At 36.0% G+C, this 72,089-nt stretch overlaps 3 protein-coding genes across 4 annotated transcripts; all 3 read left to right on the forward strand.

Moving 5' to 3' along the window:
* The first annotated feature begins 541 nt into the window (after positions 1-541).
* On the forward strand, positions 542-1,631 carry LOC141670544 (uncharacterized). Its single transcript, XM_074476438.1, has one exon. It carries the CDS (start codon positions 685-687, stop codon positions 1,291-1,293), a length of 609 nt encoding a protein of 202 aa, XP_074332539.1. The 5' UTR covers positions 542-684; the 3' UTR covers positions 1,294-1,631.
* Positions 1,632-23,666: 22,035 nt separating this feature from the next.
* Positions 23,667-24,185, forward strand: LOC141674929 (uncharacterized). Its single transcript, XM_074481629.1, has one exon. The coding sequence runs from the start codon at positions 23,667-23,669 to the stop codon at positions 24,183-24,185; it is 519 nt and encodes a 172-aa protein (XP_074337730.1).
* Positions 24,186-43,553: 19,368 nt separating this feature from the next.
* Positions 43,554-48,034, forward strand: LOC141671934 (receptor homology region, transmembrane domain- and RING domain-containing protein 2-like). 2 transcript variants are annotated; one of them, XM_074478383.1, is made up of 4 exons: positions 43,554-43,910; positions 44,618-44,872; positions 46,592-46,996; positions 47,178-48,034. In XM_074478383.1, the coding sequence occupies exons 1-4, from the start codon at positions 43,727-43,729 to the stop codon at positions 47,732-47,734; spliced, it is 1,401 nt and encodes a 466-aa protein (XP_074334484.1). In that variant the 5' UTR covers positions 43,554-43,726; the 3' UTR covers positions 47,735-48,034. The 2 variants fall into 2 exon arrangements, with proteins under 2 accessions (XP_074334484.1, XP_074334485.1); XM_074478384.1 differs by having other exon boundaries at positions 43,556-43,910; positions 44,618-44,848.
* Positions 48,035-72,089: the final 24,055 nt, after the last annotated feature.

Genomic DNA, 72,089 nt, shown 5'->3' on the forward strand with positions numbered 1-72,089 from the left:
CGAATTCTTAACCTTTCGCGGGGAAAAAGTACAAATACTGCACCAATATTTGTCGGCGATTTTGAAGTTTATTTTAAGGGGATTAAGCTCAAAGAATCACTTAATATAAAACACACCTAATATTTATAAATTTGGGGTTAAATGAAAATTAAAAAGTTGCCAAAATCATGAAAACCATATATCCAGCCCAATAAATATTTACAAAACAAAATTATTTTCGAAATCTCTGTACAAAATGATTAAATGAGAAGTACAAGATTTACCGAGAAATGATAAGTGCATATGATATGTTATTCAAGTTTGTCACCGTATTTTTCCGAGAATTTTGTACACAAAAATGTACACAAAATTATTGTTCACAAAAAAAATCATATGTTATATCGTTCAAGTTTCTCACCGTATTTTATAGAAAATTCGTGAACATTTCTGTGCACTAGACATTTTTCATATTCATATTCATATTCAAGTTACTATTTTGCCCTTTTTCTTCTCTTTTCACTTTGTCAAAATGTCATATATATGTGTCATCGTTGATTAAAAATCTAACTTTCACCCAACAAAACACTTGTAAGTGACAACATTGAACCAAAGATATAGAGATATAAGCTCATAATTAATACAAGGAAACATACTTATTACAACTACAACCATACAACAACCACTCCTTTCCTTAACAATAGCTAAATGTCTTCCCCTGCACTAATTCTCGTTCAAGATCATGAGCCAGATCAATCCTCATTCTCTCCTTCCTCTAATTCTCGTCGATCGTCTTGTCGAACGCTTTCTCCCCCGTCCTCTCCGTCCTTCTCGTCGTCAAATTCTTCTGTAAAATCATTCTCAGTCGACGAAAATGTTCTGAATTCGAATCATTATCCTTTTAGCCCTAGAACTCCTCTGCATTTTCCGGGACAAGTTCCGTTTTCATGGGAACAAATCCCCGGGATCCCGAAAAACAAACAACTCTCGAAAACACTCAACATCACTCAACTCCCACCACCTCCTGCAGCTGCAAATCAAAAACTCAAAACAGCTCAAAAGAAACCCTACATTTCTCCACATGCCAGTTTCCAAAAAGACCCTTTTTTCGCAGCATTTCTCGAGTGTTCCAAAGACAGTGAACAGCATGGCAGCATTGGTAATTACTGGAAAATTTCAAGGGTAACAAAGACTTTAACCAACCGGTTAGGGTTCATCAGCATGCACACTAACATTTCTTGCAAAAACACTTGTGCAGTCTCCGATTCTATATCATCACATCATACATACAATATTAGTACTCGCCGTTCACTTTAAAGTTCACCGGAGAACGGAGATTCATTTTCCGGTCACCGACAATGTAAAGTATTTTATAAGGTATGTTTCTCTGTATTTTTCAGTAACTTGAGACGGACGGAGTAGAATATTTTACGAGAAAAAGTCAAAAATATTCCAACCTCTATGTAATTTAGAAATCAAAATCTATGTATTCAACTACTAGAGACCAGTGTCCAAAATGTTTAGTTTTGTTTAGTATAAGAAGTCAAAATATTTGTGCATCTAGAGTCTAGTTAAGTGTGTGATCCTTGCTGTATTGTGTTCCATGTGAATGGTGTATATATTTTTATATGGGTGAATGAGTAAAATTTACATAATCTCATGTGCTGGGACATAGATCTTGGACCTCCATTGTCCTTTCTTTTCACAATAATGTACTACCACATGATTTATATTAGATTAGATGATTTTAATTTTTAATTTACTAGTTGTCATAGTAGATCCGTATTAGTTGACTTTATATGTGAGAATTTTTTTAAAAAAAATTAAGTCATTACTAATGACTCGTTAGTAAATATTTAGTTGACATGAATTTTTTTTATATGTTTTAGAAATAAAAAAAAACCTTCACATATGTAGGGTTGCACGGCAAAAAAGTTCCTACCTCAAAACCGAAACTAATAATGTTCTGTATAATAATATATTTTACAATATTTTACTTGTAAAATATATTAGATCTACAAGATTATCATTTGAATAATGACATTTGCAAAACATAATTAGCAAAATGATATATTTCATAATATTTTGTGTAATATATTACTTGCAGAACATATATGATCAATTCCGGGGCTCTAATGAAACAGACGGTGGACTCCAAAAAAATTTACGCTTGTTACAAATATATATGAACTTCACAAATTAAAATTCAAAATTAAATATTTGGGAATAATTATTTTATATATTTACAAGTAGTAGGGTGTATGATGAGAAAATACGCTATTGTGATGTGAAAGTTCTCATTTATGGCGCGCTTCGAAATTACTATGTATGAGGTTTCTTCGAATTAATATAATTTTATAAGTTTTTTTTTAAAAAAAAACTTGAAAAACTCTCACTATACATAAAAAACCGGAATACTGGAGTTGAACTAATTTATTATATTTATTGGATTTTTGTAGTGTGTGCCCATCCGCGTATTGTAAGAGTTAGTGTTTGATGAGATTTACATAAAATATTGATGGAGAGCTCGTTAATAATGATCTTCCATGCACAAAAATTTCCATCAATAAAACTTTTACAACTCATCAATCACAATTTCTTAGTACTCACTCCGTCCCTAAAAACGTTTTTTATTTGTGTATGACACGTTTGTCGATGCACACTTTTGATTGTTAATATCTTTAATTTCGTATTAGTATTAAATATAAAAACTTCATTGTATTAAAGTACTCATAAATACGAATCCAACAAGATCACACACGACTATATTTCCTCTTATAAATTAGACGTAAATTAGTAATCAATCGCTTATCATGAACAGTGTACGAAGTCATAATAGGAAGTGTTATACGGGGCGGAGGGAGTAATACCTAATAATTTCGGAAGTATTTGTCTATAAATATAGATATTAGATAAATTATTTTAATTTTGACAAAAATCATACGAATAATAAAAAGAAATTTAATATCCAATTTCAATATCATAATTTTATTTTTATCTGTGTTGTTAATGGGGAACTTGAATGATGGCCTCAAAACACGTCAAACGGCCGTGGTAGGGTTCTTGAGATAAAATGTGGTGAACAAAATGATGAATGTTTTGGTGGGCTTATAGCAGTACCTTTTCTTCATTGCCTTAATCCCTTACTCCCGAGTTTTAATTAGGAAGGAAAGTAAGTGGTGGGTGAGTAAAGTAATTTCACTTGTATTCATATTTGTGCTCCCGAGTTTTTAAAAGAAGCGAAAGCAAATAATAATGAATGTAAATTTAACAAACTTTCATTCCAAAACTTTCACTCCAAAAGTGGGATGAAAGTACTTTATATCCTTATCACTTACTTCCTTCCATTTAAAAAACTCGGGAGTGAGGCCTAAGTTTTGTACTTAAATGTGATGAGAGAGAAACAAAAAGTACTCACTCTGTCTCATTCATTTATATACACTTTCTTTTTTTATGTCTCATTCAATTCTATACATTTCAAACTTATCAAAAATAGTAAAAATTTAATAATATAAAAATCAACCACATCCACTAATTTCTCTCACTACACTCGATTTATTCATTAAATATTGATTGGTCCTACCACTTTACCAAGCTTTATACTTTTTTCACTAAATTATATTTTTTTTATCTCTCATCCCACTACCTTACCTAAACTAATATTATTTTAATGAATTTTTTGTCCTCCGTGCCTAAATCATTCGTATAGAAATGGTTGAGACGAAGAGTGTATATAATTTAGTGAGAAAAAGTATAAAGTTGGTTAAATCAGTTGGACTATTCAATATTTAATAAATAAAGTGAGCGTGGTGGGAGAAAGCGGTTGGTGTAATTAATTTTTATATTATAATTTTTTTACAAATTTTGATAAGTTTAAAATGTATATAATTATATGAGACATCAAAAAAGAAAAATGTATACAAATAAATAGGACAGAGGAAATAACGACATAAACAAAGAAAAACCATTATCATATCAAGAATAAAGGTTCCCCCGCCTAATCCATTATATTTGGTCTACCAACTCTGGCTACTAGCATGATTCAATATAGATATATTTTAACAAATATGTCAAATTGAATTTAATCAAAAACTTATGATTTAGACTTGAATTTAATAGTTTATTTCTAATGGGAATATAAATTTTGTTGATTTTGTGCTTGAAACTTGATCTGAAATCAAAATATTTTGTAGATTTAAGTTCTTATGCGAATCAATATTGATATTTTAATATCGACTCTGGTTTCTTTTATAAAAATTACATGACTTATTAAATTTTCACTAGACATTCAGAATTTATACATGGGTGTAGCTAGAAAATCAATTCGATGGTATTAAAATTTGAAAATTTTGTAATGATTTTAAAATTTAGTTTATAAATTTTATTTCAGTGGGATGTAAATATTAATTTTATATTTAAATTTAGATTAAATATGTGTAATATAACGAAATTTATACCAAGTATGAGTTAGAGCTCCCTGCATTTACACGTCTTTCAACATGGAAAATACAAAAATCAATTTTTTTTTTATTTTACAATATTATAATCAGTGTTTAAAATCATTTCAGTTCGAAATACATGATTTTTTTTATTCCGGACGAAATTGTTAATGACAAAAAATAAAAAGTACTGCTAGTTTGTCCATAAAGTAGCAACAAATGATTACAGTTTGTTTAGTCCGTTGAATAGTCTCCCTTGGTACTCACTCCAACTTGACTTAAACTAATCCCTGCATTAATACTTCAATCTAAACTTTGAAGTATTTTTGTTTTTTGTAAAATAATATATTTAATTCAATAATAAAAAGTCATAAGCCATTTACATAAATCATCGAGTCGAATAAATATAAAATGAATCAAATTGCTGATTTTCATGCAAATATTCGTGCAAATACCATCAAGCGATATGTTGATGAAAACTTATTTACATGTACTTGTTTTATCACAATTCCAACACGTTTGAGTTATAGGCCATAAATGTAACTTAGTATAAACCTTCATCACTAAATCAGATCCAGCATTCACAGTAAAAAAACTCACAATAAAAAAGAGAACAAACACTCTCATCGCAGAGAGAAAAAAATTGAAATTCTAAATAAAATTTTAGATAACATTAAGTTTGAATATTATTTTAATTGATTTAAATTATGATGGTAGACAATTCCATTCCATACCAGTCTCATAATTTAAATTATATTTAAAATAATATGCATCATAGTTATTTGTATCTTGTACGAATAATTGTGGTACTTTTAGCATTAGTAATATTATTTAGAATTTTTGTTCTAAGTAATCAATGCTTATTTCTTGAATCACTAATATTGAAAGTTGAAGTATTTTCTAAGTTATGTGCATAAAACACTCAATATTTTTTATGCTTAGAAAGTATTTCTAAAATTACTAATTATCCAGAGAGTGAGTGTCACGTATATAAGTCATATATCCTTTTGGTGATTATTCAAGGATAATTATAAATATTTAAGTGCTAGTATCTAACTCATAGATATTTAATATTTATTTATTTAATATATATTTTTGGTAGTTTGGATTATGAAAATTGAAGCAATTCAATGATTTTATTTGCTCCATAATTCAAACTAATTTAAAATAAATAAGCAGCATGATTGATTATAACTAAATCTGTCAACAATTGATATCTAGTATATTGATTGTAACTTATGTGTTATAAGTTAATTATGAGATTTTGGCTTTAGTGAATCTGGCAATGCTCACATCTCAAGAATTCACTGAAATCTGAATCATGATTGTAGCATGATTAGTTGTATGCTAATTTTTGACTTATATGAGTTAATGATATTTAGTTAAGAGTTCAACTACGAACTAATTGTGAAGTATTAGTATTTGTGACATTACTTAGAACTCCTCTAAATAATTAATGTTTATCCTTAGTCACTTATACTGATATAAAAAGTGTAACAATCTTTCTTAAGTACAACTATGTTCAATGTGGATAATGCTTTAGTAGAAGTAACCAAATGTTGTCCACTTAGAATAATTTTTATACTTATTTGCAAATTCCTAAACACTTTGATATTAGATGCAATACTCAGGGATCAAAGTATATGGAACATAGAGTATCTTTCTAAGACTGCAAACAAGACAATGTTGGTTAATGTTGCTTTATTTATCGAACCAATATTGTTTGAGATGTTACAGTTGTTAGGAGTTAGCAATTGTATAATATATGAAATTGAATGCTAATGTCTATGTGATAGATAATTAGTATTTAATTCATTGATATCTTATTTTAATTAATATATTTGAATTATGATGTTAGAAAATTCCATGTCAAATCAGTTTCATGATTTAAATTATATTAAAATATGATGCAACATAATTATTGGTATCTAAAGTACTTGACAAGTATCAGTCAATGATTTATTGTTAATATTTTGTTGCAGATAATTGTGAGATTTTAAGTTCTAGTGAATTTATATACTTTTCTATATCTGAAAGATTTACTACAATTTGAAACTAGCAGCATAATCATTCTTACTAAGATTATTTATCAATAAACAATGTTGTTGGTAATAATTTTATAAAGATAGATTATGGAGCTTTTGACATGAATGAGAATTGCTTAGACTTTACCCTAAGTGATCAATGCTTTTACAAAAACTCATTCATATTGAAAGATAAAATCTTTCTTTCTCTTCTTAATACTGTTATATCATCAGGTTGCGTCTTTTCAAATCATTTATCTTTTTAGGGATTAAAACAAACTTGTGCACTCAAACAGTTTTTAAGAGAAAAATCAAACTTCTTTCTACAGTGGTGATTGCTTATTTCATTAAAATCTTTTTGAAATCACTATCGTACATCATTTCTCTCAAAAGATTAAATGCATAATTTTCATTCATTATAGATCTTAAGTGCATTTTATCTCTATATTTCCATATGTTCTGTGATACAGGTTCAGCCTCCAATGACCTTGTTTCATTTGATAGTCGTGAGGTTGAAAACCCACAACTTCTATCCCAGACTGTAAAGACAAACACAGAAACAGAACCAACCAACACTCTCTTACCACTAAAATGAAGTATGAATGAACGGGAGGGAGAAAGTGCCTTAGTGCACCACATTTCTGAAGTCAACCCAGCAGCTCTGTCTCCTACAAAGTTGAGATATATCAAAACTGAGACAACTGCTAGCTCCCATACATCTTCTCAAAAATATGTAATGGCTGAAAAAGCACAAAATAGTTACTAGATTCATCCTCTCAACATGGTGCGTCTATTGAAATTCGCTTGTCGGCCAGGGTATCCGATGTAGTGTCACCACCTCAAACATAAACAATTCTTGATGCACAAGGAAATGTTACACACACAAAGGATGAGTTGACGGAAATAAGAGTTTCGACCATTTTACGGTCAGATTTGATTGTTCAAGGTTCTTTAATGGACCAATTGCCTTTATAGGTGTAAGGAGAGGATACTGATCCAATAGCCATATGTCAGTGGTCAATGTCTACCTCCCCAGGCTTAAATCCCCTGGATGCATCTGCGGATAGTGGATCTGACATAGGTGCAGATCGGAAACTTGTTGTACCTGATGAGTTGCAAGGAAATGTCTTCACAGACATTAGAAGGAAACTTTGATCTTTATGCTAAATTCTTTGGATCATTGTTTACCTTCCCAGAGTTCAAATCTGGAACCCTAAAAGGGAAACTAGCAACTTGTAGATTATGACTCAGATTCATCTGACAAGTCTAACGAGGATGGGGATTTGCGAACTCCCATTGCACCACCCGTGACCTCCTTAAGGAGGGCTAAGGTGATTTTTCTTGCAGGTACAACTGGATTTTGGAGCTATGAGATGAGTGATACACTTGTGAGAATGAGTGTAAACACGAGTGAAGAGAAGAGTTAAACATTTGTGAGGTACACGAAACAGAATCACACACTCACAGTGAGGAAGAAAGAGAAATATCCTATCCCATTCCCTATCCCTAAACACTGGTTCTTGATACTTCGGGTCTCCAATCTGTTTATGATTGGAACCTAACTCTTAGGGACCTAACATTTACAGATTGGATTAGAATACTTCGGGACCTAACAAGTTCGGGACATAACAATTGGTAATAATTGGCGATCTCACATTTGGGAGGTATAAGGAGTTGGGAATATTGGTTAACAAGATGATCAACAGTGAAGCCATTTCTGCAGCATTTAAAGGGACATGGTTGATCAGACTGCGACTTGTTATTTCTTTTCCAACCAAGTAATATATGAGAACTCCTTCAGATAGCAGCATATATTCCTTCTCTAAGGGGAGATAAAAGCTTAAGTAATAGTTTGGAGGATTTCTCAAATAAGGGGGAGAAATAGCAGGCGGGAGGAAAAAGGTAAAGCATATGTACACCACAAGGTAATTTCCTAGTAATAATAAGAAGTGGTTTGGTTCATCAATATTCTTCATAAGGGGAGAAGCTGTTTTCCAAAAGGGGAGTACCATTGGTTTTTATCTGCGGATCCTATTGTACGAGAGATGTGGTAAACGAAGGTGATCTCTTTTAAACAGTTGATTTTCATAAGGGGAGAAGCAAGAGAGATATGCGCTTCTTAACAGGAAATGTGGTTGTATAAAAGAAGCTGCTGATGATTACTTCAAGATTGAGAAGTATTATCTGACAGAGATTTGAAGAACCAAGGAAAGGAAGATGAAACTAGTTGAAGATCAGTTCAGTGCTAGAGGAACAAGTTCTTTCATTTCAGTCACTCAAGATATCTGGAAATGCAGTATTTGATCCAGAAAACAAATAACATTATTTACAAGTCCCGGTACTTTACTTTTTACAAGTTGTTAGCTGAGTTATCCTCTCTATTTAATTTGTTTGTTAGGTCTAACAATCAAATAGGGGGAGATTGTTGGTGAGACTACGTAGCTGTATGAACAGTTACGTGATAACTCAACACGAGAACAACACTAGAACATGACAGGTCAATAATACTACGACTACACAAGAAATCAGAAGAAATGAAGACAAGGCAAATGCAAAGAATCAAAAGATTAGAAAAAGGCTTGAAGTCTATTTACAGGTCACTGAAAGAAGTTCATTAATATGATCATGCCTCAGTGAAGAATAAAGGTTAAAGACTTTCAGGATTTCAGAATTGATGAAGATTCAGTGTATAAGTGCTACCAGAAGATTTCAGTGTATTGGCTATGATTGAAGATAGACAGTGCTCGAAGCATAGGAATCTGAAGAATTGAAGACATGGTATAGACAGAGGTTAAAGAAGACAGCTGCAATCTTGAAGTTATACTCACTGTCAGGAGTTCATTTATATGTTCAAACATCAGTGAAGAACAATGATTGAAGTATTCAAGATTGTATTTGCAATGAAGACATTGTCTAAAGTACCAGAAAGGATTCCAGTGAAAGTACAGTTGTTTATTGACATTCAGTGTTTGAAGCGATAAAGTTGTTGCAAGCTTAACAATATATCAAGGCTATAATACGAAGACCTGAATCGGGGTTAGTCGTCTGTGAACCAGACCAGTTGCACTAGGCGGGTATTATTTTTAGAAGAATTGTTAAGTTGAGGAACGTAGTTGGATTGAACGTTTATCTGTTAAAGTATGAGAAGAGGTGTGCAGGGTATACTACTAAACGGCTCGAGGGATTGACCACGTTCAAAGTTTAAGTGTTAACTTAAATAAATTTACTTAATGGAATTTGAAATAATTTATTTAATAAACTTAAAATGATTTATTTTATAAATTTTAAATAATTTTATTTTATAAATTTAAATTAGTTTATTTATATAAGTTATATTTAAGTTTATTTTATAAATTAATTTAGTTACAATTTAAAGTTAAATAAAAAGAAAAAAAAGGAAAAAGAAAAGAAAACAAAAGAAAAGAAAAGAAAAAGAAAAATGAAAACAAAAAAAGAAAAAGGAAACAAAAAGGAAACAAAAAAAGAAAATAAAAGACAAAAGAAAAAAGCAACCAATGGTCGCAGGTTGGTTTTTCAACCAAAAGAAAGTTAAGTACAAATAATTGTACTTATTTTTATTGGTTTACAGATTCAAGGTCGCAAGTTACCTGTACTATTATTAGTCGCAAGTTATACTCCTAAAGTCCTGGTCGCCAGTTAGATTTTGGTTAATAATTATAAGTGCCAAAAATCCTTGGTCGCAAGTTACTAAAAGAACCCCTGGTCGCAGCTTACTCCTCAGCCACATCTTTGCTGATACAATCAATAAACTTGTGTGGTTCATTTTTAGCCACACATTTTTAATTGATATAAGTCTACACTCAAGCAGCAGAAGCAATTCAAAAGTTCTGTTCATTTTCTCTCCCAAAGAGCTGAAAATTTGCAGCAAAGAGATACAGAGAAGATATACACACAAATCCATATCAGTTATTCTTCTCACCGGAGTAACGTTATAATGCCCGATTTAATTCTTGTATATTCTTAGGGGCATTATAATCGTTACCCGGTAATTAAATCCTTAGACAAACAAAAGCTAGATCATTGTATAGGATTTAATTTGTTGATCTTTGTAGAAGCTAGGAACTTTGTTGTTCTTAGATTGTAGCCGGTTAATTTTATCTTCCGGAGTGTAGCAACACCCCTCACGGATTTATATATGAATATATACTTCCCCGAATATCTTGTGTTCCTCGTTTTATTGTTCAAGATACTATTCACCTCAAGAACACGGAACCACTCATTTTATTGTGCTTTTTCTTTCACAGGCACATGTGCTTGTGCAGACAGACAATAGGACACTAAAGAGGACCAGTTGTTCTTTGAAGATAACAAGACACCCAAAACAAAATAATGGAGCAGAGAAGAGATATGGCTCAGAACCCCGTGGGGTTACTACTCACACATCATAATAGACTCTCAAGGATTTATACAGTGATTTATGCTCTGTATTTTTCGATCCTTTTATTGAAAATATAACTCTCCTTTTACAGAATAAGGAAGAGCGTCAGTAAAAAAATAAAATCGTCATTGCTTACAATTTTCTGCACCAATATTAAAGTAGATACCCTACTGATAGTAGATGTTATCTCTTTATAAAGTAGATACTTTCCACTTTAATCCTCCATCACTTCTTTTCCGGCTGCTTTGTTAGTGGTTGAGATGCAATTTGGACATTCAAGCTGGATGCCAAACTTGTTTGTCTCTTTTTTTTTTCTTACAAAAAATCTCTTGGTGTGATCCAACAACATCTTTGTGTAATAATTGTTTTCTGAAGGCTACAATCTTGTTGTAATCTTCTCCACTCATTCCTTTGTGCGAATAGGATGTCATTAAGGCATGAGTTGTTGCTAAATTGACTTTTAACTTATCTTCTTTCTGAATGCTAAATAATTTATTGATTAGAATCAATAACTTATTTTCAGCAAGCTCCTATAAATCATTTTTCTCCAAAGTGGGTTCCATAGCTTGACTTGGAGAATAGATCTTTTCTTTGGCAGAACCAACCTGAACATAATGAAATGGCTAATTTGCTGGACAATCATATTCATCTTCATTTTCCCAGCATATAATTGTGCTAGAAGTTTTGATAAAGATATCAATTTATTGTCCACTAAGACAATTGTTTTTGAATATCTTAATGGCTTTTCTAAATTCCTTGGGGAACTTAGATATTTCTAAGAGGTTATTAGCAGGATATATTTGTGCTAATAATCCATATTGATATGCCTCGTAAACCATGTCTGGATCGGCATTTGGGTAGAAGTTGAAATAGCTAACATTTTTCTTGTCTGAAGTGAAAACGTGTTCACTAACAAACTCATTTTCTGTGGCCATTCTCCCAAATTGATAGAGATAGTTGAATCCTGAATAATAGGTTTCAAAGGTATCTTCTTCTGTTTGTATCAATAATTGCTGAGTTTTTGGAATATATCCTAAAACATTTTTGCTCGAGGATTCCTTTTTCTGGGTTATTGCTCCTGTATAAGTTAGATGTAATGCTTCTGCAGAGCCGATTAACTGAAGAGGAGGCTTCAGTTCTTGAGTAGTGTAAATATTTGCTGCAACTTTTGCTTCAGCAAATGATTTATACTTTTTGTGTTTGATGCCTGAGAATCCTTTTACTGCTTTCTCAGCTATCTCCCAAGTAGTGTATATTCCTGCATTAGAGCCGTTAAACACTACATAATAGGCTTTGGGGGCCCTGTATCCGATAGGGATTGCTGAAGTTTGATCTTCAGTCTTTTTAGGGATTGGAATTCCCCCGTTAGGCCTCAGATTTAAATCAGAGGGTTTTACTAAAGTTATGGAGGTCTGCACCTCAGTCTTGCTTTCTGACAAAGCAACAGCCTTTAACGGATTTGTTGGTTCTTTACCTGGAGCCGTTTGCTCAGGAATAGCCTCATCTTTGTTCATTTCTGAAGAAGGTGATGAAATGACCTTTTTTATTTTGCTTTCTGGCAAAGTAACAGCCTTTAACGGATTTGTTAATTCTTTACCTGGAGCTGTTTGCTCAGGAATAGGCTCATCTTTGTTCATTTCTGAAGAAGGTGAAGAAATAACCTTTTGTTGTTCAGGAAGAGAATACTTTCTTACATATTCCATTTCTGCAAGGCTGATGTGTCTCTCATCGATTGTGTCTGTCATCGATTAGCAGCTGAATTCTTTTTTTGTAAAATAACTTCTTTTAGAGCTAGTTGCTCGTAACTATTTTCCAAGGAATGATCATGAAATCTCAAAGAAAAAGATGAAATCTTTTAAGGCAAAGAAGCCTTTTGTTTCTTTTGAGAGAAACTAGTTTGTTTATGAGGATGAATTCGGTTTTGGTTGTGATTTCTTCATTCCTCCTTTCTGTATTTATAGGCATTTTAAAGCTTTGACATGCCTGCAAAAAGCAACTAAATGATGCATCTAGTGATGTCATTAGTAGTATTATTGTTGATATTCTCTTGTCAAGAAATCTGCCAAATAGTTCTTGACCCCTTCGATGTGTTCTACATCAAAGTTGTATTGACATAGCCATTGTTGCCATCAGACAAGTCTTCCTTGCTTATTATCTCCCTGTAACTTAATACGAAGAAAATAAGTGAAGATTCTGTTGTTTGTTCTAACCAAAAATTTAATTACGGTTGGATAAATAGAAAATTTACTGATAACTCTAATAACCGCAAGATATTCTTTTTTGTTAGAATAGTAATTCTTTTCAGCATCTTTAAATCTACCAAAAGCGTATCTGCAAATTAATTCTTTTTCAGAATTAACTGCTTTGAGGATCCCTCCCCAGTATTCTCCTGAAGCATCTGTTTCAATGATAAGCTTGTCATCTGGATCTGGATGATAGGGTTTTGGAAACCCCTTGAGATTCTTTTTTAACTTACGGATGTAGTCAGTGTCTGAATCCTTCCTTTCCCATGAAATATCCTTTTTGAGCTTAACCTGTAAAGGTGCATGAATAGATATAAGTTTGGGAATATAATTAGATGCATAAGTTAATATATCTAAAAACCTTTTCAACTACTTCTTATTTTCAAGTTTATCTGCGAATTTCTTAATATGTTCCAGAATATGAGCTTGTGGACAATGAGTTCCTTGATCAATTTCTAATCCTATGAAATTAATCTTTGTTTTGAAGAGCCGTGCTTTCTTCTTGGATAATATTATATTAAGATGCTGGCATCTTTTCAGTACTGCTGCTAGATATCTCAAATGATCATGTTCATTATCATTAAAGATAAGGATATCATCAACACAAATGCAACAAAATGATTCAAAAGATCTAAATGCACTCTGCATGTGTCTTTGAAAGATGGAGGGTGCTTATTTAAGTCCAAATGGAACCACAATCCATTGATAATGTCGTTGAAGACAAGTAAATACCGTAAGTAGCTGGGATTCTTCATCTAGCAAAATCTGCCAAAAACCAGATTTATAGTCTAACGAGCTAAATATTTTCTTACCTCTGATAAGGGTGAGAAGCTCGTCCTTATTAGGGAGATTATGGCTGTCTCCTATTGTAGCATCGTTGATTACTTTATAGTTGACTACCATTCTTTTATTTCCTCTTCTTCTTTCCGCTTCATTTTCTACAAGAAATGCAGGCGACATATGAGGTGATTTACTGGGAATAATGATTTTCATGTCTAGAAGCTCCTGAATTTTCTTGCCAAATTCTTTTCGATCCTGTGGGCTGTACTTCATCGGTCGAACCTTGATTACTGTCTCCGAATCTTTGAGCTTAATGACCACCCTCATCCATTTCTTAGTTTTTGTAGGATCCAATGGATTTTCTGAGCAGACAGAGTCTAATAATCCTTCGATTATAGCCATTTTTTATGTTTCAAGAACTAAATCATTATAAGCATTATTTAATTCTTTGAATTTTTCAATATTTTCCTTCCCCTTTTATAAAAAGAAAGATTTTATTGGAGCTGATGTTGATGGCATCAGGTTTTTTTATTTTTGAATTCTTTTCCATTGAATCTAAAAAACCTGGAATCCCATCTCCAAGCTGTTGTTATTTTTCTGATATATACTTCTTGACCTGCAAGGGTAAGTATAATCATTTTTGTATATTGAGTGAAAGGTTCATATAACTGATTAAAATTATTACCAACTAAAAAATCTATTCCAGATTCTTGTTGATAAATGGTAGGAATATGAAATATTTCTCCTGCGATTAGTATATCAAGGTTCTTACATACCTTGTTTATTGTAATGGTACTTCTATTAGCAATTTTTACCTGTATAGGTCTTTTGGCATTAACCCAATGTTCTAGCAGGATAACGTACTTACTTGTAACGCAAAGGCTTGATCTTGTATCAACATAACAATGTAATTCTATCTCCTTATATCCTGTAAACTTAAATTTACTTAAAAAGTAGATTGAGTTAGGATTAGTGATGTTGGTCATTACTATTTCTTCAGTCATAATCCGAGGAAGATGAATCATTGGAATCTGACTTTTCTAGTCATGGGTCTAATTCTTCAATTGAATATACTTCTTGTGTATTTTCATAAGGATCTTCAATAGGAATGTAACCTAAAGAATAAACCTGTTTAATCATTTGGGCCTTTTCTTCGTGTTTTTTCCTATTAGGGCATTCGTTCGCGTAGTGCCCTTCCTCATTGCAGATCCAACACCTGCAGTTTTTCTTACCGTTTGGGCAGAACTTTTGTTTATCTTTAGAATTTTTTTTAAAAGAATCTTTCTTAAAATATTTTCCTGGTTTAAAAGGTTTCTTTTTCCTGATAAAACTGTATTTGGTCATACGTTTATATGACTTCTTTTTATAGGGTTTATAAGAAGATTTTTTACACCTATATTCATATGATTTCTCAATTATCTTATCACAACATAGTTTGCTAAAAGATTTTAATCATTTTTGTTTCTTAGTTAAATCACAAACCTTAGTGATTTCTTCCTTAACAATTATTTGAGCATAAGCTAAACTATACTCTGCCGATCCTGTAGCTTCTAGATTAAACCTTTTTAAAGATTTTAATCCTAGTAGAGGAATCTTAAGGAGATAATCTTTGACGTATTTTGCATGTTCTGCCTGATCATGTAGCTGGTATAAATATTTTTCATAATCACAGTAAAATTGATCTAGAAAATATATGTAACAAAGCTGCATGTTAGTGATCATGGTTTTTGCTTTTATTTTAATCTTCTCCAACTCCTGAAGTTTATCAGATGATTGATTTATTTCTAAGAACATGGTATAGATAGCATCTAAAATATTTTCAAAGGCTGTAACAAGACTCATAACTGGATCCCGATTGGTGTTTTTAATAAATGAATTAACAACCCCTAACGTCTTATGTTCAACCAGTAACAAAACCGTGTTTTGATCATCACAAGATTCTTTGTTAGTCTGAATAATCAAACTGATTTCTTTTGCCCAAGAATCAATAAGTTCTTTTCTGTTTGGTTTCCCATCAATATTCAAGATACTACTACCAAAGATATTAGTAGTTTCTTTTGTATCAGGGTTATAAGGATAAAAATTACATTTTCTTTTTATGTTTTCTTCGAACTTAACTCCTGATGTTCCACTCATATCCTGCTTTGGGGTAGAAGGAGGAGAAGTTTGTCTGTTTGTTCTGAGATTTTCTGTTTCTTCATTTTTAGAACTATCAACTTTCGTTTCCTGAAAGTCATCCTATTCTTCAGAACTGGAACTTTCAATAGTATTAATAATATCAAGACCAAATAAGGATTTTAATTCATTACTATTTTTTATTTCTTGGTTGGCTTCAGATTCATCATCTAACTCCATTAACCTGATTACTTGTTCAAGGACTTCGCAATTTTCATCATTCACCTGCAATTCTTCTTCTTTCATGTTATTCCATAAGATTTTTACTACTGTCTTTATGTAATTCATTCTGACCTTTTATCAGAACCGAATGGCCATATTAGACTACCAGGATTTTTTCCTGTTCCTAGCTCTTCGTTCCCGACATTATAGTTGGGACAGCTGTATTTCCAAGGTCTTGATTTGGCCGTTGGATTTTCATCTAGGGTGAGGACTTCTTTTCCTTTTCCCTTGAGGGCCTCTAAGATCTCTTTGTTGCAAGGACAATCTTGAATTACTATTTTTAATTCAGTGATAATTTTTGCTGCTGCTGCTGCTGCTGCTGATTTAATTTGTCTGTAATACGATTAGCTTGATGCATTGTAAGCAATTTAAGAATTTCGCCTATTTGTGGTTTTATATTTTTCTAAAAATCCTCTAGTAAATTCTTAATGCTCATCCTAAGATTTTCTTAAGGTATTCTTCTATTTCTTTAAACTTTAATTCAAGAGCCTTATCTTCAAACTTAGCATTTCTAAGTTGTGAGATCTGTGCCTCCAATCCTTCAATCTTAGTATTTTGTTTGATTAAGAGCTTTTTTATGTCTCTTAGAATTTCGACTTCTATTTCGCTGCCTTTTCTAACAAAGGTGGAGTACTTGTTGTAAATACTTGGTGATTTTGTATGTTTTTTACTAGGATCTTTACTGAGTCCAAAATAGGATAATAAATTGTATATTCCTAATAGACATATTCCCGAAATCTGATTAAGGTTATTCGTAGAAGATACGATAGTATTCAGACTGTTACTTCCTACTACACCACTAAAGATGTAATTTCTGGGTTCAAGGTCTATTCCTTCATTTAACTTTTTAAATTCAAAATTTTTTCCTTTTTTATAAATGTGAGGATGTCTTTTTGAAGGACTATTATGCTGTTGCATATTTGTAGGACTGGTAATTATCACAGGATATCCAATTTCTGACATAAATCATCAACTCTCTTAGAGACGCTATGAAGTAATTCTTTATTGGAAGATTCACCAATATCTAAAGTGTTTTTTCTAAAACTCTTTCTAGATTTTTGTCCTAAAATTGGTTTATTTTTTGTAATATCAATTGCCCAAGAATTATCTAAAAGACTGATTTCTGAGAATTGCTTCTCTTCTACAGATTCTATTTCTAAGAATACATCATCTAATTGGATATATTCATTCTTTTTGTAGTCTATACTATGATGACTATTAGTTAAAGCATGAGCGACAACATAAGTTATGCTTAATACTTTATCATTTGCATTCATCAAATTGTGTCTTTCAAAATCATGCACAAAAGATAATATTTGATCAATATTTTTTATATCTAGACTAAAACCAAATTTAGGGTAGACATTAAACATAAAATTTTGATATGCTAAATTACCTCTAGCAGCACCTAAAATACAGTCCTTTCGGTCATTGATTCTATTGTCTATTAGAGCCATTTTAATAGGGGAAATTCCTTCTTGAAATTCTGCTTTGAGAAGAATTTTCATAGCTCCTAAGTGAATTATGGTGATGGTAGCTCTTGTCTTAGCGTCTATTTTTAATAGATTTTTGCTTATCTCGTCTCTAGTGATTAACGGAAGATAAACTAACCCTGTAGTATCTTTTATGTCTACATGCATTTCCATGGTGGAAATATAATAAAAGATATTGTTTTTTGTCTAAAACGATTTAACCAAGGAATGTTAAATATTTTTTCTTTTCTTAAATCAAGTCTGCTATTTTTTATTTTTGAAAGAATTTCTTGATTTACTAAAAAGCTTGCTTGAAAATCTTTTTCATTATCTGAAAACTCAATTTCTAAACAATTCTTTTCATGAGTTTCCTCAGGTTGTTTTTCTGTTAAAAGTCTCATTTTTTAAAAATGTTTTTATTTATTATTTGTTTTTGTAAAAATAAAAAGCATGACATTGATTAGTTAGGAGTTAATTATTTCCTAGTTCGATAAAATTACCGATATAATTTTCTAATCCGTCAATTTCTTGACTATTATTGATGTAGAAACTACTTTGGTGTTCTTTCATCATTTGTAAACTGATATAGATTTCTCTAAGTCGGCTTGTTCTATTTCTCTGTAGATCTAGACAAGCTAAATCTCGTATTCTAGTGAAGAACTTCATGAGTTTTAACTCTAGTTCTGCCAAGATCTTTATCTTTGTTTTTTTGAGTTGATTACTCCAAGGACACACCTGCTTTTTCCCGAGTGACCTGCTGTCGAAGTGGTACTTTTTGCTTGGTGTTCAATAATCCCTCTAGGATATAACCCAATCTTCTTTTAAAAAATGGTGAATCTGTTAGAAAATGGTGAATTCCTTGAATTAAATGAAGATGATTTCTTCACTAGAATACGATATTTAACTTGTCTAGATCTACAGAGAAATAGAACATACCGACTTACACTACTAGAATTCTGTCAATAGACATCGGTGCTTAGACATCGGTTGCTTAAACGACCGATATTAAAGTTCTTTTAGACATCAGTTATTTTTAAAATGGTGTTACTGCGTGTATTAGACATCGGTCGATAAAATAACCGTTGTCGATAGTAATTTTAAAAAAAAACGTGAATTAGACATCGGTTTATAGAATAACCGTTGTCAAATTTTTTAGACATCGGTTTGAAACTACAACCATTGTTAATGATTAATTTCAAAAAATTAAAAAAAACATACATATACTTCCTTCCCCCCATTATTTTCTAAATGTTCCCCCCCTTAACAACAAAAATAATTCCCCCTTTATTTCCAAATTATTTCCCCAGCACTCTCTCCCAGCTCTCTTCCTCTCCCGTATCTCTCTTTTTCTCATCTCTCTCTTTCTCGTTCTCTCTCATCTCTCTCTCTCTCCCTCTCTCTCTCTCTCTCTCTCTCTCTCTCTTCCCCTCTCTCTTTCTCGTTCTCTTTCATCTCTCTATCTCTCTATCTCTCTTACCATATTTCCATAGTTAAAACCCTAATTTATATCATCATCTCATATTGCAAGTAATTAGGATTCCAATTAAACCCTAAATTGTAGATCTTCAATTAATCAAACTCCTGTTATGTGAAACCCTAATTTCTCGACACGGCTTGGATTAGTTTGTTCAATTGTGTTTTGTTTTCTTTATCAAGATTGGGTTTTCTGTGTACTTACTTTTTATTGGTTTGTTCAACAGGTTTTGAAACATCACTACCCATCTCAAATCTTCTAGACTCATGGTATTTTCTTGTTTTTTGAAGCAAATATAAAAATTCATAAGTTACTCTTGTTGTTTGTGAATCTTTATGTTTATAAAGTAGTCAAAGGGTTTTAATACTCTTGCTTAATTACAAGTCTTTTTTATGTCATTTTTATTCTCTACACATGCGATTATGCATCTATGTTTTTGTTAATATTAATATTCTTTAATATTAATATTTCTTTGTTGTTTGTTTTTGCTTTATAGATATTTTTATTTAATGATTCTGAGTTTGTTAATTGCTTTGTTTTTCGTGGTTTTAAAAGTTGGGGAAGCCCCTCTATCTGACCATTCCGAGTTTATTATTATTTTTCAATCCGGGGTCTAAAAGCAGTTGAAAACCCTTTTATTAGTACTGAAATTTAAAATTGGTCAATGTGAGTTGATAAATTGTAGTGCATACATGATGGACAGATACACAAATGGAAGTATCAATCTCAAGTAAGGGGTGAATTTGTTATGGTAGCAATCAAGAGTTTATGCCAAATATAAAATTTATGCATTCCATTTATTGGGTAGCAAGTGGTAATAGCATATAAAATTTATGCATTCCATGTATTGGGTATAATCACTTGCTTTTAAATTTATCAGTTCAATATGTTTATAAGGCTTGCTATTTATTCAACTATATGAATGTGTATCTTTGCGCATGTTTACGTAATTAATTTATTTATTTCAATATGAATGTTTGTGTAGAGCATCGTCTATGCATCTCATGATGGATAGTTTTCCTTGATTGTAGCTACATGTAATTATAAACTGGCTTTTGATTGAACAAATTGTTTGGTTCTTTCTCACTATTACTCTTACATAGTAATTAAAATGGCTTTTAAATTGGTTTTCTCTGCTTTGCATAATAAGATTATGGAAACCCTTGGAATGAATGAGGATCTTCCTCCTGTGTTGCTAATGAGTTATCATGCTTTTCTGAGAAAGAATTATTTATCTATGCATTTCATTCGTAAGTATATTATTCATCACATATACGAGTTTCAATATATAGATATTCCATGTGCATATTTTTACATGCCTGATTCAATTTTGTGAATATAATTCTATAGCATTGTGGTTGCTTTTTTAGAACCTATCATAGCCAGCGAACCTGATTATTATGGCCGACCTGCTACTATTCTTCCCGTTTTTTGTGATTCTTTCTTTTTCTTTGATGAATATAAAGCTTGGGAGGGGATTTGCCTAGTTGCTCTTGTGGAAGTTCTAAGTTGTATCAATCGTGATTTTATTTTTCCAGGATGAACTATACGAAGATGTGGGGAGGGTCTATTGGTGTTTGAGCCTCCAAATAAGGTACTACCAAGTACACAAATTGTTTTTTGTATAAACTTGAAGAATTAGCTTTTGACTGCTCACTTTCTTAGTCTATAATTATACTTGGAGCTGTTGTTTTATAAATGGGATTACTGGGGTGGGGGGATTTAATGTGATATGTAATTCTAGTTGATCTTTTTTCCTTTTCAAAATCCTATAGCATATGTGTCGGGCACATAAATAAACAACAATGCAGGCGGCAATCTTTAAAACTAGTTACATAATATGCTTGAAATATAGAAATGTTTGTTAAGTTTATTGAAAGTTTTTGCAGCATAGAATGTGTACTTATTTTTTACATCTTTAACTGAACACTTGTATTTGAACGTAGCCGGTCGGAACTGGAAATATTAATGTGACTCATAGTACCATACTATAGTGAGGGGATCTTTGAGTGGTTATACTATAATTGCAAGTTGCTTAAAAATTTGTGTGTTACCTTTTCAGGACATGATTTAGTTTTTTTAGGTTTTACCTTATAGTGATCTTTTCCCTGATTAAAAATTGCGTCTATAAGAATAAATAGTAACTCAAAAAGAGGTATTCCCTGGTTAGCTGATACACCCCTACCCCTAGGGTCAATGATCCCTTATTATGGTCCTTAAGAATTTTCCCTCGATTATATACAACAAACAATTATAATCAAACTCTTTGAGTAAAATACTTGGTTCTATACCGATTGATAAAGAAGACGCGCACAACAAACAGTAGAAAAATCTGCTCAAGTAGTCTGCGTGCTCATAGGCTAAGTGTTTCGAGGAGTTTTTTCAATTTACTGTTGTGTTGAAATTTTGTTTAACAAATTGGAGATCAGGGGCCTCTGTGCTTTTGCCTTGAGAGTCACCAATAGTAGAAGGTTTACACAGGTTCTCGACCTCTTTAGTGGTCCCAGCCTTTGGCGGGCTCTTCACCTTTGCAGCTGGAAAAACCTGATGCTTGTTGAGGTCACCGTCTGGTCCTGAAACCTCCGATGCAGCTAATATAACTTTGAGTCGGTAGTTCACAAGTGCATGTCATTTCAGATAGATAGGTTGCAGTAGTATTTCTATTGAAGCTCGGTATGGTAGAAGTAACACTAATATCTATTTGCTTTCTCTTCCGTTTCTTCAACTCAGGAATATCAGAAGGAGAGAGCATGCACGTCTGCTGTATTTTTCCAGATGGATACTAGGATCTCTGAGGGACATATGTTCTTTTATTCTTTTTACGTCTCTATTTTCTTTTATGTGGCTATTTATTTTGATCATTGGAGGCTTATCTAGCTAATTTGAAGCAGAATTAGTGACATTATGTCAGTTTTTTTCCCTTCCAAAAATAACCAAGATTTGCAAGGATGTTAAACTATTTATTTTATCTAGCTGATGATGTATTTGGTACTCTAAATATTGGCATGGACTTGCTAGACTGGTGTTCCTGCTTCTAATTACAGTGGTAGAGCAACCATGTTCCTATGTTGTTTAATTTTTAATTTTCAATAATGTGATAATTTAGGTGTTTAATCATATAAGGCCTCTCTGCTAGTTTTAGTGGACATTAGTAATTTATATGTTACCTTCTTTTTTTTGTCTCATTCATAGGTTTTAAACATCTCAAGATTGGATGGGGTGAAAAGGTTAAAAGTTATTGTCATTGGTCAAGAACATGAAGAACAAAAAGACTAGCCAGCATCAAAGGGGCTGACTTGAGTACTAGGAATATGATTGATTTTATACATCGAGATTAGTTGTACTTATCACGGGAATAGTTTTTTTAGAATGATAGATGTATTTGAGATTAGTTGTACCCTTTGAGAATTCGTTGATCTTGAATTCAATTGGGTAATAATATATATGTATTGGTTGAGTTTTGAAAATTAAGTTTTTTTCAGTATCGTGGTTAATGCATTGTCTAGTATTCTATGTTAATATAGGGATATCAGCACATGTAAAAAGGGCAATAACATCAATTCTAGAATAAATAACCGATGTCTTTTTGAAATTAATATTGGTTATATTAAAGAAAATGATGTTAAAATAGGTTCTTAACAACGGTTACATATATATAACCGATGTCTAATCTGATATTTGACATCATAAGTTTTCCAGAACCGTTGTGAAAGTTTGTCTTAGACATCGGGTAAAAACCGATGTCTATGAAAAATTACATTTAACATCAGTCGCGAAGACATCATATATTTTTTATATAGATATCGGTTTTTAGCCTATGTCTAAGGTGTTTTTTCTAGTAGTGTTAGAGAAATCTATATCAGTCTACAAATGATGAAAGAACACCAAATTAGTTTCTACATCAATAATAGTCAAGAAATTGACGGATTAGAAAATTATATCGGTAATTTTATTGAACTAGGAAATAATGAACTCCTAGCTAATCAAGGTCATGCTTTTTATTTTTACAAAAACAAATAATAAATAAAAATGTTTTTAAAAAATGAGTCTTTTAACAGAAAAACAACCTAAGGAAACTCATAAAAAAAATTGTTTAGAAATCGAGTTTTCAGAGAATGAAAAAGGTTCTCAAGCAAGCTTTTTAGTAAATCAAGAAATTCTTTCAAAAATAAAAAATAGCGGACTTGATATAAGAAAAGAAAAAATATTTAACATTCCCGTGTTAAATCGTTTTAGACGAAAAAATAATATCTTTTATTGTATTTCCACCAAGGAAATGCATGTAGACATAAAAGATACTACATGGTTAGTTTATCTTCCGTTAATCACTAAAGACGAGATAAGCAAAAATCTATTAAAAATAGACGCTAAGACAAGATCTACCATCATAGTAGTTCACTTAGGAGCTATAAAAATACTGCTCAAAGCAGAATTTCAAGAAGGAATAGATTTCCCTATTAAAATGGCTTTAATAGAAAATAGAATCAATGACCGGAAGGACTGTATTTTAGGTGCTGCTAGAAGTAATTTAGCATACCAAAAATTTATGTTTACTGTCTACCCTAAATTTGGTTTTAGTCTAGATACAAAAAATATTGATCAAATATTATCTTTTGTGCATGATTTTGAAAGACACAATTTGATGAATGCAGGTGATAAAGTATTTAGCATAACTTACGTTGTCGCTTATGCTTTAACTAATAGTCATCATAGTATAGACTATAAAAAGAATGAATATATCGAATTAGATGATGTATTCTCAGAAATAGGATCTGTAGAAGAGAAGCAATTCTCAGAAATCAGTCCTTTAGATAATTCTTGGACAATTGATATTGCAAAAAATAAACGAATTTTAGGACAAAAGTCTAGAAAGAGTTTTAGAAAAAAAACTTTAGATATTGGTGAATCTTCCAATAAAGAATTACTTCATAGCGTCTCTAAGAGAGTTGATGATTTATGTCAGAAACTGGATCTCCTGTGATAATTATCAGTCCTACAAATATCAACATCATAATAGTCCTTCAAAAAGACATCCTCACATTTAAAAAAAAGGAAAAATTATTGAATTTAAAAAGTTAAATGAAGGAATAGACCTTGAACCCAGAAATTACATCTTTAGTGGTGTAGTAGGAAGTAACAGTCTGAATACTATCGTATTTTCTATGAATAACCTTAATCAGATTTCGGGAAGATGTCTATTAGGAATATACAATTTATTATCCTATTTTGGACTCAGTAAAGATCCTAGTAAAAACCATACAAAATCACTAAGTATTTACAACAAGTACTCCACCTTTGTTAGAAAAGGCAGCGACATAGAAGTCGAAATTCTAAGAGACATAAAAAAGCTCTTAATCAAACAAAATACTACGATTGAAGGATTGGAGGCACATATCTCACAACTTAGAAATGCTAAGTTTGAAGATAAGGCTCTTGACTTAAAGCTTAAAGAAATAGAAGAATACCTTAAGAAAATCCTAGGATGAGCATTAAGGATATACTAGAGGATTTTGAGAAAAATATAAAACCACAAATAGGAGAAATTCTAAAATTGCTTACAATGCATCAAGCTAATCGTGTTACAGACAACATTGAAGCAGCAGCAACAAAAATAATTACTGAATTAAAAACAGTAATTCAAGATTGTCCTTGCAATAGAGGGATCTTAAAGGCCCTCAAGGGAAAAGGAAAAGAAGTCATCACCCTAGATGAAAATCCAACGGCCAAATCAAGACCTTGGAAATATAGTTATCTTAACTATAATGTCGGGAAGGAAGAGCTAGGAACTGGAAAAAATCCTGGTAGTCTAACATGGCCATTCGGTTCTGATAAAAGGTCAGAATGAATTACATAAAGACGGTAGAAAAAATCTTCTGGAATAACATGAAGAAGAAGAAAAAATCTTCTGTAGTGAGTATCGTATTCTACCCCCTTCTACGATACTTCGGGACCCAACAAAATCCCTAGGAGCTGGAATGCTCTTCGCCAAAAGCTTTATCATATGTAAAGTCCACTTGCTCTATCTAGATTTATTGTTTCCTTTTATATTGCAAGAAATAAGTCAATAGGACATAGCTGCACTTGTAGTGAATCTTGTTTAGAAGTACTTTGCAATTTGTTTTTCCAATATGGCTTGATTTTAACATGAATGTTACATGAATCATTTGCCTTACTTACAAAAAGTGATTGATAAATGCTAAGAAATTATTATAACCTTTGTTCACATATACATGCCACTTGTAAGCTTAGTTATAATTCAATAAGGTAAGTTGTGCTTTAGAAATGTAGTAGATTTGATTAAGTATAATTTATTCACAAAATAAATAAAGACTACGACCAAATGACGAAGGACTGATCACCCAACTACTACGAATGATTAAAATCGAGTTTAACCTTATATCTGATACTTAAATGTATTTTTATAACGGATGACGAAAACATCAAATAACGTGTTTCAAGAGGGAAATGCCTCTTAGCCGCATAACGAGTGCATGCACCAACAAACAATTAAGAAATGTCGATAAATCACAAACTCTACGACCTCGATATGTAATGAATATATAATATAAGAAAATTTGATAGTTCTTGTAAGACACTACAAAATTTATCCAAATGACGAAATATGTGATTTACGTGTGTAGAACTGCGAGAATAAAACTACAAGATTGACAATAACATGAAAACATAGAAAGAGATCCCATTAACATCATCACGAACAAAAGAAAATACCAAATGGTCCCCCACTTACAAAGTGAAACATGGACTTAATCTTAAAAGCCAAAAAGGCCAAATCCAAAAATAGAAAATACGATAAAGAAATTTAACAAGTTTGAAATAACAATTTCATGAGCAAAGTTCAAAATAACAGAAAGCAACAAGATTCATTCATCTTCAGGAACAGGATCCTTGGTTGAGATAGGCTCATCATCATCACCCTGAGTAATGTAGAGAGGAAAAGCGTCTTCAGGATAAGCTTCGTTATAAATACGAATAGTCTAGTTCACGTCCCATGAAGTCCATTCTCCACGTTAATACTCCAGCATCATCTCAACTCTTGCACGCATAGCATGTTGGGTGCTGACTTTTTGAGCCTCTTCGTGCATCCTATCCTCCAAAGACTGCACCTTAACAATAAATTCATCAAACTCCTTCGGGACATCCATGCTAGCTTTCAAATTGGAAGTGGCAAGATCTTGAGCTATTCGTAACTTTTGGGCACAACCGCTGTGGGTAGCTTCCAAGGCTTTAAGCTTCTTATATTCATTTTCGACAATCTCACGAGCCATGAGGCTAGCTTGGAGAGCCTACAACAAACAAAAAAAAATATAATGTGTCACATGTTCAAATGGTACAAATAATGTTATATTACCAAAATGACAACAAGAGACATGACTTACATGAAAGGTATGGCCGACTGCATCATCCAGAATGACATCCAGAGTCCCAAAAGAATGAGCTTCAACAGTTTGAGGGAACAACAAATCTCCCATCAGGAATGCAAATTCAACAGGTTTGGAATGGGTAGTATATCCATGAGTCACAAAGGGTGTGTAGTTCTTGGTTTTGCTAGTAGAGGGTGGGAGATTGGTCTTCAACTTTTTGGCATCAGGGCTAAAGTTGGATATAGGAAGAAAGGGGGTCTCAGAGGACTCAGTTTCAGTTGATTTCTCATCGCGAGCCCTCTTAGCAAACAATTCTTTACTAGAAATGATCAGAGGTGTGATGATATGAGGCTTAAACTCTACAATTAAATAGAACGACTCAATACTAGTTAGTAAAATGAGTGAAAGACACATGCTTGCAAAAAGATATGTGACAAGAGTACACCGACGTCGAATACTTTTAGCATAGATTAGGCTGGAACTCATCTCGACACCTTTATCATCTTTGGGGCTTTCGAGTGTCTCGGACGACAAAATTTGGACAGAGTGAAAGGACTTCGTCAATGGAGTGTTGATGACGACTTTCCTCCTAGTCCCGTTAGCAGCGGTCTTGAGTAATGGTCTCTCAACAAGCCCGGTGGCCTTGGATTTTTTCAATATGTTGACAAAATCTTCAACATCCACGGTCCCAGAGTTTCTGATGGGACGATTCAGACAGTTGGGCCACAACCTGTCCCCAACAGGAAGTGCCATAATCTTGTCAACAATGTTCTTTGAGGTAGTGTCGCTCTCATCAAATTCAAAATTCGGTTCTGAGAGTCAAAAATTTATGCACATGAAAACAAAAAGGAAAAAGAGAATAGTATATAAAACTACGGTCAAAGCAAGGAAAAATGACAGATTCAACAATAAATGCATGAAAAATTAGATTTAAGGAGTGAGGATTTTAAGAGTTACCATCAGAAGACCAACGGTCAAGTAAATAAGAAGCATCATCTCCCATGCTGGCCTTGTTAGCAAAAAAGCAATCGAGCTTCCATTTTCTATCATTCACAACATCACAGTTAAGGATAAGGGGACCGTCCTTGTTCTTATTCACGAAACCGAATCGACACCCACTAAATTTCTTAAGGGAATAAGAGTATTTCACGATATTGGCATCAATTTTCAAGTCATGTTTGGCCTCAATGACGTCAAGGCAAGCTAACATTCTCCAAGCAAGAGGCATTAATTTACCAGGAGCGACATGCATAGTGGTTAAAACATCTTTTACTAAGTTAGAGAAGGGAAAAACCATACCGACATCGAAAGGATAATAGTAGAAACAGACCCAACCCTCCCGGTATCAATCAGCTCGTTCAGTTGCATCAAGGATCACGACTTCAATTGTTTCCCTGAACAGTAACTTGACATCTTCAAGTTTTTCCTTCTTCATTGAGCTATCATTGCTATCACGGGAATCTAAAAGATTGGTGGGAACCTATTTGTTCGAGTTCGATAGAGTTTCAATGGAGTCGGTGTTGTGAGAAGAAGTGGTTTTGGAGGTCTTTTTAGCCATTTCTTTAAGATTTAAAGTTAGGGTTTTTGAGAGAGAAGAAAGATGAAGGGTTGAATGGAGTGGTGGGAGTTATGGGGAGAAGGAAGGTGATAAAGTGGCGTGAAGAAATGAAATGAATAAAAGATAGACAAAAGAGTAATCGAGGAGTCTATTTGGTGTTGTTGTGACTTATCAATTTAGAAGATGGATAGATTGATTTTATCAATTAACAAATAAATTGATAAAATTAGGGACTAATGTTAGGCGCCAGTTTCACCAACGTGTAGACGTGAAGCCGAACGTGATCACGACACGACGGCAAGACGAGAAAGGATGATGTCAGGGCATGATCGAGGTAGATGACGTGAATGGAAGGAGTCAACAGACGAAGCTACAAATGAGGGATAATCTAGAGACTAAGTCTCAACCAATAACAAGATCATGGAGAGAAAATAGGGGATAATGCTAGTTTGAATAGGAAAAATGTATTATAAAGAGATGAATTTTTACTTTGTACCACACACAATTGAACACACTTCTATTCCTAGAAAAAATAGAATAACGTGTAACAAGAGATCATAGTGAAATACTTTCGGCTGGGCGTCGATCCCACCCGCGATTTTTACCCTTTTGAATTTTTCACGTCACCAACTTATCGTCTTGTTTTCATTTTTTATTTAACATATAACAAAATCAAGCCAAGTTGGATTTAGCTTTTGACCCTCAAATAATTTGTAAAAACAGCTGCACTTGCTCGAATTAGAACATAAGGGTACATTATTTTTTCATATTATTCCGTCATGAGTACCGGTAAATATGAATCGTACTTGGTGCAAGAATATCCGTGGTTTAAAATCAAGCATAAGAATATCCAAGTGAATTACATTAATAAAATAATTATCATCCATCAACATCCATTATTATCGCACAAATATTAGTTATGATCGGTAAGACTGCAATTGAACATTCATTATATTATATGAAAATTTATATTAATTGAAATAATTACGTTTATCAATCATTATAATTTGTTCTTAACTTATGAACATCTAAAACCAATCACAAAATATCAATTTTGGTTAAAGTATTTAAAAATTTGCAAAGAAAATTTTCGTAAATCAACATTTTAATATTGCAATTATTATTTTTGCCTCCTCACACCCTAAAAAAAGCTCTCTCAGCCTCCCTTTTTTTCTAGCCGTCGTTCGGGGCTTCCAATGGAAGCCCCAAATCATCTATTTTCCTTACTTTGTTCGTGTTTTTCAATAATACTTCTCCCCGGGTAAGGATTTTTATCATTCAAGATTGTATTTTTGTTTGATAAAATCTTTGTTGGGTGAGATTTGTTCCCAATTTATTTGGATTTTGTTTATTCTCTCCTTGTGAGAGCTTTGTGTATTTTTTGGTGTGATTCGATGTCCAGGACGTTAGATCTGCCGGATTTTCAGAGGTTTGATTCAGTGATAAAGATTTATATGGGATTGCAATTACGATCGATAGCTTAAACTGGTTTTGGTGAAGGCGATATATGTGTATATATCAATTTCAACAAATCGCTTGATTGTGTCTTCATAAAGACTAAATTAATCAGCGATATGATCTGTTTTATGTTTGTTCGACTCGATTGTTCTTGTAGATGCCGTATGGCTTTTCATTATTGAATTAGTTCTGATTTTTTTTTCAAAAAAAACATTTTAATATTGCACAAATTTTTAAAAAGAGATAGTACACAAAAAGTACTTTTGTCATCTTTCGGATATTGCACATTAATTCATATTTAATTTCATAACTTATTAGAAAAATGAGGAAGTGATACCTATTATTTTTTATAATAAATTTAATATATACATAGACTTATTTTAGGGCTTTTTTAAAAAAATATTCAAGTCCAAAATTATTTTTTGTAAAATGTCACTTTTTAAAAAAAATTTAAAACAATATTTTTATTTGCAAAAATATTATGTTTATTTTTTTGGCAAAAAAATGTTTTCAGCAATTTGATATAATTAGATGTAAAACTCAACGCAACTTCGTGTGTCTGTTTGAGTAATCTTAAAACTTATGATTTAAAACAAATAAGTGACTTAAGTGATAAGTTGATGACTACTTATAAGTTATATAAGTATTTGGATAATTTTATTTATAAGTCATAATATTTTTACTAAAATGAAATAAAATAGATAAATTTTAAATACAATTATCTTAAATCGTAAATTTTAAATTTGAAAAACACTTATAAACATATATTTTAAAAAAAAAAGTTGAAGAAGATACCTCATTTCCAACATTAACTTATCAATTTATAAATTTTAAATTTAACTTATATGCTGGATTTGCAAACACTAGTCGATAAGTAGGGTTTTAGTAGACAAACTATCCTTTAATATAAACTCAAATGCAATGAAAACAACTAATTCCATGTTTGAATGATTTTGATTATATCGTATTTTCGCAAATATTATCTGAAGATAATAAAATGAAAAATATTTAATGGCCCGTTTGGGAAACTGGATTTCATTTGAAATTCTGGATTTGATTTTGAGAATTTGGATTTGGATTTTATTTGAAATCCAGGACATTCAAATATTAGTATAAATACGAGAATTCATTTGAAATGACAACTCTAATTCTGTCATTTGAAATCCCTAATTTGAAATGAAATGTAAATTTTCAAACGACCTCTAAGAAAATTATTACTTTTGGTAATTGTTATAGGGAGAATTTCGTATAACAATGTTGTGGAGGTTAACGGGCGGAACAAAGATCAAGGACAATGTTTGAGGGCGGAGGAAGGTTGTTTGGTGGTGGCTGAACTTGTATGTGGACTCCTTAAGAAAGAATAGGGTTTGTTATTCTCTATCAAGTGTCGACTCATGTCCCATACAAGTGCCTACGTACCCTATTTATAGGGATCAAGCCTCACGTAGTTCTTGGGGAACAAGTCACGTAGGCTAGGGTTAGGACTCTTCAGCCCGTGCAGCCCAAGCCCACGATAAAGTCAGGCCTTCAACCAATTAGTCACGTAAATCTCGATCGGCTCCACACGCTTCCTACAATCTCGCGGCATCTCCGCAATCCTTTCCGTGATTGTAGGAACAACCCGTGTCGACCCCGAAATCTACGAGCAACTCAGTCATCTATGAGTCACTTTCCATGTTGCACACAAAGTCTTTCGATGCGGCCCGGCCTGGTCACCTCGGCCCGCACCGCCTTCAAATAATAAATATAATGTTACCTCTGTTTCTATAAGATGTGGGCTCATGAGCTCAGCCCGCGTGTGGGCAGCTAAGCCCACCTCGCATGAAGGCACCTGAGCCCACCTCGCGTGGGCACAACCGAGCTCAGCTCGCATATGAGAGCCCAAATGACAAATGTGAGCTCACCTTACATGTGTGAGCCCAGCTCGCATGTCCTCACTTGAGCCCAGCTCGCATGTTTGAGCCCAGCTCTCATGTCATGAGCCCAGCTCGCATGTGAACCCAGCTCGCATGTTACGAGCCCAGCCCGCATGTGAACCCAGCTCGCATGTTACGAGCCCAGCCCGCATGTGCTGGCCCAAGTCATATAAATCCATGGTTCCAGCCCACACACAAGAGTCCAGCTATTTAGTGCACCCACAGGGACCTGTTTAGGACCCATGGCCGAAAGCGGGCATAACAACTACCCCCCAAAATTCCTGGTCGCATCTTGAGGCTAGGTATTTTCTAATCTTTTTATGGCCTCGCAAGTGTGAGCCCACCAGGCCACACCAAGCCGCCTCGCGTGTCTTGCCTCGCATGCCTTTCATCTTTGCATTCATTTTGACAGTCATTGGACAGCTGGCGTGGGGATTCGTGTCATCTTATGAGATGACGACACGTGTCGCCTCCTCCTTTCTCTCTCCTATCTCCTATAAATATGTGAGATTTCAATTCATTTCTCACATTTCCAAGAACACTTCCTGAATTGCTGCTCAATTTGCTCAAGGATCTACCACGGCGAAGATTATCATTTCAACAAGAACCGTCTACCGGCGGCGATATTCTCCGGGACCAGATTCATCAGGATCTTCATACACCTCTCCCACAGGTACTCTTCGATTCGAGCCCGTTTTTTATTCATGCTTTATTCACGCACACCATGCGAGCACACACCACCTGTTCGATGCGAGTTCACACACAACCACAACGCGCGATGCGAGTCCTTTTGCTCGTTTAGATACTTAGGTGCGATCCCGTGTGAGATGTGAGGACACTTAGGTGCGATCCCATACTTGTTTTTTTTTGTTTTCTTTTTAGGGCCACACACTAATTTTCACCATCTTTTACAGATGTTGAGTGCGTCTTCAGCCCGCTCCTATGGATCATCTCGCTCTTCCTCGAGCCCGGCTCGCACCTCTGCTAGCCCGGCTTGCTCTTCAGCTACTCCATCTCCATTAAACCAATACCCTCCTGAGCAGCGAGGCTCCAAGGACTTCCAACGCGAGCTGACCTCTCTTTCTGGTCGTCTTAGCCAACCTATCTCTCCCGGCTCAGCTATCACCCCTCAAGGGGCTTTGAACATTGCCAGAGTTGAGAACTCGATGCGAGCAGCTGGATCCGGCTCGCTTGATATTCACCTCGACCCGAACCCTGAGGATTTTACCAGGGAGAAGAATATATATAATTGGAGAAATAGGCCCGTGGACCTCTCTCATATTCCAGCCTCCCTTGGGGTAGAAGAGCTGCTAAACCGCGAGCCTGCTCCCTTGGATAAGGACCGAGCCGAGGAGATTTTAAGAGAAATGGCCGAAGAGAGGGCAGCCCGTCTGAGGCAAGCAGCAGCTAACCACCTCGACCCCATTCACCTTGACTCAGAATCAACTGACAGCGACCTGGGGAGTGCATACTATGACACCAGGAAGAAAGGAAAAGAGCCTGTAGCTGCTGAATATCCCATCTTGGGACTCGAGGGTGAAGAGGACGGCTCGCATTGGTCCTATGACTCTCCTCAGAGCGAGGAGGTGGCAGATGTTACAAGTCAGTACAAGATTTGTAACTATAATTATGCCCCCGCGGCCTCTCCTGAGCCTTATGTGCCTCCTGCCCAGCCCGAGCTCGAGGGTGAGATTGTTTTCAAAAGGCAGATCATTCCTGATGGGGAGGAGAGCTCAACTGCAAACGAGGAGGTTAAGGTGCTCGCTTGCCGCGACCTGCCTACCTCGCTGACTCAGAAACATCTGGCCGAGCACATTGAGCAGTTTCAGCTCGAGGGCCATATTGTCTTGCCCCTACCTCATATGAGATGCTATAGATTCAATCACTCGGAGAATGGAGGCAGGGTGCCTCGCATGGTCTTGTCCACCTTCCTATTATGGCTGGGAATCTCCTCTCCTCTTCATCCCTTCATCAAAGATGTTTGCGAGTACTTCTAGCTCGCACCCCTTCAGATCAATCCAAACGGATACCGGGCCGCCCTCACATTGTACATCATGTACCACAAATACGGGTACCCTTCTCTAACTGCGAGGCAGCTGGGTTACTTCCTCCATTTGAAGCATTCTCCTAACGACTTTGGGTATTTCTACTTCTCTGTCTGGCCGTGCTTCAACAAGAAGAACCTCATCCACAACGGGCCGAGCAACTCAGGGAAGTGGAAAAGCCCTTACTTCTATATCCACGAGGTGCCTCGAGTCCAGACTCATTTTTATTATAATCCATGTAAGTTTTCTCCTGCCTGCTCTCGTCTCTTCTACCATAGCTCTTTCCTTTTAACAAGAATTTCTTTTATCTCCAGCCACCCCGCCTCGCACTGTCCTTGTGGGACAGGAAAAGATAAACGCGGACAGTCTTCTAAACCTTCCTAAGGCGGACCGGGACATCCGAAAACTCATAACGACCTCCAATCTGGTCGCATGTGGGTTTTTGAAGGAAGGAGTGAGGCTGACTCCTCAGAAGAAATCTAGGAAGAGATCCAGAAAGGGTAAGAATATCGGACCCGCACGTCCGGGCCTGGCTGCTCGCATGCGCGAGCTCGTGTGCTCGTGTGCTCACTTTTCCTGCATGCATCTCGTTTCACATCGCACTTTAATTCTCCGTATTTTTCACCTTCTCGCATTACTTCTTTCCTTTGCATCTTGCTGTGACTAATCTATTGCTTTGTTGTTTTCTTTTTCAGAAATGGCCATCTCCCCTATCCCCTTCATGGAAGAGGCTGAGCAGGCTGCGGCCTCGGGCCCAGTTCAGCCCGCAGCTGCGAGCACAAGGGCTCGCTCTCAGGCCAATCCTCCGGCCCGCATGACTACTCTCTCCGAGCATCTCAAGGATTCAGGGCCCTCTCCTCGACTAAAGAGGCATAGAGGTAAAGAAGGAAAAACTGGCGAGCCTGAGCCAAAGAAAGCTGCTCCCTCTGATGCTCCTCTTCCCTCTTCTTCTTCTGCCAATATGGTTGCGACCACATTCGGCCGGCTCGCCCAAGGTCACATCAGCGAGCAGGATTTAAAGGATTGGTCTCTTTCTGCTCTCGAGGTTAACCAGGATGCACTCTCCCGAGCCGCGGCCGAAGTATACTATCGTCAGTTATCTAAGGCTCGAGAGATGCGAGCCCTCAGCCAGACCAACACAAAGCTTGAGGCTAAAGTCAAGTCCCTTCAGAGTAAGGTCGCTGAGCACGGGCAAGAGAAAGTTACGCTGGTGAACAACTATAATCAGAAGATAGTTAACCTGAACGCTGCTCACGACAAGCCCTAAGGGAGCAGAAGGAGGCTCATGACCTGGCTGCTGAGGCATGTAAGAAGGAGAAGGATGCCCTCGAGGAGAGGGTGCTCGAGCTGGAGGGATCAGTCTCTGCCCTGACCGAGGGCCGTGAGGCCGCCCTCGCTGATGCTAGGAACCTGGGGGCCAGGAATTTCATGAAAGTCTTTATGAAGAAGGTTCCTGACTTCGATTGGGCGGCTCTGGGTGCGAGCACAGCGAGGCATGCTGACAAGTTGAAGCTGGAGATGGAGAGGGATGCCCAAATTGCTGAGGAGGCTCGGCTCGCGGCCGAGAAGGCCCAGGTCGCTGGTGAAAATCGTGAGGGAGCAGAGGCTGATAACCCTTGATGTAATTTTGATTAGAACTAGACTTTTGACTGGGTAAGCGGGCACCCCTCTCGCCTCGCGCTTGTATTTGAAATATTCTGCCTCGGGGCATAACTTATTTAACTTTTGTTTGTATAAAATGTCTAAGTTTTTTGTGCCCGCGTATGTCTTTACGGTGCTAGCTGTTTTTTTTTACCATGCTTCTACTGACCAAAAAGTAATCATAACTCTGGCCGCTTATGGCGAGCGTTACCCCTTCACCGCGAGCCCAATTTATTCAGCTCATGTCATTTGTTCAATCAAACGACCATTGAAAGAGAATGCCAAGTGGAACAAGCCCGCATCGACTCGCAGGTGTTGTAGGTGTGCTCGCACTAGGAGCTCGCATGTGTCTTCTCCTCGCATCATGCGACTTTGAGTATGTTTGATGGAGGGCTGGGCCCCCTGGGTCGCATTTATGGTTTTGAGGGCCAGGGTATGAGTTCGCATCGCGGGCCTATATCTCTATCCACATCTTTTATCTACTATGTGTTCGTATTTGTCTAAGCGGGCCGTGGCCCGGCTCGTTTCATGTTCTTGGCATCAAGCGGGTCGGGGCCCAGCTTGATTTAACATGTTAATAAAACAACTGTTCTGTCCTCGCATGGGTTCCCAAGGATGGGGTCCCCTGCTGGGTATTTAATCTATTAATAGAAGTTAAAATATCAAGTGCACAAATAGAGATCAATCGTTTATTCATAGATAATGGGAAGTGAAAGGAATACATGCTTGTGGTCTCGGGGAGGCACCTATATGGCACTACCCCCCGAGACTTAGGAATATTTGAAGATAATACTAAGTCTGAAAAGAATAATATTACTGATAATACTTGCGAAGGTGTTCCGCGTTCCAGGCTCTTGGGATCAACTTGTCTTGCATATCATTGAGGTGGTAGGTTCCCTCCCAGAGCACCGATTTTATCTTGTAAGGGCCTTCCCAATTTGCTCCCAAGACTCCGTGACTCACCACCTTGGTATTTGGCATGACCCGGCGCAGAACTAAATCTCCCACCTTGAAAGTTCGGGCTCGAACCTTACTGTTGTAATGCCTAGCTGTCCTCTGCTGATATGCCGCAATCCTGATCTGAGCCTCTTCTCGAGTTTCTTCGATCATATCCAAATAGAGCCGATGATTGACCTCATTTGCCTCTGAGTCATAGTTGTCCCTTCGAAAAGATCCTGCTCCCACTTCAACGGGCACCATAGCTTCACACCCATACACCAGAGAGAAAGGGGTCTCTCCAGTTGTGGTTCGGGGTGTAGTGTTGTAAGACCATAGGACCTGGGCGAGTTCTTCTGGCCATGCTCCTTTCTTCTCTTCAAGCTTTGCCTTTAAGGTATGCTTAATGATTTTATTAACAGCCTCTGTCTGCCCGTTACTCTGGGGGTGGCAGACTGCGCTAAAGCTCTTCTGAATCCCCAGCTGCTCACAAAATTCTAGCATCTCCTTGCTATCAAATTGTTTCCCATTGTCAGATATCAGCTTGTAAGGGATGCCATAGCGACATACAATAGCCCTGTATACAAACTCCCTGAGCTTTCTTGCTGTGATAGTGGCTAGGGGCTCGGCCTCTGCCCACTTAGTGAAATAGTCTACCGCAACTACCGCATACTTGACGCCTCCCCTGGCCTTCGGGAGTTCCCCAATCAGATCAATTCCCCACATGGAGAAGGGCCAGGGGCTCATGAGGGATGTGAGAGAGGCCACGGGGTTGTTGTAATAATTGGCATATCGCTGACACTTATCACAAGCTCGGGAGAATTCAAAGGCGTCTTTTTTCAGCGTTGGCCAGTAGTAGCCTTGACGGAGGACTTTCTGAGCTAGAGAGCTACCCCCCGAGTGATTGCCACAAATACCCTCGTGTACTTCCCTTAGGATGTAGTTGCATTCCTCCCCATGTATGTATTTGAGAAGAGGAACACTGAACCCTCTTCTGTATAGAATCTCGTCGTATATCACATAGCGGGCTGCTTTGTATTTTATTCTCCTTCCCTCGTTCTTTTCATCCGGAAGTGAACCTTCTCTTATGTATGCTAGAATAGATGTCATCCACGTGGGGCCGAGCTCATTATTGAGGCTGCCCACCTCGTGCTCGGGCACACTAGGTTGCCTCTGTATATCAAGGGGCACGGTCCCTAGCAAAGTGCTCTCGCGGCGTGAGCCGAGCTTAGCTAGCTCGTCCGCGCCTTCATTCTGCCCACGCGCGATTAGTTCCAGCCTCACCTCGTTGAATCTTGCGATTATCCTCTGTGCGCACTTCAGGTAAAGCTCTGTTCTCGGCCCCTTAGCTTGATACCCCCCATTTATCTGATAGACCACAATCATGGAGTCACTAAACACATTCAAATTCTCGACCTTCATTTCCAAAGCTAGCTTGAGACCGTTGATCAGGGCCTCATACTCAGCATCATTGTTGGTTGCATGAAAGGCCAGATGGGTCGCATGTCTGATTTTGTGAGCCTCTGGGCTGATTAGCTCGATTCCAGCTCCTGCTCCGTCACCGTTAGAGGCACCATCCACATATAGGCTCCACCATGGGGCACTATTTTGTCTCTCCAGTCCAACTTCTTCTGTGCTAGGTATAACAACAAGGGCTCCCGACTCCACTTCTTGATGTGGGGGAAATTCTAGCACAAAATCGGCCAGGGCTTGGCCTTTGATCGCAGTCCTTGGCTTATAATCCACCTCGAATTGGCCGAGCTCAACCGTCCACTTCAACATTCGACCAGAAGATTCTGGTCTATGCATCACTTGTCTGAGGGGGTAGGAGGTTCGCACTTCTATCTTATGTGCCTGAAAATAGGGCCTGAGTTTTCGGGAGGCCAGAATCAGAGCATACGCTAGCTTTTCGAGGCTTGTGTATCGAGTCTCGGCATCGGCTAGCCTTTTACTCACATAATATACCGGGAGCTGGACACCATCCTCCTCTCGGACTAATACTGCACTTATTGCAAAGTCGGAGACGGCCAAGTATAGGATCAAAGTTTCTCCTGCTTTTGGGTTGGACAACATGGGAGGGCTACTGAGATGCTTCTTTATGTTCTGAAAGGCTTCCTCACATTCTTCGGTCCACTTAAAGTTCCTCCCCACTCCTTTGATTGCTTTGAAGAACTCTTGGCATTTATCGGAGGATTTTGAGATGAAGCGGTTTAAGGCAGCCACTCGTCCCGTTAAGCTTTGAACATCCTTCACCCGTCGAGGGGATCTCATCTCGAGTAGGGCTTGTATCTTGGCTGGGTTGGCCTCAATGCCTCTATGGTTGACAATAAATCCCAAAAACTTCCCCGATTCAACCCCGAACACGCATTTCTGGGGGTTGAGTTTCATTCTGTACTCCCTTAGGATCTGGAACATTTCTGCCAGGTGGCGGACATGATCCCTCGCTTCTTTCGATTTCACCAGCATGTCGTCTACATAGGCCTCCATAGTCTTCCCCAATTGATGTTTGAACATCTTATTCACCAGCCTCTGATAGGTTGCCCCCGCATTAAGGAGCCCGAAGGGCATCCCGATGTAACAGTAAAGGCCCCGATCAGTAATAAAGGAGGTGTGCTCCTGATCTGGCCCATACATGGGGATTTGGTTATATCCCGAATAAGCATCCATAAAACTAAGCAGCGCGTGCCCAGCCGTGGAATCAACCAGCTGGTCGATTCGGGGTAGAGGAAAGCTGTCCTTCGGGAAAGCTTTGTTCAGGTCGGTGAAGTCTACACATGTCCTCCACTTGCCATTGGGCTTCTTGACAAGCACAGGGTTGGCCAGCCACACGGGGTAGAAGGCTTCTCTCACAAGTCCTGCCTCCATTAATCTATCCACTTCTTCTCTGAGGGCCTCTGCCCTCTCTCCACTAATCGGCCGTCTCTTTTGCCTAACCCCCTTCTTTTTCGGGTCCAAGTTGAGCCGGTGGCACATGACATTTGGGTCAATCCCTATCATATCGGAGTGTGACCATGCAAAGACATCCAAATTCTCCCTTAGGAAGCGGGCTAGATCCTCTCTCAAGTCAGGACTTAGGTTAGAGCCTATTCTGAGTACCTTGGAGGGATCATTTGGGTCTACCAAGATCGGGATTGTGTCCTCTGCGGCCCCGGCCCTCTCGACCATTGAGGGCATTCTCGGGTCTAGATCTGCTCGAGCCTCGCTAGTTTTTTCCATTTCCGTGATTGCCAAATCTTCCGCATCCTTGAGCTCGGTTTGGTGAGCTTGGGTCGGGTTTATCAAGCGTTCAGAGGTCGCAGTTACAGTTCGAGTGATTCCGTCGGGTGGGTCCATAGTGATTGTTGTTTCTTTGTGTGCCCACTTCCCTCTCCTAAGTGTTGCAGGATTTGTTCTGGGCTCTCTTCTTCATCACTTGCTTCCTCTACAATCCCCTCTTGTATCAACATGATGGGCTGAGATGCTTCCATTAGTAAGGCCCCTGGGCGTGGTTCCACATGAATTCCCATGTGCTCGAAGTAGTTCTCGGGCAACTCCTCAATTGAAATCAAATTACAAGTCTCGTGGCCCTCAGGACGTATTCTTTTCCTGCCCTCTGCCTCTTCCATGGGGATGTCGCACTCACCTGCTTCAGCTATCTCCCTTGAGGCATTTCTTGACTCGGCCGCTTTGAGTGCCTGGTTGTAGCAGACCCTGGATTCGTATTGACAGCTCTTCAAGATGCCTACCCTCGTGGGGGTTGGGAATTTTATCGTCATATGATGGATCGAGGTCACCATCCTCATTGCCCTCATAAGGGGTCTGCCCACTATAACATTGTAGGCACAAGGCTGGTCTACGACTGTAAACATAGCGATCTGGGTGGCCACATGAGGCTCCTCTCTTATGGTCACCGGGAGCCGAATTGTCCCTTTCACTCCGATCGAGTCTCCCGTGAACCCGTACAGGTGCCCACCTGTTGAGGTTAATTCTCTATCCAATAATCCCAGTTTTTTGTAGGCATCATAAGTCAAAACATCAGCCGAGCTCCCGGTGTCCACCATTGCTCGGTGAACATTCACCGTCCCAATCTTCATTTTTATGACTATGGCATCGGTATGAGGGTAATGCACCCATTTTGCATCATTCTCTTTAAACACGATATCATCGACCTCCCTTTCAAAGAGCTCCGGGGGACTTTGGCTTAGATGATTGACGTTGGTGAGTGGCTTGTCCTTTGCTTCCCGGGCATATCTGTCCATCGCCTTCCGGCTGTCTCCACCAATGTGAGACCCGCCTAGAATAATATGAATACTACCAGCCCGAGGGACCCTTTCTTTGTCTTCTGGGGGTGGAGGAGGGACGGTATGATAATCCATCCTGTGTCTTCGAACCTCCTTGACAACCCACTCCGTAAGCTTGCCTTGTCTAATCAAAGTCTCGATCTCATCCTTTAGTTGTCTACAATCAGCTGTATCGTGTCCGGTGGCCTCATGGTATGCACAATACTTCGAAGTGTCTCTTTTATTGTAGTCTGTGAGAGGAGTTGCCTTCCTGAATACCCCCTTCCCCACATATGTAGCATATATGTGGTCGATAGAGGCTACCAGAGGGGTGTGTGTCTGCCATTTGCTTGTATAAGGCCTTCCCGAATCTTTTGTGGTCTCTTTGCCACGGGCAGACTTTTTCGGGCTCGAACTACGCCGATATGTCTTCCTCCTTTCGTCAGGGCTTGAGGATCGGTCCCTCTTGTCTCGATAGCTTTCGCTGATTTTCAGCTCTCTCATTGATTTCTCTACCCTCTTGAAGGGTTCGGCTTGCTCATAGAACTCGGCCAAGGTCCTCGGCTCACTCGCTTGGAGGCTCTTCCAAAATTTCGATCATTCTTTCAGCCCTGCTATCAAGAAATTTTTGATGGTCTCCTCACTGGCTCCTCTCACCTTGGGGACCTCGGCGTTAAACCGACGAAAGTATTCTGCCAAGGGCTCCCCCTCCCTTTGCTTGATGTTGGCTAACGTGGCCACAGGAGGCGAATAGTGGAGGGTCGACTGAAATTGTATGACGAACAAGTCCTCCAATTGCCTCCACGTTCTTATGCTAGCCGGTCCCAACTTGGAGAACCATTGTTGGGCGCTACCTCTGAGTGATGCCGCGAAGAGTCTGCAATGGGTCATCTCCGGCACCTGATGGACTTCCATCTCAGTGTTAAATTGAATAAGGTACTCCGCCGGGTCGGCTTCGCCGTTGAATAGAAGGTCGGGGTTGTGCCTAAACACCCGAGGTAGGGGGGATGATCGGATAGCAGCCGTAAACGGAGAGGGGGCAGCCGAAGCAGGGGGCCCTCTCTTCTCTTGCTCCATCTCATCTAAGATCCTTCTCAGGTCCCTTACTCTAACAACTTCCCCTTCTCTGTCACCTCCCGCATTACTCGAATGATGTGAGCCCTGAGGTCGTTCGCGGCGTCCCCCTCCTCCAGCTCGGTCCTGCGACTCCTCTTCACGATTGTATCTGTGTCTATGTCGCTCCTCCCTCCTGGGTGAGGTGTGTTGACGTCTTTCCGGAGGGGTCGTTGCCCGTTCCCTTTTCGAGCCTCTTTTATCCACGGGCTCTTTCTCTTCTCTCTCCTTCTTACAATTCTCCAATTTGAGCCTGAGGTCATGTTCGCTTAGTTTTCTACCCACTCGGTCTAGCACGCTAGTTGACCTTGCCTCAGATGAAGCTGGCTTCGGCCCCGATCTCGTAGAGATCTGGCTGCCCCGCTCATCATGGCCTCGGGGTATATCTTCCTTTTCGCGTGATGTTTCTTTCTTCTGTTTGGTCTCGGTTGCCACGTCATCAAAATCGTGGATCAGCTTCTTCTGAGGGCCTTTGCCCTTCCAGCTACGCTGTGAGACCTTGAGGCGGCGCGCCTTACGCTTGGCGTTCCGGACCGAGCTTCTTTCTACCTTTGACATTCGGGCGTTGATCTGATTCATCTGATCGGCTAGCCCTTCGAGATACGTCATCACAGCCTGCCCGTCCACGGTTGCAATTGGTGGAGGTGGCGCCTGATTCTCTGGGGGCGTGTGTTCGAAAGTAGGGTCCTTCTTGCCTCCGCTCCCTGGTGTCATCGCTTGCTTGCTTTCTTTGGTCATCTTTCTCCCTAAGATGAACACCCCCTCCTTCTAGCGCCAAATGTTATAGGGAGAATTTCGTATAACAATGTTGTGGAGGTTAACGGGCGGAACAAAGATCAAGGACAGTGTTTGAGGGCGGAGGAAGGTTGTTTGGTGGTGGCTGAACTTGTATGTGGACTCCTTAAGAAAGAATAGGGTTTGTTATTCTCTATCAAGTGTCGACTCATGTCCCATACAAGTGCCTACGTACCCTATTTATAGGGATCAAGCCTCACGTAGTTCTTGGGGAACAAGTCACGTAGGCTAGGGTTAGGACTCTTCAGCCCGTGCAGCCCAAGCCCACGATAAAGTCAGGCCTTCAGCCAATTAGTCACGTAAATCTCGATCGGCTCCACACGCTTCCTACAATCTCGCGGCATCTCCGCAATCCTTCCCGTGATTGTAGGAACAACCCGTGTCGACCCCGAAATCTACGAGCAACTCAGTCATCTATGAGTCACTTTCCATGTTGCACACAAAGTCTTTCGATGCGGCCCGGCCTGGTCACCTCGGCCCGCACCGCCTTCAAATAATAAATATAATGTTACCTCTGTTTCTATAAGATGTGGGCTCATGAGCTCAGCCCGCGTGTGGGCAGCTAAGCCCACCTCGCATGAAGGCACCTGAGCCCACCTCGCGTGGGCACAACCGAGCTCAGCTCGCATATGAGAGCCCAAATGACAAATGTGAGCTCACCTTACATGTGTGAGCCCAGCTCGCATGTCCTCACTTGAGCCCAACTCGCATGTTTGAGCCCAGCTCTCATGTCATGAGCCCAGCTCGCATGTGAACCCAGCTCGCATGTTACGAGCCCAGCCCGCATGTGAACCCAGCTCGCATGTTACGAGCCCAGCCCGCATGTGCTGACCCAAGTCATATAAATCCATGGTTCTAGCCCACACACAAGAGTCCAGCTATTTAGTGCACCCACAGGGACCTGTTTAGGACCCATGACCGAAAGCGGGCATAACAGTAATATATCTTTATATTAACTTAAAAAAAGGAAGAAATATCATTGGTTTATGATAAGTTACTAATCTTTTTTCAATAAATAATAAATACATAAGAATATATTACAAATTCTAAAGTATTCTAAAGTAAACAAATCACATTTGTATATTCATATTCATGGACATAAAATAATTTGTATACAATGGGCAGATTAGATAACCATTACAACTCACCTAGTATTTCGTTTGTATGTAGACACATAATGTCTTTCTTATCTAACAGAATAACACAAGTACAATACATACTATGTGGCCCATATTACCAAACATTTAAAAAAAAATTTAAAAATCTTGTTTTTCATTTCTCTTTCTACATTCTTTAATTTCCCAGATTTTATTTAGCCCTTTAAAATTATCAAGATCATATAAAACCCCTAGTATCTTAATTGATTATATATATAATAATGGGTTTTTATATCTAAATTGTTGGTTATAATGGAAGTTGATGTTGAAAATTGAAGCTTTAGGGCTTTGTTCATTATATACATATATTTGTATCTATAGGATGGCTAATATTTGGGTGTTGATTTTGTGTTTTTCCTCTTTGATTTCAAGTGGGGTTTTTGCTAATGTGGTTTTGATGACAAACAATGCTACCTTATCCTTTCAAGACATTGAGGCCAATTTTTGTAAGTATTTTTGTTTTAATGTATGTATAAATGCATTTATTGGATTGTTTTGTGTTCTTGATTTTTTTTTGGTTTTGTTGAAGTTGATTAGGTTTTTTTGATGTTATGAAGGGTTGGGATTGATGGGGTTTGATTGAATTGATGTAAAGTTTGAAATTTTGTTGTTTCTTGGTAGTTTTGTGTTTTTTTTTTTGGTTTTTTTTTAAAGTTGAGCTTTGTTTGATGTTATGAAGGGTTGGAATTGATGGGTTTTGATTGAAATGGTGAAAAGTTTGAAACTTTGTTGTTTCTTGATGATTTGCACATTGGTTTGCTGAGCATTTTGATGTTCTTGGATTAGTGTTGTTGTGGTTATGGATTTATGTTGCTGAAAAAGCTTTGTTTTAGGGTCAGGATTCTTCAAGATTTAAACTTTTTGTAGTATTATGTGGAATTTTGTAAAGAAGTTTGCTTTGAGAAGGTCATGGGTGTTGTATTGAACCTTAGTTTGCTTTAAGAAGTTTGCTTTGTTGTTTGTCGGGGTTTACTTTTTTTAGAGGTAGTCGGCCTGCATTTCCCCACACTCATTGCCTTGGTTTGTGATAGATTACGTAATACGTTTCTAGTCGAGTGAAATTATTGGTCTTATTCTTAGTCCAGGTTATTTCAAATTCGCTTATTGTGGCACTCTCTTCTTAGTTCTTACTTTATTTGATTTGTAATTTCAGCACCATCACCAAAAGGATCGGGGGAATGTGGCACTCTGTATAAGGCGGATCCCCTGGATGCTTGCTCACCCCTAAAAAACATAGTTCCCAAGATTAAAGAAGGGGGTCTTTCTCTATTTGCGTTAATTGTTAGAGGCGGATGCAGCTTCGAGGATAAAGTTAGAAGGGCACAAATGGCAGGTTTCAAAGCAGCTATTGTGTATGACAATGAAGATGGCGATTTGGTTGCAAGTACTTTCTCACATTACTTCAATAGTTGGCCTCTTCTATCTTTTTAATATATTTATATGTTTTCTGTATGTGCTTCACTCTTTATGAATGAAGAACCTTTTGCTTTAGAAGTCAGATGATCGATTTTGTTACACTTATAGTTAACAGTACATACATGCAAAAGAGAATTCATCTTAATGCAGGGAGATGACATCTTTGAATAACGCACAAACTTCTAGTTTGATGTATAAAGAGTGAAGGCAATTTGTGCTGCTTAAGTTGTTACCTATTTATCGGGGGGCTAAAAGATAGATTAAAATTTATAACATTTTTTTTGTTGGATTCTAAACGAAGGGAGAGATACTTTTAGATGACAGGATCATTGTTCTTGTCTTCTTGAAGCTAGGTGTTTATGAGGGGACACTACCTTTTACTTTTCCTGTTGCTAATAATTTATACAGCAGATGTAAAGAGTCTCAAAACTGTACTTGGCAGTCTATTTCTAGATTTTTGTGCTTAATATCATAGACGCATATATCCACGCACTGTTATTCGATTTAATTACAAGTGCATTAATATAGACTGATTTTTTTAGCTTTTAAACTAGATACTGTCAATAGGTAGGTTGAAATAGCTATGTAGGTTTTATCAGGTAACATATTGATGTTGATATTCTTATAGTAAAAGATTATGATAATTTTTTTTAACCTAGATTTAGAATATTTTTTGCTCGAGTGTACAGTAACTCAGATAAGTTAGTCTTTCAAACCTCAGATATTTTTGTTCTACCTTTTATTTAATTATGTTGCATTTGATTGTGATTTCTTTGAAATACTTTTTGCTCTAGGTAATTTAGTGAATATACTATTATACTATCAATCATTAATTTTAATATAATCCAGGGAATTACCACTAAGTTAGAATAAAATGGCGTGGAATGATGTGGACTGGTCCGTGGGTCAATAGGTGGCATTTCTCTATGCTTGGGATATGGGTACAAGTACAACAAGCATAGAGTGCTTTGGTTGTTATTACAGCACTGACTCTTCCAATAGTTACCTCACATTGATTTTATCATGATTTTTAAAGCAGTGACAGGCCTTCGTGCAACTCTCTCTGCAAAATGAACATGTATATCTTGGTCTTTTATCATTTAGTTAGTAATCATATTTGGTGTGTGTCTTTCTTCATTTGATTATTCATAGCAGTCAAAAGGCCTCTATATTGTAAAATGTTATTTGAAAAAAAGATTGTGGTCATATATAGGATATATACTGTTACCTGAATAGTTGATTGGGACCTTATTCCTTTCAGGAGTACGCTGGGCTATGATGGCCTTTGTGGAAGTTGAATTTGTTTGTTACCTTCGTTTTATTGGCCCTGTTTTCCCTTGAATTTAATGTTAAGATCAGAAACAGTAGTACTGAACTCTTTTAGTGAGAAATACAACTTCAGTGAATCCAATTTTTTTTCTTTTGTTAGCATTTACAATTATCAAAACTTGCTCTCTGCATTAGAAGTTAATGTGAATATAATAGCTAACAGTTTAAACTTTTTACTGTATTACTGCAAGGCAGTTTAGAAATTAGAAAGTGCGATGACAGTCCTTTCTAGAAAATTCTCTTCATTTTTATTAAGATTTTCAGATTTTATCTATTCCTGTATGTAATGCCAAGTATGATTCTTCTGTTGTAATTGTAACAGCTAAATTAATTGACTTCTGATCTTTCCACAATTCCTTACCCGAGAATGTACATTTTGCAGTGGCAGGAAATTCAGCAGGTATAAGAATACAGGCTGTCTTTATCTCCAAAGCTTCTGGCCTGTTACTCACCAAATATGTTGGTGCTACTAACATGGAACTGTGGATTATCCCGAGTTTTGAAAACTCAGCATGGTCAATCATGGCTATATCTTTCATATCACTACTTGCCATGTCTGCAGTACTGGCTACGTGTTTCTTTGTGCGGAGACACAGAATAAGAAGAGAACGTCCCCGAGCACCACGTACTCGTGAATTTCATGGGATGAGTAGTCAGTTGGTGAAAGCCATGCCTTGCCTGATATTTACAGCAGTTTTAGATGATAACTGTACATCGTCAACATGTGCAATATGTATTGAGGATTACTCTGTCGGGGAAAAGCTTAGAGTTTTGCCATGCCGCCATAGTAAGTATTTAATTTCAAATGAGATCTAAAATATTTCTACTGTGTGTGTGTGGTATGAATATATATAGCAGTGGCAGTAGGCAGTTTTTCTAGTAATCCTCACACTTTATACACACATCAGTATATATATTACATCTGTATGTATGTTTTCACTAATTTACCTCTTGTTCAAACTTGACAGAATTTCATGCCGCTTGTGTTGATGCTTGGCTGACCTCCTGGAGAACATTTTGCCCTGTTTGCAAACGCGATGCACGAACAAGTACAGGTGAACCACCAGCATCAGAACGTACACCGTTGCTTTCATCTGCAGCGTCATCTATATTATCATCATTCAGATCATCACTGGCATCATCACCAGCCATGCAAATAGGGTCCGCAAGGTCAAACCGGTTTGCATCTATTTCTCGAGTTGGGTCCTATGGCAGTTCTTACTATCAACAATCTCTTCCGTCCTACCAGCAGTCCCCACATCTTAGTGCAAGCCAGAGTTCATTAGACCTTAGAAATGCATCTTCGCTTAGATCTATTCCTCCCCATCTGGCTTCGTCTAACTCACTGGGTTACCCATCTTTATCACCTCTAAATGCCAGATACATGTCCGCGTATATTCCTAGTCCTGGAAATGCATCAAGTTATATAGGGTCTTCTAATCAGCAGCCTCACCCATTGCATTTAAGCGAGTCAGCTGCAAGTTTTTCTCCATATGCTTCTGCTAATTCTCTCCCGGGATGCTGATACAGATATGTTCACTGCAGTGCTCTCTGACCAAATAGTGCCAAAGCTTATAAAATGGTTTCCAGAAAATTCTGATTGAATTCTTCCAACTCATGCCAGAAGACCGTTCTGTTGATGCTAGCACACCCGTCGATTTCTAATACTCAGATTTTGAAAGCAGGAATGTTATGTACTGTGCAGAGGTTGTATATTGTAGCAAAAGTTTGTTTTTTCTTTATTCAACCATTAGTTGTGCAGTTGTGCTTTTAAAGTTTGTTCTGAGGCGTCTTTAAAGTCTTTAATTTGATATGGTGTTTATGATGCTTGTTGCTAATGGTTTCTCACTCTAATTGGTAGTAATTTTAATTTTTTCGCCATTTTAAACAAACTTTGTGTCTTGTATTTAGACCCGAGTCTGGATCTAAATAGTTGAACTGAAATTTATGAAATCGAGATCCACTCCGAAATCTGAAACATATAATCAGATTATAAAAAGATTGGAAAAGTATATTATATTATATTAAATGTATTACATTTAAGAAAAATATATTTTGTAAGTCTCATAAATTGAAAAAATGAAAAAGTTTTGATCCGAAAATATTTGAACCAAATTTTGTTTGATCTTAATCTGAATTTAACTGAATTTTAATCTGAATTAGTTTCGAACCGGATCATATTCCATTCCATCCGATCCAATCCGAATGGTCTTTAGATATATCATAATCCGAAAGGGGATCTGATCCGAAGTTGATTATATCCGGAATCGATTCGGTTATTCGAATTGTCATAGGGCTCGTTTGAAATGCAATTTTCTATGCTAACTCAGGGATACAACAATAGTCCATTTGAATTATTTTTTTTTGTTTTTTTTTGTTTTTTTATCGTAGGTAACCCACAGCCGCTATCCTTCGGGTGCGTACTGGGTAAACCCTACGGGCTCACGCAATAGCCTGCAAATCACGTGAACCAAGATAAACTGCATTTAAGCGACATGCTCTGACTCAGGAGGCATAATCATAAATTCTCCTCCCGTGGGATTCGAACATGTGACCAAGAGAATAGTTATCCACTCTTTAACATTTGAATTCATGAATAGCATTTTGTGTCCGAGTGTGTGTCACTACATTCTGTGCTCCAGATCATTAACTAAATGAAACTAATTACGAATCACATAATCTTTCACCTTGTTGGTATATGTGTGATTATAATGACTAATAAAATACAGTGTTCATCAACCATAACTTCAGTTGTAAGCGTTCTATACTCTAGCTGCATTGACCATAAGATACCTTTGAATAGCAAGGTAAGGACCCAAGTCGTCGCAGCAACTTTCTCTTTTATCATCCTCCTTCAATTCTGCATCTTGAATCATTACCTCATTCATGTTTTCCATTCATGTCAGAAGATGGTTCTTTTACCATTGTACATAGGTATAACAAAAAAACTAGCACAGATTCGCCAAAGACTCTAGTAGTTCAAGATGAACTTCAAAGAAATTTTGAGTAACCTGTAGGGATTTAAACAACCAAATACGCAAGATACAATACGTCTAAACAATCAACCAAATAGCTTAACTCAATTCACCACAAATATTCACTAATGACAAACTATATAACGCAGAAGATTAACCAACATAAATTAAATGACACAAAAATTTATACGTGGAAAATCCCTTCGATGTGAAGAGTAAAAACCACGGGACGTGTAAGGAGTCCACCCTTTATACTTCTCTTATTATGATAAAATTGAGGGTTAAAGAAACCCAAATCAGTCTTACAAAGGTTCACAACCCACCAACAAACTCATACATAAGAGACTAACATTACAGAGACTAAAATGAGAAAGAAATCACCAAATAATTGAGAATCTGCCAGCAACAATTAATTAGCCAAAACTCTCAATCAGAAGCTCAAATCAACGATCCAACCGTTCAGAATATAGCATTGTGAGTCCCCAACAAGCTGTCCAAATTCCAGCCAAATCAGACCACGTTTGCTCCTCGATCAGATCACTTGAAGCGACTGAGCTCAGTTTCGTTAAACCCTTTTTTTTTCTCCCTCTCTCTGCTCTAACCAAATGTCAGCACTAATGTGATATCTTATCACATATATTGGGCCAAAAACTTATTGGACCGAACCTTAATTATTTAGGACTGGACCCATAACAATCTCCCCCTCCACCCATTATGCGGAAGATAGGAAAAACAATTCGTTCATCACTTGAACCTCATTCCAGCAAGCTTAATACATAACTCAAGCTTGCTTGCTGGAACTGTCTTTGTTAGCATATCAACACCATTCTTGTTGGTATGGACATTCTTCAGCTTTAACATCTTTTCTTCAATCACATTTCGCAACCAATGATATCTAACATCTATATGTTTGGTGCGAGCATGATACATAGAATTCTTGCTTAAATCCATAGCACTTTGATTGTCACAAAGTACCACATATTCAGTTTGCTTCAAGTCCAACTCATGGAGAAACCTTTTCAAACATAGCATATTCTTACTTGCTTCCACAACTGCTATATATTCTGCCTCAGTGGTCGATAAAGCTACAGATTTTTGCAGCTTGGATTGCCAAGAAATGGCTCCCCCTGAAAATGTAAACAAATAACCCGAGGTAGATTTTCTACCATCAAGATCACCATCCATGTCTGCATCCGTATATCCCTCGAGTATTAATTTTTTACCTCCGTAACACAAACTTAGTTTGGAAGTACCATGCAGGTATCTGAAAATTCATTTTACAGCGTTCCAATGAACCTTACCCGGATTAGATAAGTATCGGCTAACCAACCCAACAGCTTGTGCTATATCCAGCCTTGTAAACACCATAGCATACATCAAGGAACCAACAGTAGAAGAGTAAGGAATGAATGACATACTTGCTTTCTCCTTCTCTGTTTTAGGACAATCCCTCTTACTCAAATTCATGTGAGAAGCTAATGGTGTACTAACAGGCTTGGCATGATTCATATTGAACCTTTCAAGCACTCGTTCAATATACTTTTCTTGAGATAACCACATTTTTCTAGATTTCCTGTCACGAGCAATTTCCATGCCTAAAATTTGCTTTGCAGCAACCTAAATTTTTCATATCAAATGACTTGGACAGCTCTATCTTTAAGTTGTTAATCATCTTAGCATCTTGTCCAACTATTAGCATTTCATCTACATATAGAAGAAGGATTATGAAATTACCTCTGGGGAATTTTCTGAAATACACACAAGGATCAGCAAGAGTTCTTCGATAACCATTTGGTGTCATAAATGAATCAAATTTTCGGTACCATTGCCTTGGTGCCTGCTTGAGCCCATAAAGACTTTTCTTCAACTTACAAACAAGATTTTCTTTCCCCTTTTCTTCAAAACCTTCAAGTTGCTCCATGTAGATTTCTTCTGGCAAATCACCATGTAAGAATGCGGTTTTTACATCAAGCTGCTCCAACTCAAGATTAAGACTTGCAGTTAAACTCAACACAGTTCTAATAGAAGTCATCTTGACAACCGGAGAGAAGATATCATCAAAATCAAGGCCCTTTTTCTGGTTGCATCCCTTCACCACAAGTCTGGCTTTACACTTCACTATCTTCTCACCATCTGTCTTGTTCTTGAAAATCCATCTATTTTTCAAGACTTTCTTGCCTTTGGGCAGCTTCAATAGTTCGTATGTTTCATTCTTTTTCAAAGAATCCATCTCATCCCTCATTGCATCGAGCCAAAGATCTTTCTCTTTATGTATCAATACTTCTTGATAATTGTTTGGGGCACTCTCCTCGATAACTAAGATAAATTCTGAACTTGAATATTTTGTAGAAGGTCTTCGCTCTCTTGATGACCTTCTTACTTGAGCTTCCTCTGTTTGAGGAACGTGTTGCTCCCCCTGTTCATGAACTCGTTCATCTTCATTTTAAACATCATGTGTGGTATCATCAAAGTTAGTCGTAACATCAGCATCATGAAATTCATCATCATAATATTCTGGTATATCATCATTAATATCAAATTGTGCCTCATCGGCATTACCATTCATAGCCTCAGAATCATCATTTGTTGGTTGCTCAACTGAAATAGAGGTAGGGGAAGGAAATGGATCATCAAGTTCGAAAGACAAATAGGAAGTAGAGTTGTACCTTGTACTCAACAAGTCTGCACCCTTTTCGTGCTAAAAAATATCACATCTCTGCTTCTGATTGTTTTCTTTTTCTCTGGATTATAAAGTCTAAAACCATATTCTTCATCTCCATAGCCAACAAACACACAAGGAGTAGTCTTTGAATCCAATTTAGATCTGTGTTCATTTGGCACATGTATGTATGCCTTACATCCAAAGACTTTCAAGTGTGAATAAGTAGGATCACCACCTCTCCAGGCTCTTTCCGGAATATCAAAATCAAGAGGGACCGACGGAGCCCGGTTGATCAAGTACACAACACAATTTACAGCTTCACCCCAAATGTCTTTGGTAAAGTAGACATTTTAAGCATACATCTCACTTTCTCCATAATGGTTCGATTCATCCTTTCTGCGACGCCATTATGTTGTGGAGTACGGGGCACTATTTTCTCATGTCTAATTCCATGTTGTGAGCAATAATTTTTGAATTCAGCGGAAGTATACTCCCCACCATTATCGGTTCGAAGACATTTAAGCTTTCTTTCTGTTTCCCTTTCTACCAAGGCGTGAAACTTTTGAAAAATCTCAAACACTTCACTTTTCCTCTTTAGCATATATACCCAAGTCTTCCGAGTAGCATCATCAATAAAAGTAACAAAATATTTGCTTGCACCCAAAGACCCCACCTCAATAGGACCGCAAACATCAGAATATACTAACTCCAACTTTTGTTGTCATATCGTAGACTTTTTAGCAAAAGAAGCTCTATGTTGTTTTCCTGCCAAACAATGATCACAAGGGTCACGAGAAACAAATTTATTAACAGGAATATATAATTTACATGCTAAAATTTTAGTTCTGAAAATAAAAAATTTATTGTGTAAAGACAAAACTGCACCCTTGCATATTTTATATAAGAGTAATTTTGTTAGAATAAAAAATTTATTCTAACAATATTCATATTAAAAATGATAGTCATATTAAAAATGACAAATATTCTAATTTTTTTTCAATAATAAATTATTATGGTTTTTTAGAAAAGCTGATATATTAAGAGAAAACCCAACGGCACTTACAAATCCTGATTGAAACCACTGAACAGACTGAAAATAACTGAATTTAAACTGAAGAACTGATACTCTGACCCACTAATAAACTAATACCTTGAAACTTGATAGCTATATAACTAGAGACATTATGAAAAAAAACCAGCTCTTTCTATCACTCATCAAGTTGAACCACATCATCTAGAGTTATAACTGGCCTTGATGAGCTTCCTACTTCGAAGGAGCCAGTCAGATCAGAGTTAACATTTTGAGAGAGCTGCCAGACCCGAAAGATTTCTTGAACATCAGAGAAACAAGAACCCTTCGCATCATATTCTCCACTAAGATCATTAGGCATTTTACCATTACCTTCGGTTTACCTCACTATCTTCATATTTTTTATGACACATGACCTTCTTGGCTCATTTGTTTATAATAATATGATTGTGTCGCAGGTATCTCACTCATGGATATCATGCAGGTGATGATTAAGTAACAAATTCAATATATTTATTTTTGTACTATTTTTTTTCTAATTTTTTTTCTACTGATATTTTGCAGCGCGTACGGGACCTTCGTGCTTATAGGTAGGAGAGAAACGACGGCCTCCCACATTTTGGCGGACCCCGTACATTCAACGAAGATGGTAAAATTTTTAAACTCCATTATTTTTAATTTTAGATATATTATTACACTTTTGCCCGTAATTCTCAATAGCAATATTCAGTGAATATGAATAGCACTGCTGTTACTGTAGTATTACAAAGCATTTATATTATTTTATTGAAAACAATATAGAATTATAGGGAAGATATGAATATGAAGGTTATATAGAAAATAATTACGAGTACTCGAATTAGTATATATATATTTGTTATTATATAATAACAAATATATAACTTATATTTTAGAAATTGCTTTGAAAAAGCCTTTAAAATGTATTTATACAAATGCAATATTGTGTTATAACTTATATTTTGAAAATGATTATTTTTTAACAGATACACGCATCGGTGCAATTAGCACCAAGCTCTTCATCCAGATACTAGTCGGAGTGACATTGTTATGTTTTCTGATCATATTTGCGGTTTTCTGTAAGTTTTATTTCTCCCCAAAAAAATATTAATTCTTCAATTTTTACTTATTTAATAATAATTACTTAATTTTTTTAAGGTGGTTATCGCATATCCCGTAGCCGTAACATACCCCCGCCACACAGGCTCCTGTTATCAGCAGCAGCCTCCTCCTGCTCAACAACAGGTACAATTTACTCCGCATACCTAAAAATCTTATATTTTAATTTATATTAATATTAAATTTAATATATATTAATATTCAATTAACACGACATACACGACACGAAACGAAAGTACACGAACACGAATGTACACGAATGCTAAACTTGCCGGTTTTGTGTTTGACCTTCAAGTACACGAAACACGAAAATACACGACACGAAAGTATACGACACGAACAAATTGCCAGGTCTAATCAGAAGGGAGTCCTCTCTTAGGTATGTAATTTTGTCTTCACGCGAAAGCTATGTATTATTTTTTTAGCCAACACCAGCATGAATCATGTTTTGTATGCGTGGAAGTTGATAAATTAGATAATGCTTGCATTTTTGTTTTTAGTTTTATTTTGCTAGCTTCTGGCACTAGTTTCTCGTAAATCCTGCTTTTCTCTTTAATTTTTTTAATGAAGATGGTTTGTTACATAACAATAGTGTGTTGTACACTTGCGGTATCCAGTTCTCTATTTTATCACAATGCGTGTTAAGTACTTCACAATTGTGTTTTAATGTCCATTTTACTGGATAAACCCCTTCGGCCCTTATTGTAATTACAGTAGGCAAGTGTTGCAACAGATTCCATAGTCCATAGTATGACAGTATAATAATTAGGTTCTTCTAACAGTCAAAGTCTCTGGTGCATGTTTGTATATTTCACAAGATTGTCCTTCATTTTTAAACATTACCACTAACATGTACTAATGTACAAATCTCGGTACGTGGTTATGTGTTGTGCTTTAATGTTTGGATCTCCTACTTAGTCTTGGCTCCTGACATCAAATTTGTAATGTGCAGATTGTACAATAAAAAAGAATTAGGAAATTTAAGTTGTTTGACCTCTAACAAAGTACATGTTGGATGTACTCTTTCTGAAATATACTTGGGTTAATTTATATTCTGCACATATTTTGCACATATTTTGCACGGATCTGCACATATTTTGCACTTTTGATGAACATTTTTTGCACAATTTTCTCACCAAAAGAAAACAAAAAATATTGATGTAGACTAAATTTTCCTTAATGTGTAACAGAATAACTAGAAATTAAATGTTCATATTAGACATAAATACGTACCCCATCGATTTTATATATGTGTATTTTAAATTTATTCTCAATTATTCGATTAACAACTACAAGATCTTGTGATCTTGTCGATTAGCTTTGTATCCGAATTTCAATTACATTGCGTTACAACTAATCTCAAAATTAACACTGATCATGTTAATAAGAGTTATAAGATTTCAAACGACAAAATATGTAGGCTTAATGGGTTTTAGAAAAAAACATGTATTAGAAAATGAATGTTATAGTTTTCGGAAAAGTATTACAAAAATTATTATTTATCAATTAATTCAAGACACACACTAAATGAAAAGAGAAACTATCCAAATTACCTAAACTTGATTCAAAATTAACTAAAAGTAGATTTGTTACTTAACTTTCACCTGCTAATTATCCTTTCTCCCGTAAGTATTTCTTACTTGAATAAAAAGTATTTCCTTTGATTTTGATTTAAATTTATTTATTCATATTTTACCTTCCCCACTTGAGTTAGATGCGGAGAGATGTTAAGAGGGATAGAAAACGTATAGATAAATTAGGGGGAGGTGATGAAAAGTGCATGCAGTGATGCATGGCTAAAAATAACCTTGAAATATGCCTTTTAAAACTATTTATTAATTTATTAGTATAAATTGTTCTTTTTTGGATTATGATAAGTATGCTTTTTAAAAACTAATCTTCACCTGCTTAACTATTTGCTGGGTTGATCAATTTTTCACCTGGGCTAGAATGAATTGTAGTTTAAATGTTATATGGGCTTTTGAGATTTTGACCTGGGCTTAGCTCTAGCCCAGCGCACGGTCCGCCCATGCTTGCAACTTGATATTCATATTAAAAATGACAAATATTCTAATTTTTTAACAATGTTAAATTGTTATGGTTTACCTCACTTTCTTCCCTTTTTTAATGACTTACAGGCTACACATAACCTTCTTGTCCCATTTGTTTATAATAATTTGTTTGTGTCGCAGGTATCTCACTCATGGATATCATGCAGGTGATGATTAAGTAACAAATTCAATTTATTTATTTTTGTACTATTTTTTTTTCTAATTTTTTTTCTACTGAAATTTTGCAGCGCGTACGGGACCTTCGTGCTTCTAGGCAGGAGAGAAACGACGAAGGGCATTTGGCGGACCCCGTACATTCAACGGAGATGGTAAAATTTTTAAACTCCATTATATTGAATTTTAGATATATTATTACACTTTTACCCGTAATTCTGAATAGCAATATTCAGTGAATATGAATAGCACTGCTGTTACTGTAGTATTACAAATCATATATATTATTTTATTGAAAAAAATATAGAATTATAGGGAAGATATGAATATGAAGGTTATATAAAAAATAATTACGAGTACTCGAATTAGTATATATATATTTGTTATTAATAACAAATATATAACTTATATTTTAGAAATTGCTTTTAAAAACCCTTTAAAAAATGTATTTATACAAATGCAATATTGTGTTATAACTTATATTTTGAAAATGATTATTTTTTAACAGATACACGCACCGGTGCAATTAGCACCAAGCTCTTCATCCAGATACTGGTCGGAGTGACATTGTTATGTTTTCTGATCATATTTGCGGTTTTCTGTAAGTTTTATTTCTCCCCAAAAAAAATATTAATTCTTCAATTTTTACTTATTTAATAATAATTACTTAATTTTTTTAAGGTGGTTATCGCATATCCCGTAGCCGTAACATACCCCCGCCGCACAGGCTCCTCTTGTTCAGCAATCTCCTCCTACTCAACAACAGGTACAATTTACTCCGCATTATAATTATTTTAAGTGTGCAAATTTATTGCTACAGAGTAATTAATTATTTATTTTTTAATAGGATCGCTCATGGTGCGTTCTAAAAAATGGAACGCTCGATGACGATATTCAACAAATTATAAATTACGCATGTAGCTACGTAAATTGTAGCCTAATTCAGGAGGGAGGTAGTTGTTACTTCCCTAGAGATGAGATTAACTACGCTTCCGTAATTATGAATCTCTATTATAACCAGGAAGGAAATGATCCGGAGAACTGTAATTTCAACGGTCACGGGGTCATTGTACACGTAGATCCCAGTAAGTAAAAGTTATTTTTTTGGATTTTTTAAAAGTAAGTAACACTCTTGTTAATTTTTAAATGTTCTATCTTTTTTTTTTGAATTTTGTAGGTTTTGGGAGCTGCGTGTTTCCGGGACGGCAAAGATGAAGCGATATTCATATGATTGTAATATATTTATGTATAATATATTTATGTAATAATACTTTAGTTATGGTTTTAATTTCATTCCAACGTAAATGTAAAAATAAAATTTTAAGTTTAATAAAAATATGAAAGAGTTGAAAATGATATTTAAACGTGAAAGTTTCCAACTTACCTCTAGCTATTCAAGTATAAATGCAATAATCAATGCAAAGGTTGCAATTTGGTAGCAAAATAAAAAAAAAAAAACTGCGGCATATCAAATAATTTTAATAATCCTCTTAGTTGCATCTTAAATGTTCAGTGGGCTACTAAAACTTGACTTGGGCTGGAGCTAACTCGAGTCCAGTCTATCATTAGTGACCCAATAACAGTTGGGGTACTAGTCCAATCAATTCAACTCAACTTGACCCAACTTGTTTAGGCCCATAAATCCACCTGACAATAAATTTTTGACAACAAAACACTAAATACACTAAATACACTATTCACTTCTATCTCTCTGGAATCATCCATACTTGTAAAGCATGCAATCTGGGGAAATAGTAAAGGCGGGAGTATTTGTTCCATCTTCTTGTCTGTTGTCATTTTAGTTTTATCAGAAGATAAAAGTGCAAAGCAATCTCCATTCTGCTGGTTATTGTTATCCTCTTTCATATCAGGCTCATAAATTTCATTGTTTTGATTCAACGTGGAATTAGAAATTCCAACAGAAGTTAAGGCCCATAATTTGCGGCTAACATGTTTTCCTTCTGTTTAGTATTTTGTTTAGTATTTTCAGCATCCTTTACATTTGAGGACATTTTAATTAGTTTCAAAGTGTTAGAAATTCCCGTTTCCCGTCTTTGCGTAAATAGAATCTCAGAATTATCACAAACAATAATATGAACAGATCAATAGAACACCAAGATTTATACGTGAAAAACCTCCCTTAAGATAAAGAGGTAAAAACCACGGTACCAACTCCGAATGTTTCCACTATAATGATAATAATGCTTACAATATTCTCTCTCAAGTTTACGAAGTAACACTTGAGGTAAAACCGAATAGTAATACAAAGATTCCCTATTCCTTCGGTACTGGAACGGATAACCCGGAGAACTCCCCTTTTTGCAGCCGCAACACCTGGACGAACTCCTACCGCTGTAGACCCTGAAGGCTACAACCCGACCAATACTCACACTAACTCACAAATCCTATTTTTAAAATAAAGAGCATGAATTATCTCTTCTCCCATATTTTTAAACAAATTTTTGGGCGAATAGATTATTTATCACGGATTTTACGATAAATCTCCAATAATAGGAATACATTTCATAAAAGCATTTTAAAATATCAAAACTTCCAAATAAACCCAATTATTATTTTTAAAATGTCTCTTGAACTAACTTAAGAGTAACAAAATAAAGTTCGCACCTTGATCTCATTTCTATAATTTTATAAAAATGTTTAAAGATCAATAAAAATCCTTATAAATCCTTTTAAAGATAATTAAAATTCCACCGAGCGCAAATTTGAACACGCATATATCAAATAACATGCAAACACATAAGATCATTAAATATATTTCTCATTCATATTCTTAAACACCTTATTCCCTTTTAATACATGTTCCGTTCAACTTGACGGTCCGACAACACAGTTTAATCCCTTAGTTGACTCATCAAACTGGAACGAGTTACTTTACGTTCCCAGTTACTATTATACAACAATTACAAGCAACCAAAAAATCATTTAACCTTTTATTAATTCATATAAATCCACATAAACCATAATTATAGCACAAAACTTTACTTTATTCATTTAATTACATCGCAAAATTCCCGGTCGCTATAATCTATATATTTTCTCATTCTATATCTTTATCAAGAAATCCCATCTTCTTATAAGCATTATAGTAAAGGAAATTAACTGAGCTTACGTTGTCGATGAACACGCGATAGAAGTTCATCGCCCCAATGCAGACCTTCACAACTAAAGCATCATTGTGAGGATGATGAACCCATTTAACGTCTTCCTCCGTGAAAGTGATGTCCCTCAGGACATTTTTGGAGGTCTCTCTTTGACACAATTAATGCCAGCGAGTAAAGGCCTTCGTGCTTCTCTAGCATATTGGTTCATCGCTCCATTCGTGTCTCTTGCATAATGAGGCCCTCAAAAGATAGCATGAATACTTCCTAACATGACGAACTTAACATTGTCGGATCTCTCCTTCTCTTCCTTTTCTCGGGGGCGCCCTAAGCCTTCTCGGTTGGTCGGGCGGTCGCCTCGATACTTCCTTACTTATTTGATAATCCAATCTCCAAGCTGCCCTTTTTTGGAACCAATATTGAGCATTATCCTGAAAGTTACCGCCAATAGCCTACATCTTGCCAAATCTTGCACCCGGTACACATTCAACTGAATGTTAAACCTTCCCAAGAACTCCACCGGATTAGAATTTCTGTGAAAGCGTAAGTCATGAGTGGTATTTTTATATCCTGTGGGTAATGGTGCTTCCCTAACCACGGAAGTGAATGGTGATGTAGTTTGTACGGACGCCATGACCTTCCCACCTTCTAAGTGCGATAATAACTTTTTTAGATCATCCATGTTGATGTTTCTTACTCCAGGTATAGCTTGGATATTAGGCTGTGGCAAGACCGCACATGCTGCCGCTACTTGAGCTTGATTTTGCATCACAACCTGCGGTTGCAGTGGCGTAATAATTTGCGGTTGAAGCACGACTCCTTGTGGTTGCGTTGGTGCAACAACTTGTGGTTGAAGTGTGACTCCTTGCGATTGCGTTGGCGCAACAGCTTGTGATCGAGGCGTGACTCCTTGCGGTTGCAGTGGAATGACACTTGTGATCATGGTCGTGTAGAAATCTGAGCATTAGTCATTTATCGTTCTGCCAACCATTGGTATTCTCCTTGTTGCCTCCTTTCACCATTATGAACGGGGGTGCGTAGATCTCCATTTTTTCATTGTTCTAGATATGTGAATCCTCGGTATCACTTCTACTTCCCCAGCTGTTATTCCTGCGATCTTCATCTTCAGATTCTCTTCCCTTCTTCGTATATTTAAAGTTTCTTTTTATTTTTTCCGGAGAAGGGTATCTACTGTCGTGGGGCCTTTCCTCCATTGTAAGGGGTGTATTAGTTCGTCCATGAGTCTTTATTTCATGCTGATCATTCTCTTGCATTTCCGCAATTAACTTCTTCAAATCTTCATCACTTAATTGGATGCCGAGACTTTCCTTCAAATATGATAGTCTCCTTCGTTATTTTTCAATCTTCAAATAATCGTGACGGATCTCGCTATTACTAAGTCCAGAGCGATATGCATGGGGGGATATCCTTCATTCTTGATTTAGCTCCAGTTGAAGCTATTTTTCATCATAGGGGATTTCCACAATTGGAACATCTTCAGTGTATTGCAAGCGACAGGGTGTCCCCTAGAAGCGTTTGTCATGTGATACATGACCTTCTTTGTTTTGTTCTTCATAGTTTTCCTTAGATTTTCCTTGAGTAAAAGCTTTCTTGGAGCGATACTTGTGAGAATAACGTTCATCTTTCCGTTTTTCACTTTTCTTTAAAGTTCATTTTTTCTCCAAAACGATTTAGCATATCACCCATGCGATAGATTTGTTCCATTACATCGGTGTTGCTGATGAGTACTGGTGGTGTTCTGCTAATTAGTGGAGTTTCATGGATATTATAGCATCCATCTTCATGTTGATCTTGCTTTTAGCGTCCATCTTCAAGTTGAACTTGCTTATAGAGTCCATATTCATATTGATCTTGCGTGTAGCGTCCATCTTCATGTTGATCTTGCGTGTAGCGTTCACATCCACCAGAGTTGTAGCCCGTTGTTGCGAGAGTTTCCATCATTGTTAGACATCTTTTCCTCCTAAGATTCGATTTGATTCAAGACCCTCCTTCTAGCTCCATTTTGTTAACGGAGGAATTTAGTTAACAAAGATTTAAAGCTCGCGGCCGGAATCAAGATCTGCAGCGGTGGTCAGTGATTGGAGAAATCACCAAAGTGTGTTGATTTGTACTTAAAAAATGGCTGAGATTGCTAGGGTTTTGTTTGCCTTCTAAAAGCTCTCAAACACGTGCCCTAACAATGTGGCCACGTACCTCCTATTATAGAGGATCAAGCTGGACATAGTTCTTGGGGAACAAGAAACCTAGATGGACTTAACTTCTCATTCTGCGACCCAATAGAAGTTGTACTAATGATATTGTCTAACAAACTTTTTCTTGATATATTTAATTTTTTCGATATAGACATGTAGACGGAAATATACAGAGCATTTCTTAAATCGGTACTACAAGACTTCATAAATATGGTGGTAAGTCAAAACACTAAATAAGCGCATAAAAGATAAAAATAAATACCCTTATAAATAAACTTCCCACTTGTGGACACTGGTATATGCCTAGATCAATTTTTTTAATATTTCTTGATATTTTGCGTTTATATATATATATATATAATGCAATTTAATAAATAACTAAGTTAAAATTGCTAATACTTTTATTTGTAAAGTATCAAAAATTTAAAATTTTGGATAAAATGAATTATCAATTATGCCGCAAGCACAACATGTACATAATTATCTAGTAATTATTCAGAATTTTGAACAAAATTTTATTTATTATGTATCAAAATCACAATGTTACTAGTGATGATCATTGTTTTTTATGCTGACTTTTCCAGGATATTTGCAATCACAATCATGGATAAGCAAATTACAAAAATATCGCTTGTAGTGGATTTCGCAAAAACCCTGCAAATATTTACAATCTGAATCTTTCTGGCAGAAAGCTTCTATTTTTGGAATACCAGACAACTCCATACGTGCGGAGAAACACAACTCCATACCTGTGAAGAAACAAAAAATTCATAAGTTTTAACAACATTAATTTTTAATGAACATTCATAATAAAACACACTCCGTGATTATTTGAAAAGGTTGAAGAACAAGAATTGTAAAATACAATGAACTTACAAAAAGTTACAAGTATAAGAATAGTAAAAACATTGTTCTTGAACAACATTTTCTTGATCATCGTATAAATATATATTATAATAATATAGATTGATTTTTCTGGTGCTCTGGAGTATATTGTTTTGCTCTCTATTTATAATTATAATGTGAAGTGACAAGTTAAATAACCTATAATAAATTTTAATTGCCCAATGTTCACCTAACTATTCCTTTTCTCCCACCTACTTTTTTAATAGAATCTTGACTTTGAAGACACATTTTAATGCAATCAATATTTATTATATTAGACTTATTATGAAATCTATAAGATTCATGTAATGTATTATATATTATATATTAACTACTTTATCTCTCTCTCTCTCTATATATATATCCTATAATATACTCCCTCCTTCCAACTATTTTTAACATAGGTCAATGTTTTCCTTACGTAATTTGAACAATGTTAACAATCCAATATGACAAACACACACATATATATACAAGTGCGTAAATACAAACCAATATTAGAATAGAAACTACAAATCAATAACAATCACATGTTAAATCTCCTTTTCTCTCCTTCATGTGCACTATGTATTCATGTATATGTTTTTCCCTTCATTTTTAATTTGAATTTTCCCGTTAATCGGTTAATTTTTTTTAAAAAATAACTTCACTGTATTTTTCTCCAACTCACACTCATCAACTTGCATAGCATTTTTGCTACATTTTGACGAAAAATCAGTATTTAACCTTACCCGAATCACTAAGCTAAAATAAGTATTATTCTAGGAACTTGTAGATTTTAGTGATTCTCGTAGGTATAATTAGTGATTTATCGTCAAAATATATCAAATATGGTATTCTTACTGATTGTTGGAGGATGTAGAAAAATATAGTAAGTTAGATTTTAAAAAGAGTTCAACAATTGATGGGATAAATTCAATTAAAAATGGAAAGAATTAGGTGGAGTTGTTTGTGGAAGTGTATATTTAAATTAGGTGTGGTGCAGTTTGTAGATTATATTATATTTAGTTTGTATTCGAGTAAGACTCTATGTGTGTGTGTTTATGTGTTTGTGTGTACGCGCGTGACTATTATTTTTGATACCCAATTTTTAACCGTAAATTTTATAATTTTTTTTTTATGATTGCACTCATTTTAATTGAACATTCTGGTGTTCGAGATGCCCTTTATTAATTTTCAAGGTCAAATCACAAGTTAAAATATTAGATAATTTTTTGGCTAAATGTGTCTTTTTTAAACCTTACTTTATCAATAAGAGTAGAAACGCGGAACACTTCATAAGTATTGTCAAAATAGGCAAATTTTATTTATTTCTCAAACCCTTACATAATACATAGCTTAAAACCCCGTTGGGGTTACTACTCACAATACATTACTAGTACTTTCTGAATTAAGAAAGAGTTTTCGTTGTAGATTACAAGATGATCTTTCCTAAAACATAGCTCTCCTTTTATAGAGTAAGGAAGAGATTCTATAACAAGACTAGTCATCTTCTAATAATTCATAAAGTAGATGCTATCTGCTTTCCATAAAGTAGATGCTATCTGCTTTCCATAAAATAGATGCCTTCTGCTTTTCATAAAGTAGATGCCTTTCTCTTCTAATAATTTATAAAGTAGACGCTATCTGCTTTCCATAAAGTAGATGCTATCTGCTTTCCATAGAGTAGATTTCTTACCTTTTCAAAAAGATAAGATGCTCTATTAAAAATGATGTCCTGGTTTTGCTTTGAGTAGTATTCCTGCTTTAGGTAAAAGTCCTTTGTCTTCTGCTGAAGTGGAGGGGTCCTCCATTTTATTTTTGCTGGAGCTAGCTTTGTCATTATCTTCTGGCTTGTGAGAGCAGATAAGACAATTGAACATGTACCCTGACTTTGGCACGATTTTCCTTAATTGATTGCACAGTCTGTCTGAGTGGATGTCGTCAATCTTTCCATAAAGAAAAGGTCTTCTGAAGATAAGAATCTTGTTAAGATCTTCAGTACTAATCTTTTGATGGAAGTGGGAGGTCATTAAGCAATTACTGGAGCAGTAATTAAATTTGATGTGAGCCTCTTCGTTGATCGCAAATAGCTTTTCTGCTATTATGATCAATTTCTGAACAACCAATTCTTGCAAATCTTGCTTCTCGATTGAACATAGACTAGCCTGACTTGGACTATAATCTTTTTCCTTACTAATTCCGAGCTGGATTAAGGTAATCGGGTATATAGCCTCGTCTTTTTCATTCCAAGAGATGATGCTACTTTGAAATTTTAGGAAAATTTCCTTTCCATTTGCATACCTGGTCCTGTATGTCTTTATGGCCTTTCTAAAATTTTTTGAGAATTTTGAAATTTCCAGAAGATTACTAGATGGATAAACTATGGATAATAATCCATAATTGAAAGCTTCGTACACTAATTCTGGATGAGAATTAGGGTAACAGTTGAAGTAACTAATGTTTTTCTTATCAGTGGTGAAAAACTTTTTTTTAACGAAGGTCTGCTCCGTGGCTCTTCTTCCCAGCTTTTAGATATAGTCAAAGGTGGTAAACTCAGGTTCATATACCAAGTTTTCTTCTCCTTCAAGAGTTTATTGAACTGAAATGTGACCTATGACTGTCTTTCTGTCCTTTGCTTTTGCTAGAATAGACTGATAAGTTGGCTTTATACAGTTTGACATTTTGATGAGCTCAAGAGGTGGGGTCATCTGAGAAGTAGTAAAAATCTTTCCTGCCGTCTGGGCTTCTAGAAGAGACTTGTACTTTCTATTCTTGATTTCGGGAACTTGCTTCACCGCTTGTTCCGCCATTTCCCATGTTGTGTAAATTCCTGGATTAGGACCATTAAAAATAACATAGTAATTTTTAGGCTTTCGAATACCTAATTCCTCGTGAGAGGTTGCTGAAGCTAGACTTTCAGTCTTTTTAGGGATTTGTATTCCCCCGTTGGGCCTGAGGTTTATATCCTTAGGACTAATCAACGTTGTGGAGGTTTGTACCTCTGTCTGAATTTTTGGTAAATTCACAACCTTGAACGGGTTTGGCATGTCTTTACCAGCAACCGTTTGCACTGGACTAGAATAATCTTTGTTCATTTCTGAAGATGGTGATGAAATAACCATTTGTTGTGAGGTAATTTCCTCAGTTTGATTTTTTACCAAATTCACAGGTTTCAACGGATTTGTTGAGCCTTTACCAGTAGCCGTTTGCTCCGGGCTAGTTTGTTCTTCACTCAGAGTTGAGGAAGGTGAACAAATAACCTTTTGTTCTTGAGGAGTATTGAATTTCCTTTCGAACTCTATCTTGGCTCTCACCAAGTGTAGTCTTTCCTGGATAATTGACCATTCTTTTAAAAGAATTGTTTCTTCCAGAAGCAACTTCTCCATAGCTACTATCTTATGGGATCTTCAAAGAAAGAAGATTGTTTTTATTCACGCAATGGTATTTTTTTTCTTTTGAGAGAAACTTGTGAAGGAGGACGGTGTTTGCAAATGTTTTATGATTTGTTCTTCAGTTCCTTCTGTATTTATCGACAAAAAGTGAGCTTGGATTCCTGTATGAACAGTATTAGCTTTTCATACCTATTCTTTCTGGAATTCTCTTGTTAAAAAATCTGCTAAGCAGTTTTTAACTCCTTCGATGTGCTCTACATCAAAAATGTAGCGAGATAACCATTGCTGCCATCATACTAATCTTCCTTGCTTATTATCTCCCTGTAACTTAATACGAAGAAAATAAGTGAAGTTTCTATTATCAGTCCTTACCAAAAATTTGACCGGAGTTAGATAAATAGAAAATTTGTTAATGAATCTAATGACTGCCAAATATTCTTTTTCATTTGAATGATTATTTTTCTCGGCGTCTTTAAAGCTTCCTGAAGCATATCTACATATTAATTCTTTATCAGAATTAACTACTTTGAGAACTCCTCCCCAGTATTCTCCTGAAGCGTCCGTCTCAATGATAAGCTTGTCATCCGGCTTCGGATGATAGAGTTTTGGAAAACCCTTGAGATTCTTTTTTACCTTACAAATGTAATCAGTGTCTGAATCTTTCCATTCCCATGGAATATCTTTCTCGAGCTTAACCTGCAAAGGTGCACGAATGGCTGCAAGTTTTGGAATATAATCAGATGCATAAGTTAATATACCTAAAAACCTTTGCAAATGTTTTTTGTCTTGAAGTTTGTTCGGAAATTTATTAATATGTTCCAGAATATGAGCTTTAGGACAGTGCGTTCCTTGATCAATTTCAAATCCTAAGAAATTAATCTTTATTTTAAAAAGTTGTGCTTTCTTCTTGGATAAAATTATGCCAAGATGTTGACATCTCTTTAGAACTGCTGCTAAATGCTTTAAATGATCCTGTTCATTATCACTAAAGATTAGGATATCATCAACATAAATGCAACAAAATAATTCAAATGACCTGAATGCATCCTGCATGCGACTTTCAAAAATGGAAGGAGCCTGTTTAAGACCGAATGGCACCACGATCCATTGATAATGTCCTTGGGGACATGTAAATGCTGTCAGTAACTGTGATTCTTCGTCTAGCAATACCTGCCAAAAACCAGATTTACAATCTTATGAACTGAACATTTTTTTACCTCAGATAAGGGTGAGAAGTTCATCCTTATTTGGTAGGTTATGGCTGTCTCCTATTGTAGCCTCATTGATTGCTTTATAGTTGACTACCATTCTTTTCTTCCCTCTTCTCTTTTCAGCCTCATTTTCTACAAGAAATGCTGGAGACATATGAGGTGATTTACTAGGTATGATGATCTTCATATCCAGAAGCTCTTGAATTTGTATTCCAAATTCTTTACGATCTTGTGGGTTGTACTTCATAGGTCGAACCTTGATTACAGTTTTAGGATCTCTGAGCTTGATTGCTGCTTTCATCCATTTCTTGGTCTTTGTAGGATCCAGTAGATTTTCTGAGCAGACAGAGTCTAATAATCCTTCAATTATAGTCTTCATTTCTATATGAAGAATTAAATTTTTACAATCATTTAATTCTTTGAATCTTCTAATAACATCCTTTCCCCTCTGTAAAAGAAATATTTTATTAGTGCTGATATTAATAACATCAGGTTTTTTGGTTTTAGAATTCGTTTTCATTGATTCTAGAAAACGTGGAACTCCAACTTTACGAGCTGTTGTTATTTTTCTGATATATACTTCTTGCCTGAAAGGGTTAGTATAATCATTTTTGTATACTGAGTGAATGGTTCATATAATTGGCAAAAATTGTTACCAATTAAAAAATCTATTCCAGCTTCCTATTGGTAAACAGTAGGAATATGAAATATTTCACCTGCTATCAGTATATTAAGGTCTTTGCATACCTTGCTGATTGTAATGGTGCTCCCATTAGCAATTTTAGCTTGTATAGGTCTTTCTGCGTTAATCCAATATTTTGGTGGAATAACATGCTTACTTGCTATGCAAAGGCTGGAGCCTGTATCAACATAACAATGTAATTCAATCTGTTTATATCCTGTAAATTTTAATTTACCTGAGATATAAATAGAGTTTGGATTAGTGGTGTTGGTCATCACTTCTTCTTCTTCTTCAGTCGGATTCCGAGGAAGTTGATTCATTAGAATCTGACTCTATTGGTCCAGGGTCCAGTTCTACAATTGAATATACTTCTTGAGTATCTTCATACGGGTCTTCAATAGGAATATATCCTAAAGAATGAACTTGTTCTAGCATTTGGACCTTGCCGTCATTCTTCTTACTATTAGGGCATTCATTTGCATAATGTCCTTCTTCGTTACAGATCCAACACCTGCAATTTTTCTTGCCTTTTGGGCAAAACTTTTTCTTGTCATTAGAAAATTTCTTGGTTGATTTTTTCTTGAAATACTTACCTGGTTTATAAGGCTTTTTCTTCTTGATAAACTTGTAAGTAGTCTCATGTTTATAAGACTTCTTCCTGTAGGGCTTCTTGTAAGAAGATTTCCTACATCCATACTCAAATGGTTTTTCAATAATCTTTTCACAACACTGTTTGCTAAAAGATTTCAACTGCTTTTGTTTCTTTGTTAAATCACAAATTTTTGAGATTTCCTCTTTAACAATTCTTTGAGCATAGGCTAAACTATACTCTGCTGGACCAGTAGCTTCTAGATTAAATCTTTCTAGAGCTTTTAATCCTACCAGTGGAATTTTGAGGAGATAATATTTTACATACTTCACATATTCCGCTTGGTCATCTAATTGGTATAGATATTTTTCATAATCACAGAAAAATTGATCTAGGAAACATATATCGCAAAGCTGCATATTAGTGATCCTAGTTCTTGCCTTTTCTTTTATTCTTAATAACTCCTGCAGTTTATCAGAAGCTTGATTAATTCCTAAAAACATTGTATAGATGCCATCTAATACATTTTCAAAGGCTGTAACGGGACTCATGACTTGTTCTCAAGTGGTGTTTTTAATAAAATTATTAATGACACCTAAAGTCTTATGTTCGATCAATAATAAAACTGTGTTTTGATCATCATAAGCGTCTTTATTAGTCTGAATTATAAGACTAATTTCTTTTGCCCAAGCGTCTATGAGCTCTTTCCTATTTGGCTTTCCATCAATATTTAAGATATTATTACCAAATATATTAGAATTTCCTTTAGCCTCAGAATTATTAAAAGGATAGAAATTACCTTTTCTTTTTCTGCTTCCTTCAGGTTTCTTTGTACCTGATGTTTCTCCTGATTCTCTTTTTGGTGAAGGAGGTGCTGAAGTTTGATGAGTGTTCATCTAGAGGTTTTCTATTTCCTCATCATCAGAACTATCAACTTCCGTTTCTTGAAGGTCTTTCTGTTCTTCAGAACTGAAACTTTCAATTGTGTTAAGAATTTTGTAATCATCAAAACCAAATAAAGATTTTAATTCATTACTGTCTTCTATTTCTTGGTTGGCTTGAGATTCATTATCTAACTCCATTAACCTGATTGCTTGTTCGAGGACTTTATAGTTGTCATCGTTAACCTGCAATTCTTCTTCTTCTATGTTATCCCAGAAGAATTTTTCTACTATTTTTATGTAATTCATGTTGATTTCTTATCAACACCGAATGACCACGTCAGACTGCCAGGATTTTTTCCAGTTCCTAGCTCTTCGTTACCGACACTATAGTTGGGATAACTATATTTCCAGATCCTTGATTTGTGCTCTGGATCTTCATCTATTGTGATAATTTCTTTTCCTTTATGCTGCCTTTCTTTGAGAGCTTCAAGGATTTCATGATTACAAAATCATTCTTGAATTGTTGCTATCAATTCAATAATGATCTTTGCTGCTGCTGCCTCAATGTTATCTGTAACATGATTAGCATCCTTAATTTTAAGCAACCTAAGGATTTCTCCTATTTGTGGCTTAATATTTTTATTGAAATCCTCTAGTAATTCCTTAATGCTCATCCTAAGATTTTCTTAAGGTATTCTATGATTTCATTGAACTTGCAGTCAATAACTTCATTATCACACTTAGTGTTTCTAAGCTGTGACAACTGAACTTCTAATTTTTCAATATTAGCGTTCTGTTTTACTAAGAGCTTTTTTATGTCTCTCAAAATTTCTATTTCCACATTACTCCCCCCTCTCAAAGAAGTAGAATATCTGTTGAAGATACTGGGTGATTTTGAAAATTTTTCACTAGGATCTTTACTTAGTCCGAAGTAGGACAGTAAGTTGTAGATTCCTAATAAATATCTTCCTGTAATCTGGTTAAGATTATTCGTTGAAGAAACAATAGTGTTAAGGATATTACTTCCTACTACACCACTGAAGACGTACTTCCTTGGTTCAAGGTCTATCCCTTCATTTAATTTCTTAAACTCTAGAATTTTTCCTTTTTTATAAATATGCGGGTGCATATTAGTATTTAGAATGACTACAGATGATCCAGTTTCTGACATTAATCATCAACTCTTTTGGACATGCTATGAAGTAATTCTTTATTAGAGGTATTAGAAGATTCACCAACCTCTAAGGTTCTTCCTCTAAAACTCATTCTAGGTTTTTGTCCTAGAATTGACTTATTCTTTACAATATCAATTGCCCAAGAATTATCTAAAGGACTGATATCTGAAAATTACTTTTCTTCTACAGATCCTATTTCTGAGAATACATCGTCCAATTTAATATATTCATTTTTCTTATAGTCGATGCTATGATGACTATTGGTTAAAGCATAAGCAACAACATAAGTTAAGCTAAATACTTTATCACCTGCATTCATCAGATTATGTCTCTCAAAGTCATGCACAAAAGATAATATCTGATCAATATTTTTAGTTTCTAAACTAAAACCAAAGTTAGGATAGACAGTAAACATGAATTTTTGGTATGCTAAATTACCTCTAGCAGCACCTAAAATACAATTTCTCCGGTCATTGATTCTTTTATCTATTAAAGCCATTTTAATAGGAAAATCTATTCCTTCTTGAAATCTGCTTTAAGCAAAATTTTTATAGCACTTAAGTGAACTACACTGATTGTAGATCTTATCTTAGAGTCTATTTTCAACAAATTTTTGCTTATCTCTTCCTTAGTGATTAAAGGCAGATAAACTAAACCTGTATTATCTTTTATATCTACATGCATTTCTTTGGTAGAAATATAATAAAAGATATGGTTTTTCCTTTTAAAACAATTTAACATAGGAATGTTAAATATTTTTTCTTTTTCTTAGATCGAGTTTGCTTCTTTTGATTTTAGAAAGAATTTCTTGCTTTATCAAAAAGCTTGCTTGAAAACCTTTTTCATTCTCTGAAAACTCGATTTCCAAATTGTTTTCATCTTGAGTTTCCTCAGGAAGTTTTTCTGTTAAAAAACTCATTTATGGATTCTTAATAAGATCATAACTGAGAATTCTTTTAAGAGAAGATATCTCTGTTTCTATTTGCATAGAATATCTATTATAGAATTGAACTTGTTCAGTTTTAAATTCTTCTAGATCCCAGATAAGATATCTAATATTTCTATTGTCTTTTTCACTGACATTCTTTCTAGAAACATGTAAAAGGTGTTCTAAGTATTGATATTTATTCATGGAAATCATGGCACTACCATATATGTTTACTAACCACGGATGATTATTGCTACTCATAAAATGAGAAGATTTAAAAAGATTTAACACTTATTAAAAATACAGAGTTCTAAGCATTTGTATTTGCAGTAAGGTTCAATAATATACTACCTATTTTTGACATACCTGAGTCTTTGTAAGATAAGATCCGAGAATTTATTCAATTCTGTAGTTATCCTGATGTTGATTACTCCAAGGATGCACCTGCTTCTTCCCTCAATGGCCACCTGCCTAAACGGTACTTCGCTATGACTTACTCTCTCCAGGATATAATCAAACCTTGATATTGAAGAATTAAATAAACAACAAGGCTCTGATACCAAAATGCGGAACACTTCATAAGTATTGTCAAAATAGGCAAATATTATTTATTTCTCAAACCCTTACATAATACATAGCTTAAAACCCCGTTGAGGTTACTACTCACAATACATTACTAGTACTCTCTGAATTAAGAAAGAGTTTTCGTTGTAGATTACAAGATGATCTTTCCTAAAACATAGCTCTCCTTTTATAGAGTAAGGAAGAGATTCTATTACAAGACTAGTCAT

The sequence above is a fragment of the Apium graveolens genome, chromosome 7 (assembly GCF_009905375.1).
Source record: "Apium graveolens cultivar Ventura chromosome 7, ASM990537v1, whole genome shotgun sequence".
Classification (NCBI taxonomy): Eukaryota; Viridiplantae; Streptophyta; class Magnoliopsida; order Apiales; family Apiaceae; genus Apium; species Apium graveolens.

What these genes read in the sequence shown, in the direction of transcription:
- LOC141670544 (XM_074476438.1), top strand. Translation starts at nt 685, where the DNA reads ATGTCTTCCCCTGCACTAATTCTCGTTCAAGATCATGAGCCAGATCAA.
- LOC141671934 (XM_074478383.1), top strand. Translation starts at nt 43,727, where the DNA reads ATGTTGAAAATTGAAGCTTTAGGGCTTTGTTCATTATATACATATATT. An exon ending in AGACATTGAGGCCAATTTTT is followed by an intron (nt 43,911 to 44,617) that starts GTAAGTATTTTT and finishes TTGTAATTTCAG; the next exon opens with CACCATCACCAAAAGGATCG. An exon ending in TTTCTCACATTACTTCAATA is followed by an intron (nt 44,873 to 46,591) that starts GTTGGCCTCTTC and finishes TACATTTTGCAG; the next exon opens with TGGCAGGAAATTCAGCAGGT.
- LOC141674929 (XM_074481629.1), top strand. Translation starts at nt 23,667, where the DNA reads ATGGCTTTAATAGAAAATAGAATCAATGACCGGAAGGACTGTATTTTA.